The 55,990-nt window shown below is 34.1% G+C and overlaps 11 protein-coding genes and 1 long non-coding RNA gene across 13 annotated transcripts; 8 read left to right on the top strand and 4 right to left on the bottom strand.

Moving 5' to 3' along the window:
- Positions 1 to 589: 589 nt before the first annotated feature.
- LOC142528553 (pentatricopeptide repeat-containing protein At2g27610-like) lies at positions 590 to 1,760 on the top strand. Its single transcript, XM_075633593.1, has 2 exons — positions 590 to 694; positions 1,440 to 1,760. The coding sequence occupies exons 1-2, from the start codon at positions 590 to 592 to the stop codon at positions 1,758 to 1,760; spliced, it is 426 nt and encodes a 141-aa protein (XP_075489708.1).
- Positions 1,761 to 2,287: 527 nt separating this feature from the next.
- LOC142529464 (uncharacterized) lies at positions 2,288 to 5,884 on the top strand. The gene is given in 7 exon segments (XM_075634998.1): positions 2,288 to 2,915; positions 3,215 to 3,293; positions 3,799 to 3,877; positions 3,879 to 4,280; positions 4,282 to 4,601; positions 5,233 to 5,484; positions 5,633 to 5,884. Coding segments are annotated over 7 exon segments (1,719 nt in total). The 5' UTR covers positions 2,288 to 2,491; the 3' UTR covers positions 5,796 to 5,884.
- A 1,372-nt stretch (positions 5,885 to 7,256) lies between these two features.
- Positions 7,257 to 11,761, bottom strand: LOC142528738 (protein SUPPRESSOR OF K(+) TRANSPORT GROWTH DEFECT 1). The gene is made up of 8 exons (XM_075633873.1): positions 11,103 to 11,761; positions 10,830 to 10,935; positions 9,976 to 10,174; positions 9,027 to 9,095; positions 8,883 to 8,957; positions 8,689 to 8,787; positions 8,440 to 8,595; positions 7,257 to 7,650 (listed from the first exon to the last, which is right to left on the bottom strand). The coding sequence occupies exons 1-8, from the start codon at positions 11,563 to 11,565 to the stop codon at positions 7,525 to 7,527; spliced, it is 1,293 nt and encodes a 430-aa protein (XP_075489988.1). The 5' UTR covers positions 11,566 to 11,761; the 3' UTR covers positions 7,257 to 7,524.
- Positions 11,762 to 12,977: 1,216 nt separating this feature from the next.
- On the top strand, positions 12,978 to 16,198 carry LOC142529797 (uncharacterized). Its single transcript, XM_075635439.1, has 5 exons — positions 12,978 to 13,307; positions 13,406 to 13,512; positions 14,197 to 14,692; positions 15,516 to 15,631; positions 15,749 to 16,198. The coding sequence occupies exons 1-5, from the start codon at positions 13,059 to 13,061 to the stop codon at positions 15,945 to 15,947; spliced, it is 1,167 nt and encodes a 388-aa protein (XP_075491554.1). The 5' UTR covers positions 12,978 to 13,058; the 3' UTR covers positions 15,948 to 16,198.
- A 2,783-nt stretch (positions 16,199 to 18,981) lies between these two features.
- On the top strand, positions 18,982 to 20,445 carry LOC142529276 (beta-1,6-galactosyltransferase GALT29A-like). The gene has a single exon (XM_075634763.1). The coding sequence runs from the start codon at positions 19,162 to 19,164 to the stop codon at positions 20,338 to 20,340; it is 1,179 nt and encodes a 392-aa protein (XP_075490878.1). The 5' UTR covers positions 18,982 to 19,161; the 3' UTR covers positions 20,341 to 20,445.
- A 4,693-nt stretch (positions 20,446 to 25,138) lies between these two features.
- Positions 25,139 to 27,862, bottom strand: LOC142529272 (CEN-like protein 2). Its single transcript, XM_075634754.1, has 4 exons — positions 27,490 to 27,862; positions 27,323 to 27,384; positions 25,587 to 25,627; positions 25,139 to 25,492 (listed from the first exon to the last, which is right to left on the bottom strand). The coding sequence occupies exons 1-4, from the start codon at positions 27,691 to 27,693 to the stop codon at positions 25,272 to 25,274; spliced, it is 528 nt and encodes a 175-aa protein (XP_075490869.1). The 5' UTR covers positions 27,694 to 27,862; the 3' UTR covers positions 25,139 to 25,271.
- Positions 27,863 to 31,294: 3,432 nt separating this feature from the next.
- On the top strand, positions 31,295 to 33,595 carry LOC142530126 (putative lysophospholipase BODYGUARD 1). Of its 2 annotated transcripts, none has more exons than XM_075635910.1 (5): positions 31,295 to 31,541; positions 31,630 to 31,894; positions 32,200 to 32,411; positions 32,481 to 32,742; positions 33,048 to 33,595. In XM_075635910.1, the coding sequence occupies exons 2-5, from the start codon at positions 31,634 to 31,636 to the stop codon at positions 33,372 to 33,374; spliced, it is 1,062 nt and encodes a 353-aa protein (XP_075492025.1). In that variant the 5' UTR covers positions 31,295 to 31,541; positions 31,630 to 31,633; the 3' UTR covers positions 33,375 to 33,595. The 2 variants fall into 2 exon arrangements, with proteins under 2 accessions (XP_075492025.1, XP_075492024.1); XM_075635909.1 differs by having other exon boundaries at positions 31,297 to 31,546.
- Positions 33,596 to 35,949: 2,354 nt separating this feature from the next.
- On the bottom strand, positions 35,950 to 41,731 carry LOC142528230 (transcription factor TGA9-like). The gene is made up of 11 exons (XM_075633259.1): positions 41,188 to 41,731; positions 40,987 to 41,081; positions 40,650 to 40,708; positions 40,160 to 40,412; positions 39,169 to 39,228; positions 38,705 to 38,782; positions 38,301 to 38,346; positions 36,772 to 37,043; positions 36,450 to 36,671; positions 36,216 to 36,358; positions 35,950 to 36,125 (listed from the first exon to the last, which is right to left on the bottom strand). The coding sequence occupies exons 4-11, from the start codon at positions 40,232 to 40,234 to the stop codon at positions 36,044 to 36,046; spliced, it is 978 nt and encodes a 325-aa protein (XP_075489374.1). The 5' UTR covers positions 40,235 to 40,412; positions 40,650 to 40,708; positions 40,987 to 41,081; positions 41,188 to 41,731; the 3' UTR covers positions 35,950 to 36,043.
- A 4,903-nt stretch (positions 41,732 to 46,634) lies between these two features.
- LOC142530098 (cytochrome b-c1 complex subunit 9-like) lies at positions 46,635 to 48,516 on the top strand. Its single transcript, XM_075635874.1, has 3 exons — positions 46,635 to 46,874; positions 47,031 to 47,078; positions 48,236 to 48,516. The coding sequence occupies exons 1-3, from the start codon at positions 46,758 to 46,760 to the stop codon at positions 48,281 to 48,283; spliced, it is 213 nt and encodes a 70-aa protein (XP_075491989.1). The 5' UTR covers positions 46,635 to 46,757; the 3' UTR covers positions 48,284 to 48,516.
- LOC142530099 (uncharacterized) lies at positions 47,249 to 48,229 on the bottom strand. The gene is made up of 2 exons (XR_012816030.1): positions 47,643 to 48,229; positions 47,249 to 47,605 (listed from the first exon to the last, which is right to left on the bottom strand). It is a non-coding gene; the product is annotated as an uncharacterized LOC142530099 (long non-coding RNA).
- A 604-nt stretch (positions 48,517 to 49,120) lies between the features above and the next one.
- LOC142529655 (large ribosomal subunit protein uL1z-like) lies at positions 49,121 to 52,029 on the top strand. Its single transcript, XM_075635247.1, has 6 exons — positions 49,121 to 49,247; positions 49,349 to 49,383; positions 50,072 to 50,291; positions 50,882 to 51,047; positions 51,231 to 51,436; positions 51,611 to 52,029. Exons 2-6 carry the CDS (start codon positions 49,379 to 49,381, stop codon positions 51,662 to 51,664), a joined length of 651 nt encoding a protein of 216 aa, XP_075491362.1. The 5' UTR covers positions 49,121 to 49,247; positions 49,349 to 49,378; the 3' UTR covers positions 51,665 to 52,029.
- An 829-nt stretch (positions 52,030 to 52,858) lies between these two features.
- Positions 52,859 to 54,994, top strand: LOC142529484 (ferredoxin, root R-B2-like). Its single transcript, XM_075635029.1, has 2 exons — positions 52,859 to 53,029; positions 54,405 to 54,994. Exon 2 carries the CDS (start codon positions 54,410 to 54,412, stop codon positions 54,869 to 54,871), a length of 462 nt encoding a protein of 153 aa, XP_075491144.1. The 5' UTR covers positions 52,859 to 53,029; positions 54,405 to 54,409; the 3' UTR covers positions 54,872 to 54,994.
- The last annotated feature ends 996 nt before the right edge of the window (positions 54,995 to 55,990 follow it).

Raw genomic sequence — 55,990 nt, forward strand, 5'->3', positions numbered from 1 at the left:
AATTATTATTATTTAACTTGGTCTAAGTTTTTGGTTTTTTGAGTGCAGCTGGGAAATAAAATTACTAGACTAAATTTAACTTGATTTTAATTAACAAATCAATGTATACAAGTATAGAGAAACTTGCTAAATAATTGTTTTTTAAAAAATAGTGTCATTGCCCAAACCCAAGTAAATTATGATCACAAATTGTCCAGACAAATAAGTACAAATGATATGCAAATTCAGAAAAATAAAGCAGGAATGTTCTTTTTTTTGTTTGAATTGTTCAAGAGAGAAAATATTAAACTTGGTTATTATTATGCTTAAGAAACTTTGTTGGGTGAGTTTTTTCCGATTTCTTAAAAATATAATGTCAAGTATTTATAAAACAGTCGATATTCAACTTATAATAAAGAATGATTTATATGTAAAAAATTTCATCTGTAAATTATAATTTTTTTTCACTTTTTATATTTTAACTTTGTTTATTCAAATCACTTTTCGAACATTAGAATTATTACAAGATTCTGTTATTCAAATCACTTTTCGAACAATAAAATTATTACAAGATCGTGTTATGTCCGGGTTACCTTCTCTAGCATAATCAATGCATGTGCTATGCCCAGAGCAGCTCCACGACAAGGGGAACAGTTTCATTCAAGCTCAACGAAAATTTTGCTGTAATAATGCTGTGATTGTCAGTGGTGCCCTGGTAATCATCTATGCAAAAAGGGGAGATATTGAGAGTGCTAACGAAGTCTTCAAGAGGCAGCACGAAAAAGACTAGTCTCTTGTAACTCGATAATCTCAGGATACTTAATTACAACATGGTTATGGGGAAAACATTAAAGGTATTTGAGGAAATGCAAAGCAGAAACTTGGAAATGGATGAAATTACGTTTATTGGTGTTATTTCTGCCTGTAATCACACAGGACCTAGTGCATGAAGGTCAAATATTCTTTGACATGATGATAAAAAAAACTTCACATCCCTCCAACAACGGAGATCGATCTATTCGTGCATGGGACCGATGGATATGGCCGAGCTGGGTTGCTGGATAAAGCTATGCATCTTGTCAACAGAATGCTCTTTCCTTCAAGTGCAACTGTTTGGCATACACTGTTGCATGGCGGAGCCAGAAATATGGTTTCGTCCGGGTTGGAATTTTAAACTTTAAAATCTTTTAATATTTTAAATTGATCAACCCGGACTAATATCATATTATTCCAAAATTATACAAAATTTACATATTCATTTAAAAAAAAATTGGGCCCACCCGGACTAAAGCCCGGGCAAACAAGAATGTGGCTCCGCCTCTGGCTGCATGTAGAGTTCATCGAAACTAAGAGCTAGGTGAATTTGCCGCCATAAAGCTAATCTCACGTCAACCCCAGGAGTCAGCCGCTTATGTCTTGCTTGCTAATTTATCTGCTGCATCTGGTCACTGGAGAGACAGGGCGAAAGTGAAAAATTGTTGGATGATAGACAAGTTAAAAAGGAAACAGGTTTGAGCTGGATCGAAGTGAAGAACAAGACCTATGCATTCATGGCTGGTGATGTTTCACATCCTTTATCAGATGTCATTTATATGAAGCTGGAAGAATTAAGCATTCGTTTGAGGGATGCTGGATTTCAGCCAGACACAAATTATGTTCTCCATGATATTGAAAGGAACAAAAAAAAAGCCATCCTTTCTCAGCACAGTGAGAAACTGGCTGTTGCTTCACACTCGGCTTCTCTTCCAGTGGTTCAAACTTCAAAAGTTCTTTGTCAATAAGATTTTGCACTCGGTGCAGTGGCGGAGCCAGATTTTCATTTTTATCCGAGCTAAAATTTTTTAAACAATGGTTGAACTAATATTGACAAATAGAGTCCCGGGCTATCGAAAAATAAGACAAAATTTTATGTATAAAAAATATCGAAAAAAATGTCATCTGGGCTATCACCTGGGCGGAGCAACATATAGCTCCGCCCGTGACTCGGTGTCTCATATTATAACATCTATCAGTCCTGTATTTCATTTGAAGAAAACCATGAAATTTTTTTGAGATATTAAAATTTTAGTTGTTGAAAAACAAAATGATTGCATTTGAGGTGAGATATAAGGAAAATAATTATTAGGGATATAAGAGAATTAAATAAAGAAGTTGTAGTGTTATTAAGATTTTTTGGAATCAATTAAAATGTATATATAATATAAACCATAAATTTCCGTATAAAAAACAAAATCAGAAGTGATTGGTTCGTGCCCGTTTGATGCCCAAATAAATAAGACTATAGATAATAAAAGAACCTAAATGGGTCGGATATTGTAAAACATGTTATTCGACTCATACTTTCCGAATACAAAACCGATTACCCATTTAACCTTAACCAAAACCGACCCAAACTGGTTGGTTCGGATATGGTACCCGTTCTATCATACCCCGTTGTCATACCAGAGAATGAGATGCCCTTAAACTTGGCTACAACACCGCGCCGATCTTAGTCACCGTAGGGAACACGAAAATGCCACCATCCTCGTCGGCCGATGGACCTCCGACCGCTGTCTCTGATAACCCTAGTGGTTGGCGGTTCACGTGGGAATCCCAGTCGCACTCCCCGACGCTTCGTTTACTCCTGTTTAATTCGAACACCAAACCCTCCATTCATTGCAGAGATCTCAAATTCAACCTTTTTACCGAACAAAATCTACTAAAGATGTCGTTTTCCGAAAGTCAAGAAGCAGAAAAGGGAACCTCAGTACACGTTCCTGTTCCTCGGGTTTTGATTGACCAGGAATCACCTATCCATTTCAGGACATTCGAAGACCACATCGAAGTTAAGCTCGTTTTGTTGCTCCCCGTGAACCATCCACTCGTTTCTGATTTTGATACAATCGTTGATTCTGGGGAAAGCACGGATGAACCTCGTGAGCTTTTTGTGAATACTGGCAAGTAATTACCAAAATTGGTTCGTCAATATGTGTGTGTGTGTGTGTATATTGTGATTATTGATCTTGTTTCTGATAACTCGGTTAGTTCCAGTGGCTCGGCTCGTCTTCTTTTCTTTTACATTGTAGTCTGTAATGGTTTGCCTCAAATATTCCAAGTGCTGGAATGATTTGTTGAGAAAGAACAAGAAAATTTATCTCTTTCACCAGACTATTATATATATATATATATATATATATATATTTATATATATATTTAAAACTTTTATGAATATTTTTTTTTGATTATTTTGTTTCAGATTTGAAAAAGTTATCGGGTTTGGAGAAGGTTCATTTCTACTGCAGAAGTTGTTCGACCAAGCTTACAAAGGGCATCAGGTAGTCTTTCGTTGAAATATGATGTATTGATTAATTCGTTTTCAAGATGCTTCATTTTCAAGTTTGATATTCCATATCATCACAAATCAATAAAGTAATTGGCCTCTAAGGTTAATCGACCATATTTGTTGTCCTAAAAAATTGATGGTAGTGCGTCGATTTTAAGTGCTCCAGGAGCTCAATCTACTTAAACTAATTGAGGATTATCTTATAAAATAATATTTTATATTTTATAAAATTTGAAAACATTTTTTAAAAATCCAAAACATACCTTTCAAAAAAAAAAAAAGAAGCTCCAAAACATTCAAGATTTCTTCACTACCCTAGAGAACTATCTTCATCTTGATCCAAACAGGAACATGAAAGACCAAGATTGATGGCCTTAGGTCATGAAAAATGAATTCAACTTGATATATTGCTGAGCTTGTATTTTTGCATTCTCAAGTAATGCGATTTAACTGTGATGATTTTGGTCCAGATTGAATTGACACCTGTAATTTCACAGATGCTTTGATGAAATGCCATCTATTAACTGGCGAGATGTTGCTGACAATTGGTTTGGGTCTTGTTGTTGCTCATTTGGCAGGTGTAGGTGAGAAACTTGTGACAGAATACGCAAAATCGTATACTTGCGCAGCTGGTGTATGCCTATTGAATGAGACATCTGTTCTTTTATGCAAAAATGATGTTCTGGGATGCGGGTTCTCTGATGAGATGGCCAGACTGCATTGTGAGCCTGAGCTAAATTCGACAGGTTATAGTGGCTGTGATAGAGTTTTTATAAATGGGTTTAGCACGCAAGGACATGCAAAATGTGGGAATCAAAATGTGGAGGCCTCAAACAGTGATGATAGCACAAATTTTCTTCATTCCATGGAAATAGACGTGACCAACTCAAAACACAAGACTTCTAGAAATGTATCCAATAAGGATAGTTTATCATGCACCTCTGCCTGCACTGCAGATCAAAGAAAAGGAAGCACTGATGAATGGACATTTTGCTGATGTAAAATATCATACAAGTAGCTGTGATACAGGATGTTGTCCCTCTTTAGATGGAGTATATGATGAACTTCTTGAAAATCAGAAAGTGTTTCTTGACGGTTTTCTTGGGGATGGTTTCATTGTTAAATCTTCTTCCCTTTCGAAAAACATAAAGTGGACCGACTTCTGTTGCCCTCGATGCTCATCTCTTGTTGGATCATATCCTTGCTTTGAGGATCGTGTATCATTGGATGGTGGTATTCGATTGTTCAAATGCTGCATTTCAACTCGCTTGCTCTCAAGTGGATTCCATGATACATTCAGGTGAGCACCAAAGGTTAAAAATTTACTCCTTTTATGGATGCACATCATCATCTTATAATTTATATTCGGCTTTCACGTCAAAATTAACCTCATTTTTTTATTGTTTCACCTGGATCAGCATGGCTGATCAGTTATCATACATCATATGTGATGGTTCACTCCAAAAAGCTTATGTGCTTGTTTGATCTGTTGTTACAATGCGGTCTCTTTCCAAGTATGGTGTCTAAATTACTGTGTAATATCTTGATCAGCCATATTCAGACTTTGATACAATTGGATTCTGTGTAGACCTACCTGCCTATATAATGTTGCCCGATGAACATGCTCTATACCCTCTAAGGATGTTGATGGAGACCTGTCATTGGGACATATGGAAGGATAATTCAGCAACCAACATTGTAATCCTGAGCGAAAATGGAGGTTGAGGGTTGCACAAATTGGAGGGAAAAGTTTATATATGTATGGAAAACAGAAAAGTGACCAGTGACAGTATTAGAGTTTTATTGAACCTTGTAATTGTAGTTCCATCGACTTTCCTTTGCCTTTTCTTTTTAATCCTTTTTTTACCAAAACCCTTGTCTTGAGGTTAATTATCACTAAGTAATTAATGCAAAACTTAACCTGCTAACAGGAACTACACTCTGGAGAAGATGTTTGCTCGCCAGTTACTGGAAAATGCAGAAGATGAATTATCATTCCTGACTATTGTTAGAGACATACAAACTAAATCCCCAGTTTTGCGAATAACTCTCCTGAATCCAAATGCGTGGTGCTGTATTGGATGCTGTGTGCACCCCGGGGAACCAGTTGCTAACCTGTTGATGTACCCTACTATCAAAGTACTGTTCTCTACCTGTAGTAATGGCATGGAAATTGATTCCAGGTAAGTTAATCCACCTCTTACATGTTGCATTTTTTCAGGTAATTAATCCATCTCCGATTTGTAGGGTCCAAGCATGTATATGTTAGATGTAAGAGATAAAAACAAGTATATCATGAAGTAATCAAATTGATAATGTGTTCATGCACAGAGGTGTGGATGGATGGGGGGGCAAGAATGAAGCTGATGAAGAAGTATACATGTTTTCATCTCAACTACAAGAATTGGTTAGAGGTTTGGAGCTTTCAAACAGTTGGTATCCACAATCATACAAGTCACTGCAGGGTGTTTTATTGTCATCCATGAAGAGGTAATGTATTGTAATACTGTTATTGTGACAGTAACTCAATTTGAGAATGAGAGAGCAACACTTTTTTAGATGAAATCTATTCAAATATTGTAATGGTGATCTCAATATCTATATTATATATTGTTCATTTAGCATCCCCTCCACTAATAATATCTGGTTACTATAATGTACCAGATATTTTTTTCAAAAATATCTGTCACGACTCATGACTACGAGAAATGGATCTGGTTTTGAGCAGGGATGAAGCTAGAAAATGAAGGTTGAGGGAGCAAAATATATTATACTTGGCTCCATCACTGGTTATGAGTCGATTGTACGTCAACCCTCAATGTTTGCATTCTTGTGCTTTCGTTTTTTGCCTCCCTTTTTGCCCATTTTGAGTGAATGGGGGCTGAGACTCATGAGAATCTCACGATCTCTAAAACAGTAGTTGATAATAAATTGAAGCTTGTGTACTGAATCCTTCCAAAAACACTAAAACCCAAACGATAAGTCACATAAAAATCACATAAACTGGATAAATAACCCCTCGGATAATCCAACCTATTCAAACGAACACTAAAAACTGAATCAAAAGTCTAGCTGGAGCATTCGATCGAACAAATTTGAGCAGTTAAGATTAATATCTTATGGATGGTGTAACAAAATGAAGGTACAACACATTATGGGTTGAGTTGTTGTTCACTCTTACAACACGAGGTTGTATTTATTGCAATGACCATCGATTTGATCCTGTCATCATAAGTACAATTTTTAAAGTTTAAGGCTGCAAGAAAACAAACTACAAATGAATGATTAGAGGCTATTTGCTCATGAATTAATTAGGTTAACTGGATGTTTTATCTATTCAATTTGGTATGAATTGATTCATGTACCATGATTTTTTATGTACTCCTGCATATAATGATTTTTACAAGGATACTACGTTGAGACCAATCGAACTCCTTACCACATGGATTCCAGCTGTCCATCTCAATGACCCGAAGACGATACCTCCTCTACTGGTTTTATATGGAGTTAGATGAATCATAAATGACTATTTTTGGTATACAAAAAATGTTTTAATGTTATAAATCATAAAGAATAGAGAAAATAAGATGAGCTCATTTAGAAAGAACTCAATTTTTTTAACAGTTAAAATTAAAATTAGTTGTTGGTTAACTTTAGTTTAAAACTTAGGTATAAAAAAAATTATAATCATAGCAACGGAAGAGTCAGAAACAGGTTGTCGATCAAAATTATATCACTCAAGAAACGAGTACAACTCCATATTTCGTGCGTTAAAACTTATATTCACTGAAAAATTATCGGATAGTTTTTTTCCCCTGGAACGATTCCTTCATCATTACACTCCAAGATTTATCCCGGTGAAAACTGTGGGTAAAACTAGAATGTCATCATGGAACCTGGTTTTTTCTATGCGACACATGATGAATTTTACTGTATAATGTGAACAGATGAGGTATGAGAAGCCTTAATGAAGCAAGTGTTTCATAAAATTCCAATGCAATAAGAATTGCACGGGAATACACAAGTGCCGAATATCATTTTCATGTAGTGTGCACTAATAATTACATGCAATTTGTAAAGTGTCGGCTCATTTCCTGCCAAACATTGACGAAACAATAGCGTGTCAAATTCCATCCCACTTGAAGGGGTTTATGACAGAGCCCATTGAAAAACACAACATACGAATTACACCACCATCTTGAATAGTAAGCACGTCAAGTTCATCAACCTTCTTCACCAAACTCCTTTGTGAATCGTTCATGCACTTCAAGATCAGATTTACTAACTGTTGGTCTTTGTCTCGCTAGAACCTTGTCAAAGTCTGTTTTTGAAATGGGAGGAGGGATAATCTACAAAGGCATGGACCATAATCGCGAAGCAATTAGATGCTAATGACTACATAGGAATCAATCGGAATTAAGACACACTTGGTTGCTTATCTCTACACAGTTGAGACATGTGCTAATCAAGAATCTCAGTAGAGGCACTACAGCGACTACCTTGCATGCACAAGAAATAAGTTATTGTTCTATCCTGTAATAAAATTAAGTCAGGTTTTAATGTTGAGCATTGAATACAAAAGCTATGGATTTACTTGAGACCAAGGTATAAAAGTTTACCACCATGTTATACTATACGTTATAAGTTTATGGGATACCTCAGCCCCCGGTAAAATAAGAGCTTATCATGTAGCTATTTTTTTTTTATTCCCATTCACCAGTATCATGACGGTTAATTCAGTGCACAATCATTCTCCATGCCATCCTTAACTCTCCAAAGCCATGAACATGACAGTAGTTTCTCTTATATTCAATTGTGCATCATTTTATACTCAATAAACTCCAATAGAATCACACCCTTGTCTACTTTCACCTCATCCATTGATTTCTATGTCCTATTTCTGTTACATATATTTGACTCCACAAGATACATAATCTAGAGTAACTAACTCCTTGTGACCATACAAGAGCTAAATGCTTGTTTCATGCATGATAAACATTTACCCGGAGCAGAGTAATTAACAAAGCACATTCGCACGAAATGCACGGTAAAAAGAAAGAGAAACTCCACAGATAAAAAAACATCAACTTCGTATGCAGTCAAGAATATAAAGAATCTGCATAAGACCAAATTAATACCTTCGCAGCAAGTCCTTGTGCAGCAAGCTCCTGCATGGTTATCTGGACAGCACCTGGTTGCTTGGGTCCACATGGCATCCAGGTACCATTAGAAGCTTTGATGAAGAACATAGCATCTTGTGTTTTACGTACAGGCTCAAATAAAACATCTTTAACCTATTCATAGCCATGAAAAAGCCAACAGGTATGAAGGAGACAAAATGAGCCATTCAATCATTAAAATCAGTGGATAAAGCCATTTGCACTTACACAAACAGAAATATCTGAACCAGAAAAGCCTTCGGTTTTACGAGCTAGGACTTCAAAGTCACTTTCAGTTAAGTTATGTGGAGTATCTCCTAGATGCACCTTCATAACAGCAATAATACAAATGAGACGAAATTTACATAGCATTTTTTATTCAATTCCTTCTCCGCACAAATGAAAAGAGATACATTCCCTACTTTGAACATGTGTTGTCGTGCTTTCAGATCTGGGAGAGGTATATATATGCGCTTGTCAAATCGTCGCCTAACAGCCTACAAAATACATAGTTAGACTAAATTTATTAGATAAAGAAATTCTACTCACTTAGCACTAAATGTTACCTGGTCAAGAGCATAAGGAGTATTTGTGGCAGCAAGAACAAGAACTTTATCATCATTGTGGCCTACACCCTAATGATTGCCATTAGATAGGAATAAAATCGTAAGGAATCCAAGTTCTCTTCATCAAAAAGAATTATCAGTGACACCAACCCCAGGGTTAAAAAAACAAACAAGGACCAGGGATGGCAAAACAAATTGTTTCAGTACCTCAATATAAATGGCAATCCCAGGATTTCAAATCAACAGTTAATGAAGCAATATTAAACTACACTCCAAGTTGGGGATCATCTTTTTCTTTCTTTTTTTAAAACAGAAAACGTTTCTATATGATTATATTTGTAATGACACAGATATCATCACAAACACAACTTTGACCAAATAAGCGAGGACAAATATAACAAGCAAATTCCACTACAAAAGTGCCTTCTATCTTCTTTTGTGATTTTTAACACCATTCAATCAAGTTTTGGCAGGTATAACCAAATCATGTGCGTGAACATACAAACCAAATTGGTTTACTGTTGGAAAGCAGGTCAAAATCCCCAATTCACAAAAAGTGATATTGAACGCAGCAGACAACATATTGATAAAAGTCTTAAAATTCACGTTCCATTAAATGTTGGTGTGCATGAACATCGTCCAATGCAAAGGGCCAACTAAGAAAGAATATCCAATTGCACAGCAACTCTCAAACAACGGCATATAAAAACTTTCAAATGCATAGAACAGATAAAGAAATCTTTCAATTTATGAAACCCAAATTGGCTAATTCGGACATACTCACTTGAATCGGAAGAGGATAGAATAAAAAGGAATAACAAATTAGCAGTTCAAGCCTAACTTCCAATAAGTGTAGATAGAATAGACAGAAGAAATTGCTGCGTATATCTTTTTTTCAGGTTGCCAGAGAAATTAAGATGTGACTCTCATTGTTTGCCACAAATATTACCTGCATCTGCACCAACAACTCTGTTTTAATACGTCTTGAAGCTTCACTCTCATTTCCTTCTCCACGCTGGCCACACAAGGAATCTATTTCATCAACGAATATGATAGAGGGAGAACTTTCGCGAGCCATTTGGAAAAGGTTCGAGACAAGCTTCTCACTTTCACCCATCCATTTCGAAACCAAGTCTGAAGAAGAAACACTGGGAAAGAACAGAAGTTGGCATGCACCAATTTTAAGGCCCAAGTACTCAATAGTTAATAATGTGGTATAAATGTACTCAGCAGTTGGCATATTCTTCAAAGTTAGAACAGCAACAAACACAACAATACAAGAAACATATCAAACAAAACAAACACGAAGCAGTAGATCCTTTCAGGAAATGATATCCAACAGGCAGAAAGTAAATTAACATTTTTACATCAGACGAGTGGAAGAACTCACAATCAATAAATGGTGGGTTTATCTATAGAGTTTACCATATGCAATAGAAGAGTTGAAGGAATTAAATACATTTTGAGATTTCAAACAGATAAAGATAAAAAAAATAAGATAATAGTTTTGTCAAATGAATTTGTGTCATATTTTTCAAAGTTAGAACATCAATAAACACAACAAGACAAGAATCAGATCAAGCAACTGCAAAATGAAGTAGTAGATCCCTTTACAGGGAAAACATATCCAACAGGCAGAAAATATATTGACACTTTTGACATTATAATACCGGAAGAGCGATTAATCGATCAATGGTAGGTTTATCTAAAAGAGTTTACCATATGCAAGAGTAGAGCTGACGGAATTAAATTATTAAATACATATCTACAAAACTCTTGAGCCATTGAAGATAGACAAGTTACCTGAAAAAGGTTGAATCAGCTTCAGTTGCAACAGCCTTGGCCAAGTATGACTTTCCTGTTCCAGGTGGACCATATAAAAGAAAAGCCCTCCACGGACGCCTCTTGCCTAAAAGCACAGGACAGTAATTTCAGTAAAAACTCAAGTATGAAATAATATGCTAACCAGATAAACTTCTTTAGTTCTTCGAATTAGCTCAAAAATCAACTCTATGACCAGTAAAGAAAGAAAAACAAAAAACAAAATAGAAAGGTGCACAAAGGATAAAATTATACCAGTAAAGAATTGTGGGAACTTCACAGGAAGAATCACTGCCTCCTGTAAAGCCTGCTTCGCGCTCTCCAATCCCGCGACATCATTCCACTTAACATTCGGCTTCTCCCTAATTATAGCAGAAGTCAACCCAGCTCGCAGCTTCTCCTTGTCCCCATCCTCCCCCTCATTCCCATCTTTCTTGGTTTTCGGCCGGGTAGCCACCGCAGCATCACCGTTCGACGCCGGGCCCGACCCGCCCTCGTCGAGCACGGCCCGTATCTCCTCAGCCCGCCGCAAGTACTCGGTAAACTTCTGCGTGATGGCTTCCTTGATTTTAGGATTCTTTTCGTACTTGAGATGGGTTTTGAAATACTCTAAAGCGTTCATATACAGAGGGAAGGCTTTGGCATAGTTTCCGGCATTATCTTCCGCCACTGCCTGCCGCACATACTCGATTGCTTGTTCTTTGAAATTGCTATACATCGTCTCCGATCAGGAATATCGATACATGTACGTATGATTTTACGCTCTCCTGCGCGATTTCGTGGATCGGAAGGAGCGGGAATAGGCGGATCGGAAGAAAATCGATACTTTGAGGGCTGATATTTTTGATCAATTGGTTGATTTCAATTTTTGCTTGGGGGTTGAATCCTAGAGAAAGTGATGATAAATCGACACGATTCTGCTTTTGAACCGGGAATGGGACACGCTTTTGTGGGCCGCGTGAGACTCAATTGTTGTTGACCATAAAATAATGCATGTTTAGATCCCTTGGTTTTATTTGTATGTAAATTCAACTCTCACCGTGCACTTGTACTATTGTGTTCATGTTATTCGTATAAATAATATATTAACAAAAATTTGTGTGAAACGGTATCCCGACTCGTATTTTATGAGACAGATATCTTATTTGGGTTATCCATGAAAAAATATTACTTTTTGGCAAAAACTTGTGTGAGACGGTCTCACGGATCATATTTTGTGGACGGAATCTCTTATTTGGGCCATCAATGAAAAAATATTACTTTTTATGCTAAAAGTATTACTTTTTGTTGTGAATATCAGTATTATTTTTTGTTGTGAATATCAGTAGGGTTGACCCGTCTCACAGATAGAGATTCGTGAGATCGTCTCATAAGAGACCTACTCTTACTTTTTATGCTAAGAGTACTTTTTATTGTGAATATCGGTAGGATTGACTCATCTCACAGATAAAGATTCGTGAAACCGTCTCACATGAGACCTACTTTGATATATTTATACACTTAACACATTATATATGTATTGAATGAATAAATTATGATCACACATTCAACCATGATATATGGATGAGTGAACATGACTCACCACTCTCAACACACGTGTCATGTGTTGAGTAGATGAGAACATTATCCATGTGAATAACATCTACCAAACTCAATTATATGTTATATTTAAAATCATAAAACCATCCTACACATCTTTTTATTAAATAATTTTATAATTTCGAAAATAACATGTGTGCTTCTAATTTTTTTTTCTTCACGTGCTTTAATTTTCTCAAAACAATATCAATATTATCTTGTAACTAAGTAAAGAAAAGATTGTTCTATGATACACATATAATCATTACCTCCGTTTTGCTGTTACTAATTGTCTTTTTTCGAATCGTGGAATAAAAAATCTAAATTTATCTAATAACTTTAAACAAAAGAATTAGCCATTAACTAATTTAAAACTTTTGAAAAATATCTTGAGACGAAGTCAACATCCATGTTTTATTTGTTGATGAAGAAATCTTAAAAAATAGCCTTTATTTTAGAAGTTAATTCATTCATTTACAAGCATAATTAAGATTTATTTAAATATTAATAATAACAAAATTTTTTTATTAAAGAAATTGGTTAAAATCTTTGATTGCGTGTCATTTCCACTGGTTGGGTCCAAAATTTCCTAAATTACTCATCTCAGCTGCGTTCTCCCGCGGCTGCCGGGAAATGGGGAAACACGGCAAGAAGCAAAGCCACGACCACCGCAGGGGAAGAAGAACCTCGTACACTGTTAATGAAGACGACGATGAAGAAACCCAAGGCTGCCCACTAAGCCCGCAGACTTCAACTCTTCAGAAAACTACTCTCTCCGATTCTGATCAAGAATCCCAAGAAGAACAAACGGAGACCGAAGAAATCCCATCGAATAATGATGACGCGCCTTCAAAATTCTTGCTTTATCAACAAGCTGTGCAGGTCTGCAACTTAGTTTAGTGTTTATCTATGTTTCTATTTAGTGAAATATTGCATATGAATGTGACTAATTGTTTTATATGTATTTCTTGCAAATGCAGTCACCCAAAGGGGACATAAGCTATTTGCAGAAGTTCTTTCTGATGTATGTGGGTGGAAGGGTTCCCCTCCATCTCCAGGAAGACTTCTGTGGAACTGCCCTTTTGAGGTATTTCTCATACTGGCCCCCTTTTTTTCTTTCTTTCTTTCTTTTAGTCTTTTTATTCCTTCTTGTTATAATTCCGAATTGCTCTATGCGTGTAGTTGGTTATTATTTTATCATTCTGTTATTGTGTGGGAAATTGCATTCTTTATTTAATCCCAAGAAAACAACGAGTCTGTCGTTTGGTTTCGTCATCCGGATTGATACAATGACTTGCTTCTTTCTTCAATGTCCGTCTAGCATGTTATGTTTCCTGATCGGTCAGTTTGATGCAATTCTATAAATGGAGAGGGCTTTGATTTCATTTTTCGTTTATTGTCCCGCATTTCCTTTAAGGTTATAGTTTTTATGGAAACTTTTGTGGAAGACAAAACGAACTCCTTGGCTTCCCTTTTATTTTGGTTAAGATAGGATACAATTTTTTTATTGAAGCTAAAATGTAATTGGAAAATAGGAAATTACTCCAATCAATCTTGTGAAAAATAATTTGACAAACTAATTTCCGTGTCTGATCTCCATGCAAGCAGACAACACAATCATCAATTTAGGTTAGTACAGGTTACCGTCTTCTTAAAAACTTGTATTAATTCCTTCAAAGCTTTGTCAGCCCATATTTGAGTATTGTTTATGGCTTATGAATGCAATGTTATACTTAATTAAGGACGTACCCTTTTTACTTTTATTGAACAGTGTAGAATGGATTCACGGTGACGCTAGGCGAACTGCTGTAGGATTAGATTTGGATCTCGAAGCGCTGAATTGGTGCATGGAGAACAATGTTAATAGAATCGGGGCTGATATCTGCTCTAGGATAACACTGTTTCATGGAAACGTTTTGCATCCTCTTGATTCAAAATTGATCAACTTTGATCACGACGAGATTATCAAGAATACTAGATCGAAAAGTGATGAAAGTGATTCATTGATCTGCACCGAAAATTTTCTGTCGGAGGGAAGGCCTGAGGCTACTCAATTCATGAAAGAAACTCTGTTGCCAGCAAGAGATATAGTGTGTGCTTTCAACTATAGTTGCTGCTGTCTGCATAGCCGCAAAGAGCTGATTTTGTACTTCAAGTATTCACTTCATGCTCTGAGTAACAAAGGTGGAATATTTGTGATGGATTTATATGGAGGTACCTCATCAGAAAATGAACTGAGGCTGCAGAGAAGATTTCCGAATTTTACGGTATCTTATGCTACAAAGTTCTACATTTTAGTGGCACGTCGTTGCATATGGGCTGAATATTCCTTTTATTTGATATTTATTGCAACATTATATTTAATGTTATCAGAATTATTATCGTAAATTCAAAAATATTCTTTCCCTCTGTAGAATTATCAGAACATGAAAACTTCATTGCTTTTGGCATCTTTTTAAGCTCTGAAGACAAAATAATAATCGATGAGCTACCGATATGTGGTTGGGGTACTGAATTAATTGGAATTTGTTTTGATTGTTGTCATAGATATCTTCTCATTCGATCATCCATCGTGTAAATAGAAGATATGAGTACTCCCTAATGACTTGCATGCCCAAGAAGATATTTTAGGAAGAGCAAAAGGCATCCAAAATTCAAATGATGGAATTTTGAAAAGAAATCCATCTACTCGAAAGGATTAAAATTTTTGGATTGTAGCTCTTTTCCCTTAAATTTGAGTTCTCAAGTGTCCATGTAATGCATTTTAATTCATTTTAAACCTTGAAAAAACACTTACCACGGTAAAACCTATTATCGTGTGGTTTTGTAGTGGAGTAGTTGGATTTTGAAGCATCAACTTTTTTGTGTTTTAGCCCAGTGGGAAACCAGGATTTGTTGTTTAAAGACTCACCAATTACTCGTGTATGTGCTGTTTTTTTTAATTATAGCATTCTTGAATCTTGCTGCACTTTACCACTTCACATAAATATTATCGACAAACAGACGATTTCAAGTTCTGAATCCTATAATATTTTACAGCATTTCATCACCATTCCGTAATGATTGTTGATGCTATCAATATTTTTGCAGTATGTTTGGGAGCAAGCTGAATTTGACATCATTCAGAGAAAAACAAGAATCAGTCTCCATTTCCATCTCCAAAAGCAGAAAAAGCTGCGGCATGCTTTTAGCTATAGCTGGAGACTGTAAGCTCGACCGTCCTTGTCCACCTGTTGTATAAATTTTCTTATAAATCTTCAATGCCTTTTTTTATCGTCACTTTCTTGACAAAACATGCATAATTTAATCACGATGTTTTCTAGATGGTCCTTGCCTGAAGTGAAGGATTGTTTGGAAGAGGCTGGGTTTCGTGCCGTTCACGTATGGATTCGCAGTATGCCCGACAGTGAACAAATTAGATGCACAGATGGCTTCTCCGTTGGAAGAGATGTAAAGTATGATGAGGCTACAAGTTTCAAACAACAAGATGCATGGAATGCGTATATTGTGGGTGTTGCATAGTTACTTCTGAAATCCTGCACAAAAATCAGGCAATTCCCGTCGTCTTGGTCATCAAAGAAAATTTAATTGAAGATTGTTAGACACCGAATTTTATTTCCTTTTGGATTAATAGACCGGGGTGTTTACCTTATGTACTGGTTAGTTATGGCATAGTTTCATCACGTGACACCTTATATTGATGTTCTTTCAGTGTTGAACTAAAGAAAGCTGGTAACACGATTTCCTTGTTTTTTCAAGACTTGATTTGCTCAGATGAATGTACGTGTACAGGATATTTAGGGGTAGAGTCGGGTAGAAACTAGGTAATCAAGAAAACTTAGTTCCTCTGACTAACCATACTAATCAGTTACGGTGTATTGGTTGCTAAAAGGCTAAAAGATTTATTATGTTACTTACACTAATTGATGGCTGTTGTGCAGATTTGATTCTGTAACTTGGACATAAATTGTGCTGTGTTATACTTCGTGTGATCACCACCAAACAACACTCTTGAAATCATGTTCCCTTACTGAACACTCAGACGCGACATCCTTTCTTACACTTTTAACGTGTGTGCTAGCTGTGTTAAGACTCAAGCTTGAAGATGTATTTTTTATGGCTTGTTTTGTAGTGATGACCGATTTAGCATTATTATCTCGAGTTGTTTCTCAAGGGAAATAATTGTGATTTGCTGTAGCCTGACTTTGCAAGAAATGAATGCGCATGATATTTGGAAAACGTTGGCTTATGTATTTGAGTTTGGCTCCATTGAGCACATGGTGGGATTAATGCTGAACACTTGAAAGAGTAGTGGAGTGGTCCTCTCATGTATCATTTTGGTTCCAGTCTCAACCCATGCACTTGGATGACATTAAGATACCAAAATTCTTGCAATTGGTGAGACTGGAACACATGGTAGATCGAGCCTCGGGGTGAAGGATGCCAAACGTTCCTTCTCAAACAATATGGATTAAATTTTCACGTGCAACCCTTTTCTGTATTTTAAATTTTGCCCGACTCTTCTCGACATTGGAGTTGCTGTGGGAAATGTTGACGCTTCCGAAATAATGTAGCAGACGTAAATGATGTTGTGTGATACATTATCGGACCTACTTCAGCGATTAGTTTCAATTGGGACAAATTTCCACTCAGCCAAAACTTCCAATCCAATGTACACCTTTGTTTGCTATGATACTATTCAAATGCCTCGCTCAAACTCAAAGATCGTCATCGTTGGTACTTTCAAAAGTTCATTTTGATTTCTCTTTTGCATCCATCGGTCGAGTTTTCAAATACGGCTATGAAAAGTTGCCTATCGTTAGGCAAATCTTTCTTTACTGAATTTGATTGGCCAGTCGTAATCTGACAGGTATCATGTAAAGCAGGGAGATACTATATGTTACATCGGGTGAGTTTCGTCCAATGAAACATCTGTTGTGTGGGTCTCATTCTCAATAAATAATAGACGATACACCGGTTGAAGGTGTAAATCACATCTGGTGGAGCATAATATCTCCCATATCAAGCATTAAAAAAAATGGGAATGTGAATATAAGTTTTTAGATGTCAACGTTCATAAAGATAATCAAATGTAAGCTGGGAAAATGTACTAGGAATTTATTTATTTTTGTAAGGGTCAAATGAGAATATTATTGTTCCAAAGCCTTCACCAAATATTTCCACCTCGGTTCGGTTTGAGTTTATCAAATGTGAAGTGTGAAGCATTTAGAAAGATTCCTCCTTTCAAGGTAGGAATTTCAGAAGATAACAAAATAAAAAACAAAACAAAACAAATTAGGTTAACTTTCTAGGTTGGTGCATGTCTGAAAAACATCAGCCTTCCATCGCCCCACACAGAAAGCTTATTTAATTTATTTATTTTTTTTCAAATTCCACACACGTTCGATCTCAAATATAATAAATTTTAATCGACAGCCGCCTACCAGGCTATATTTTCCCTTCAAAACATCACAATATTTAACATATACGTCAAATAATTGTAAATATGCACAATGAGTCTTATCAAATATCAATACACCATGAGAATACAATTAACGGTGGTGATGTACACATTAATTAGATTAGTAAGTCTTATGCGAGATATTTCATGAATTTATATTTCGAGATGTATCGACTCAGTCTATACTTATGAAAAGTAATAATTTTGATATAAAAATAATAATTTTTCATGGATCGGGTCGGATTAGAGACCAGTTTCACAAAATTAACTTGTGAGACATAAGCATATTAATTTTTTGTAATTTTAATACACAAGCAACCACACTTATAGGCTTAGCCGGCAACCACCCTATGAAGATAAGGGGAGTATCTCCAGAGACGATTTCACAATATTCGTGAAATAAGTCGACATGATTCATACTTAGAGTGAAAAGTAATATTTGACATAAAAATAAACACAAAAATACTATGAGACAGTCTCGCAGCTCAATTTTGTGAGACGGATCTACTATCGCATCCTATTCATGTAAAAGTATTTTTTTATGTAAAGAGAATAAATTTTCACTCCAGACACAAATCAGGTCGACTTGTCTAACGAAATAGATTTGTAAGATAGTTTTACATTAGATCTACTAAAATACTATATCACTTTCGATGCCGTTGGTGTTAATTTTTATGTTACCTGATAATCCTTTTTCTTAGGGACCTAATTATAATCATTTTCTTTGTTAAGGTGCACTTTGAGAAAACGGATGATGTTGTTTCTGTTTCTTTATCTGACCTGGTCAGAAAGATGAATGAATAATATTGTATGTAGATTCCAAATGCTGTCCTAAATACACCTATAAATTGCAATTATTAAGTATTTTAAAATTCAAATTTCCCCTAATTCTTCAGTATGGTACCAAAAGAAATCAGTTGGAAACTCAAAATCACACACCAAAACACAGTAATTAATGACTAAAAACATTAATTAGTAGCTTAATTAATTTCTAATCTTTCTCATGTTCGTTGTAGTTTCTGAATGCCACTATTGACCTCGGATCCAACTCCACCAATATACATTTGCACCAGATCCCTTTGTTGTTTCACTTTCAATAATCCAAATTTTACAGTTCGTATCCAAATCCAATGCTCATTTGTTTCTATTCTTCTTTAAATCCTTGTTCAACATGAATCAGAACAAGACCCTTCTTATTTCCTCCAAATTCTTGCACATTATCTGTAAAGAGATTTGAGATTGATTTTTCGTTGGTAGTTTCTCAACGACCCATTAATGTACAGCTCAGTCAAGACCGGAGTGCGGTCTCATTACATCACTTTGCTGCTGATAGTGGTGGCCGCCACTCTCACCATCAGGGCAGTGCTCCACTTTAATGGCCGTGCCTTTCAGCTGAAATATGAAATCTCACCAGCTGGAATCCCTAAAAAACCAGTCTTTAACGAAACCCTTTTGAAATATGCTGCTATTGAAAGTGGGGAGGCTCGTGTGAAACAAGAGGTTGAGGATTTGTTGGATGGGAGTTTCGGAAACCGTGGCCAAAAGAGGTCTTTTCTGTCTTTTGGTAGGTACCATATTGATTTGAGGCATAAATCGTTTAGAGGGACTCCATCGGAACTCCATTCTCCGGAGTTTAATCGTCTGTGGTTAACTTTTAGGAAGTATTTGAGTGGTTGGTGGAGTAATAGAAGGCTTCATTTGGATACAATGTTGGATTTTGCTAATTATGCTAAGGTTGCTGTCGAGGAGTATAGTGGAACAAAGGGTTCGAGAAAGAGATACAAGAGTTGTGCTGTGGTGGGAAATAGTGGGATTTTGTTGAGAAGTGATCATGGTAAGCTGATCGATAGTCACGAGATTGTTATTCGGCTAAACAACGCGAGAACTGTGGGTTATGAGCGTAACGTTGGGGTGAAAACGAGTGTATCTTTCATCAATAGTAACATATTACATTCATGTGCTAGAAGGGCAGATTGTTTTTGCCATCCTTACGGCGAGAGAGTGCCTATAGTTATGTATATATGTCAACCGGTTCACTTTTTCGATTTCTCGGTGTGCAATGCTTCGCATAAGGCGCCTTTGGTTGTTACTGATCCAAGATTTGATATGTTGTGTGCTAGGATTGTGAAGTATTACTCGTTGAAACGGTTCGTGGAGACAACCGGGAAGGATTGTGGTGAATGGGGGGCCGCTCACGATGCACTCGAATTCCACTACTCTTCGGGTATGCAAGCGATCATGCTTGCTGTGGGAACTTGTGAGAAGGTTAGTATTTTTGGGTTTGGGAAATCTAATTCAGCTAGACATCATTACCATACGAATCAGAAGGCCGAGCTTTCCCTACACGATTACGATGCAGAATATGATTTTTACGAGGATTTAATGAAAAGACCAGAGGCTATTCCTTTCATGTCCGATGAATTCAAGTTTCCTTCTGTTGAAATGTATCACTAAAATTTTGTAGGATTAGTTTCTTTACTTTTTTTTATTACGCCAGTTCCCTTATTCGTGCAACAACATGGGGAAAGAACTAAAATTGTAACGATAATATATATTGTTTCATTGTAACTGAAGAAGTTGAAAATGAAAGAAATATATTTTACAAGCCTGAAGCCGCCCTTTTCGCTTGTTTCGATGTTCTTGAATTGTTAATATTAATCTTTACGAAGATCAAATCAATGAAATCATGTATTTGGTGTTTTAATATTGTATCCTCAAACTAACAAACTTTGATAGTGAGGATGTTACGTTATTTAACGGTTCCGTGCACACATTGCGTACTTAAACGATAGTTTTTGGCATGTAATAATTATGGACTCAAGTAGAGGAGTGTATGGACAAAATTTTGTTTATTTTAATCTGGGTTGATTTTTCCGTAAGATCTTTTGCAAATAGTTAGTGAAATGGCGATAATCAGGTAGAATAATTATCGAAGTTGGATGATTTATTTTAGTTAAGTGTACTAATTTATCTTGTTTCAAAGTACAATAATATTTCATAACTTTGCTGTGAAATTGGTCTTATGGTTGTTGTACCAAAAGATCAAAGGTGTCTCTCTGCTTCTTTATTACACGACAAGATATGTTTTTAACTCAAAAGCTTGAAACTATACATAATTTTTAGAATATTTCGTTCTCCCCTGAGAGAATTTGGACGCTCTATTCTTGAAAATCGATTTTGATACGAAGTTGATAAATAACGAGGTGGCACTAAATAAATATTATACGACGAAGTCAAATAATAAAATGATTTGGTTAAAAAGAAATGTTTTTCAAAAAACTAAATGTGCCAAAATATAAAATATTTTGCAGAAAAAGGGAAGGTAGAAAGTTGTTCCTTGAAACAAATATTTAGGATGCAAGGAAGTGCAAATGAACAATGAAAGCCTAATTATGATCAGGCCAGCTCTTTCATACGAAAGGATCCAATCTTATTTAAGCCCAATTGGGTTTAGGTTACAATCATAAAATTGTTGGGTAATAGAACTATAACTTATTATGCAAATTAAGGCATGTTTAGATTATTAATCAGAAGTCTGAAATGCAGTTACCAACTCGAAAGAATTCGCGGGTATGTTTCTATTTGGGTGGGGGTTGGGTTTCTTGGGGAGGAGACTAGTTGTATTGCAAGGAGTCGAGCCGAGCCAATCCGAGCTGCTTGTGAGCTTGGATATTTACTTGAGAAGCTTCCTTGATGCCTCTTTCTCCATGGGTCGGGAGATTGGATATTTACGTGAGGAGCTCGGCTCGGTCAATTATTCTAATTAGTCCTCGTTGCACCTAGTGCTGATATGATCTGTCCCAAGATGGCGGGGATAAGTGATATATGCGACGAATAATATCCAGAATTCGAGTCACTCATTGTATTATTGTATTTGTTAGCTTTAATATAACAGTCGGATCATAAAATAATCACCATTTATACAAACTCATTAAAATTCTCGGCCTTAAAATCGCATCCTCCAAGAGCATGAAGGAGCTGAAAACAGAAAGGTGGCATTATTCTATACATATTAGCCACTTTCACTTGTAAAAAAGGAAATACGTTTAGGCTAGCTAGCTATATATCTGCTCCATCCCAGTTTTATGAATAAAGCATGCATGCAAAAGTTGAATGTCCCTGTTTTAAAAAAAAAGATTCACACCAGTAGATATTTGAGAACATTTGATTGAAGCTATACATTTAGGTCTTGTTGTTTAATCCCTAAATACTTGTCGATAAATGGAGGAGGGTGTCTTGTACTTGGTCACTTCTCTGTCAAACACGACAGCTACGGTTGGAACTGTTGTGATTCTATCTTCCCAAGTGTTAGGTGTGTACGTACGTAGAAAGGACACTGTGCATGCATGTTTTGTTTCGTATTCGGCAGTTGTAGTTTGAGTCATTTTATGTTCGCTTTGAACAAGGTTGGATAAGATTCCAATCATTGAATGTAGCAGTACTAGTGTGATTTCAGAAGCAATCATTCTGAATATTAGTCACTCGAGAAGAGATCAAAAAATTTATATCTTTTTTTAAAATATAATATGCATGTTTTATGTTTTTTTTATTATTTTATTTTGTTACTAATTAATTTACAGACCGAGTCCACTAAGATTGAACTAATGATACAAACTTGTTGTGTAACTCAACGATATTGGACTTGGGCTCTCTATTTAATTTCATGATAAAGTAAATGATTGAAAAATAAATAACCTGCTCATCACTCATATCATATTGAATTATCACTGTTTGAATTTTAAATAGTCGATAACTTTAATTTGGTCCCTAACATGGGAATATGTTTCTTGTGAGACGGTCTCACGAATCTTTATATGTGTGACGGGTCAATCCTACTGATATTCACAATAAAAAGTAATACTCTTCGCATAAAAAGTAATAATTTTCATGGATGACTCAAATAAAAGATCTTTCTCATAAAATACGACTCGTGAGATCGTCTCACACAAATTTTTGTCATAACATAGTTGGTCAACAGGGAAGTTAAATCAATTATTTATCCTAGTCTAGATATTCTTGAAACTTTAAAATTAGTTCCACCATTGGTTTGTCCTAGAGCCCCATACAAGCTAGTTTGAAAAAATAACACACACTAGTCTTTGCCTCCGGATAGGCTCAAAAAGTACGGCAGCCTCTATAATTGGTTTTTATAGAGAGAATATGTATTGGAAAAAAAAAAGGAAGATAAATATAGGATAATTGAGTAAATTGGTTTTTATAGAGAGAATATGTATTGGAAAAAAAAAAGGAAGATAAATATAGGATAATTGAGTAAATTGGTTTTTATAGAGAGAATATGTATTGGAAAAAAAAAGGAAGATAAATATAGGATAATTGAGTAAATTTGTTTAAGATTTATATTTTATTTTTAATTTTTATTTTATTTATTTATTTATCTTATTTGTAAAATTATATAAAAATGAAAGAATTTTTATTGAGGGATAATATAATTATTTAAACAAAATGTTTCAAAAAAAATTATTTAAATAAAAAATATATGTTAAATATTTCGGTGGATGAACCCAAAAATTTGGCCAATTATATAAATATTTTAGATAAAATAACATTTACAAAATAAGTTGGGGGTGAGTGTTTTGCCATAAAGTAATCAAAATATGATATTTGATTTATTATCTAGTTTAATATAACAAGAGGGTCCATTTTTTAATTTTCGTTTCAGGCCTCATTCAGCACAGGTACGGACGGCTCTGCTCGAGACTACACCGTATACTTAATAAGATTCGGTTTCAGTCGTTTCAAAGCAACGAACCCTTACAAAAATGTATACATCAGTCTTGTCCAAATCCTTTAGCTAAACAACCACACTAATTGGCGAATCAATTGTCCTCTTCTCACAGCAAATTTAACGTTAAAAAAGCCTTCGAATCCGCTGTCATAATTGAAAAATGCATGCAATTCAAACAGAAACCTTAGGGTACTGATCATAGCAACATTTTCTGTGTACTTTTTATCCTTTGGTTATACAAGTAATCTTGTAGATAAGTACACAAACAGACAATTAAAATTACCTAAAATACTATAGTACCTGCTGTCACATTCAACGGCACTCTAAGATAATCCTAACAAATAAAAGGTAATTAATAAGTGGGATTTTTTTGTACGAAAAATATTCGATTAAAATGGCAGGCATGGCTTAAAGTAGTTAAAGATGTCATACTATACATAGAAGCATAGATCTATATGTGTGTATACTTGATTACTTACTTTTTTTAAAGAAAATCGTGATTTCAAAGTAGTTAGATGCCTTATACCAGTCATAGAAAATTTTTAGTTGATTCTTAATAGTTTTATATATATATATATATATATATATATATATATAATTGTTGATAATAACGGGACTCGAATTTTTTAAACCGTATAGAGCAGTCCAAACATCACGTTTCGATTGATTTTCTTTTTGAGATAATTATTGTATCAAAAACATCAATCAAATTAAACTAGTGCTATTTTCTAAGGATAATCTTCATTGTGCCAATTATTTCCAGGTCAACTTTCTTCTGTGAAGTATATCATGTGTAGTTTAAAATGTTTTTTTTCTTCACCTATATCCTAAATTTAATCTTAGTTTTAAATGAACATGATTTCTTGGATCACATAAATTTAGGTTCCACGTTTTTGAAATTTTTGACTTAAATGTGGTTGTGTCGAGTCATTCATATTTAAAATCAATAGCTCCAAATGCATGGTGACTAAAGTATTTTAAAACCAAGGGATCATGTTATATATAGCATATATATAATAGGATATAAAATTAATACTAATGAAACATTCATTTAAAAAGTTTTAGTCTGATTGAAAAATCATGCAGAAACATGTGGTTTCAGATTTCTTTCATGTTTTTAGATCGCCTGATAGAGTAGGTACACCTATGTTGCATGTTTTACTTTTTCTTCCCCGTCATCTTTTGTTTGGATGAATGGTGAATTTCCGTCTTGCCTCATCTCCTGCCATAAGCGCTAAGAGGTAATTGAATCTTTATTCAAATGAGCTGATTGGTTGATTAAGCTTATAGTGAACGATTATCATCAATACAGTTACAAGTTTTTAGTTAAAAAAAAGGTTTAGTCTAATTTATAATTTTGATACAATATGTTTTTTTTAATCTATCATCTTTCTTTTTCTTGTAAATTAAATTTTAAACATAAAACAAGTACAAGTCAATTAGATTATATATTATAAAAACTTTACAAACATAGATCACCATAATATTAATAATTATTGGCTCATGGAGATCGAAGAATTATTTTATTTTCCCCATTAAACTTCTGCAAATCAAAATCACTTAGTACAAGACGATCAGCCATTGATTTTTGAAACCCATTTTGCAAATAATGATATTCCAGTGAAAACCTAGGAAGCCGCTAACGTTTTCTTGCAGCAGTTTCCCGCTGGCAATTGAAGAAGACAGCGGCAACAGGAAGACCCAATTCATTCTCCTCTGCAAACCTCCTCGTATTGAATCCGTCCCTACAGATCGGCGGTTTCATCACCGATTGTCTCTTCTTCTGCTTGAACAGCAGGAATATGAACCTGTGGATTCCGATGTTCGGCCTCGGCATTTCGTAGCTTACTGCTTCTTTCCCTGTTTTTTAGTATTTTATTATTTTCTTGATCATTATTGATTTTATATTGCTAATTAATAAATATTAAGATTAATCAAATGGATTTTCGCATACCAAACGAGGAATCCGTGGTTCCTGGGATGTCTGTAACTATCCTGTGAATTTTGTCAAATCAAGTTATATTTGTCAGTGTGGTGCGGTCAAGATAAACATGTGCCAACATATAATGCATGTGGTATGAATAATTGGCGTTGCATGATTGTAAGCTGTGTTCGTTGATCTGGATGTGTGTGAAAATATGCCTTTATACTCCAAATTATTTAGATAGGATCACAAATTGATCTATATCTAATTTTAGTCTTCCTTTGTCGGCAGGAATGCTGATGTGATTCTACACATGTTAATATTATATTGGTGTCATATCGAAAAAAAAGAGTTAAAATTATTAACAAACAAATATAACATATTAAAATTGAAATTTGATAATACAAGTGACAAAAATCGTAAATACTCAATTACACATGACCAAAAGTGCAATTTTCCCATATTATATTTTGTTCAAGTAATCCCTTGACTAAAGACAATTAGGCGTTATTGGAATATATATGTTGTAATTACATTTAACCCTTCAAACATTATATTTTTTAAGGCAAAAATTTATGTGAGACGGTCTCACAGGTCGTATTTTGTGCGACATATATCTTATTTGGGTAGTCATCCATGAAAAATTATTACTTTTTATGCTAAGAATATTACTTTTTATTATGAATATCGGTAGGGTTGACCCATCTCGCAGATAAAGATTTGTAAGACCGTCTCACAAGAGACCTACTCATTTTTTAGAGTTAGAATTGCATATTACATCTTTCATATTGATTTTTTTGGTTCGATGAGATTAATAATATTCGTATGAAGATAAAAAGAGCATCCTTGATTTGGATAAATAGGCTTCTTTTGAACCGAAGAAGTGATAAATAATTATTATTTTTCATAGTATATTAGCTTATCATGGAAGATAAACGCAACCTAGTATTTTATTTTGTGTGTTAAAATTAAGTTGACATGTCATTCTTTTTTTAAAATAAAATAAAATAAAACCAAATGTGTTATCGTGATGAAATATATGAATTCACTGTGTTTGACACTTATTTAAATAGAGCGTTTAATATGGTAAGAAAATTTGACTTTCTCTCAATAAATGATATGCACAGACAAGTGCTCTTTTATAATCTGTTTGTTGAATATGAAACAAAAAAAATTAAGGTAGTGTCTGCAATAACTTATTTTATGTGTTTTCAAACTTATAACCAATGAAATGTTTAGAAATTGTAAGTAGAAATTGAGAAGAATTTAAAATAATATATTGCAAACACTAATGAATTAAGATGAAATGCAATGAATATATAACTGAACTTCAGAGTCAATACCCAATTTCTAACAATAATTGAACTACTAAATATAAAAATACTTGATGAATTCATGACAGACTAGATCTTATATTCGGAATCCGAAAAGTCAAAAATTAAATCTTTGATGTTCCATATATATTTGCATACTGATAACTCTAACAAAATCAGGTTATGCTCATCGATAACCTGGATAAAAATAGATTCTTTGATTCATAATATCAGCTGGGATGAACAGTACATAGTTAACTTCATGGCCGTATAGTCATATATACCACAATTTACGGCGGATAGAAAAAAGAATTACTACAAATCCGTATTGAATATTTAATTTTTTACGTGTCCCCAACCTAATAAGCACTAAAGATTTTATTTCATTTTTTTTAAGGTGGGGAACATTATATTTTCAGACATATTATCCATTTATGATATAATTAAGCATACCAGTGTAAATGTTCTCTGAGATATGGATCACTTGGTCCTGGAACATCAGGATCCGTCATGATCTGAAACAAAAATAAACCATTAAGAATTTAACAAGTAAGCTTGACAAGATTCACTGAAATTATAATTATAAATAGCAAAAAGGAAAAAAAAAACCCAATATTTACCAGGGTGAAGAATGATCTCATGTCGCCTTCATGAACTTCAACCCTAGGTTTAGAAGTAACTGTGGAAGGGAAGTGCTCATACCCGTTGTACACATGCTTGTTCGAGTTGTACGTCACCGACATCTTCACACTGGGGTAGAAATCATCGACGACATCTCCGATCACTCTACCGATTACCAGAGGATCTGATGACATTTTTGCCATAAAATATGTATTTCAAGAGAAAATTTTTCTTTCTTGAGATGATTTTTGCTTTGCGGAGAATGGAATAGCAAATCCCATGTATTTATAGTGGCAATAAGAAAGAACCCTACTAATTGAGCAACTTTTAGATAATTTCAAAGCCAGTGGAACACATTAAAGTATATTAGTTTCCATGTATATACAATGGGCTTACTGATTGTCCGGCATGTAACCACAGAACAATGATGTTTATTTCATTATACCCATGTGGGCATTGCCCCATGATAAGATGGATGGCCAAGATTTGTCCATGCATATATAGCACCCACTTTTTTTTGAAATTGTACGTGTGACAGGATCTTACCCGTTGAAATGAAGTGAGGATAGTGCCCACAAGTAGGATCTAATTAACCTGAACCAGGGTTATGTTCTTTAAGACAGTGAACTCTTGAAAGTAAAAGTCAAATTATATGTAAATAAAGGATGATTTGACATTGGAGGAGCTAGATTCTTGCTTTTTATCTGCCTTTCTTACTTAAAATTTTAAAAGGGAAATCAAAGGCAAATGGGAATTTGCAGAAAAGGTTTATGATCTTTAGTATTTAAGGTAAAAAAGGATTATTCTCCAATTAATGGGTTTTCTTTCCTTTTCTTTTCCTTTTTTTTAAAGGCAATTAATGGGTTTTCTGAACCTTTAGTTCCAAGACTACATTTGCGTTGCTACATTATTTAATTATAATATATATAATGGTGGGAGGTGATCGTTTCAAGAATTAATAAAAGTAATAAATTGTAAGTTGAGCTTGAATTAATGAATTTGAGATTATGGATTTCAAATTTCGTAACTTGTTGGAATAGACAAAATTCAATATTGTATTTGAATTGATCGATTTGATTTTGCAAATATTTGATAGATGTACTTCAAGTTGCATAAGGTGCTAAGAAGTGAATTTGAATTTTTGTTTTTATAATTTTTTTTTATATAAGGAATACTGCAATCTCAGAATAACGAGTAAGGAATCTTGAAAGATGAATTGCCAAGACCAATTTTCTTTTATATAATTTTATTTAATTACAAGTAGAGATTTGTGTCATATTTATATGTGTAATACTATATAATTGATTAACACATTGTATCCTTCCTTCTATGATAAAATCATGATATCATTTTTCAATGTAGAAATGACTAATTTATTTAGTGTTATCCGTTAGGTTAACCTTTCAAAAATGCACTAGGCGGTGAAACTATGGTTGGTTCATTATTATGATCTAAACAATATTGGAGATTTCAATTTGAAAAAACATATCGAGAAGTGTATACTTTTTTAATATTAATATTATCTAAATATGAGAAAATATGATTTACATTTTCTAAATTTTGTAAGGTTCACACATACATGGAATAATAAAAACGTCCCATCATTAACCGAGTGAATTTACAGGATCAAAACTCAAAATTGAATACTTAACTAAAAACAAAATAAACAAACTTACGAGACCATTTCTCTTCATATTTATTTTTTTGCTACTACGATTGAAATCAGCTTTGGTTCAACGTCTTACGTCTAGCACTTTTCTGCCCAGATGGCCCGACAATATATTGTGCCCTTTTAAAATGAAATACGTGGGGACCAAATTTAAAATTATGTGTCGACGTCACTAATTATTAAATTTTTTTTACAACCAAATTAAAAATCTATGACGATAAGTTAGTACAAAATTACAGTCCATTAATGTTCATAAAAAATAAAAATATTATTAAAATTAGTGAACCGATGTATATAGTAAATCCGGGTTCATGGAAAAGTAGCATGCAATATAATAGGTTTATGTACAACTACTCTACATGTATGTTCGTTTTACGAAAATAGTTAAATAAAATTCTGATCACATTTATTTTCCCAATTTCTTCCTTGTAATGCTTTGGTTTTCATATTTTATTTTTTCACATCAAAGCATGTATAGAGAACAAAACGAGAGCTCGAGGTCTAGTAGTACTACTCCCCATATCCTCGATGTTCTTAAAAATGCTGCATTTTCCATAAAAAGTACATAGATTTTCTTTTTCAAAAACCTCCTTGAGACATATTTTAAAATATTTGATGAGCATGGTACCTATCATTTGTCATTTCCAGGTGAAAATACTGTTATGTTCTGAAACCGAGACGCGCCATCGTCGCAAAACAACAAGTCATGTAATGTATAAAATAGGTACAAACCAGTCTATTATATAATCAGAATTGTTTTTACAGTGCATAGCACAATTGAGGAAGCGATAACGTAAAGAAAAATAAAACTAAAATCGATGCTTGAAACTTCATGTCTCGAACTTGATCATCAATCCCAAAACATGTGTTGTTCACCTTTTTCCACTTGATCTTCTCCCTTATCTGGGGAAGGAAGTAAGGGGGTGAATGTTTGGATAAACACTCATTATGTGGGTACCAATTGTATACAAGAATACAAAATATACATAAATGAGACAAATAGAATTCAGAACAATGTATTAAAACATATCATAATTGGAGTATCAACTTATACAGAGAACTGTTATTTATCTCCTTGATATGTTGATCAGTCCATAACTGTTAGTTCTCTAAGGGGGCGAGGCCGTATATAGGTTATTAAAACTCACCGCATCATAGCCTTATCTTATTTTGTCATGTTTCAAAAATATTCTTACCCCTTTTAATTCGAATCATAACAATACATTTTCAAGATTTCATAGCATAAAAAATGGATCATGTGAGACGAAACATATACAGAATCAAAGGCCATGAAACGTGTTGTGTACGATCGAATTTTCAAAAATAACATGAACATCATTATTTTAAAACATACTTATAATTAAGCCCACTTACCTGTTTTTTTCTCGAAATAAAGTGTGAATGACTTGGTGCTCGAAATGATATTCTCTTGATGCTCGAACTTGGACTCAAACAAGGTTAAAGTGTTGTTCAGAATTCGGTGCTGCTTAGCTTGCTTCTTCGACCAAACTTTTGCTTGAAAAATAATAGAGTGTTGGTCGAATGTTTTGTTGTTGAATTGCTTCCCGAATATGAGAGATTTCGAACTTGTGAAATGTGACTTCGGGCAAATAATTAACTAGCATAATATAATATTTTTTATTTAAATAATACAAAAACTTCATTTATTACCAAAATATAATATAATAACTTTTTTTAAACAAAAATTTGCTCTAAAGTGATGTGGCAGGGATTTGAAAATTTTATCTCAAAATTTTATTCTTTTTCCGTTTTGATAAATATAGTTATCTTTTATTATTGTTATCTAGAAAACCTATTAATATTGACAAAAAAATAAATCATATAAAATAAATTAACAATAGCAATACTTTAACTGTTATTCGATTTATCATGTTTTTTAATATAAAATTATATAAAATAATTATATTTATTAAAATATAAACTTTTTTTTTTCAAATTTTGTAATTGAAATACAGCACGGCTCATGTTATTAATTTTTTTTTAAAAAAAAGAATAAAGAAAAATACTTTAAAAAAAAAAGAATAAAGAAAAATACTTTAAAAATAAAAAAATATATACGAAATTTTAATTAACAGAATATTTCTACCTTAATTTATTTGTGTCAAAAGAGGAATATTTCTACCGGGAAATTCGATGCTCCTTCGGGTAGCTACCCGATGGGTGTGCCATTGATTTTGGGCCATTGATGCTCGCACAGGGGCACTGCCCGTCTGCCAGCTCTCGAAGCTTGAAGCAAGCAAGACTGTAATTCCAAAGGGGCACCAGTTGAGCAGAAGAAGAGCAAGTGAGCCTCATTCTACTTCCAAAGATCTGTAGACTTCAAACTTGAAAATCAATCAGCAGATATCCTGATATTCTTTTGTAAGGTGATCCCATTTCGAATCTGATTGTTGGTTTTTTTTTGGCCCAGATGAATATTTCAAGATTTCTATCTTTTTGTGTTTTGCAGAAGAATGGTGTTTAGGGAATTGTTTAATATGATGATGGGATGTTTGGGGTTATCAAAGCGGCCGACACGGCCTGATTTTCCTGTGGTCGCCGACGATTCCTCAGGAGCTGATTTGCATATCATGAATTCACTAAGAATTAGGTTAAGTGATGGGAGATTCTTGGCTTATAAAGAAAGAGGAGTGCCCAAGAACAAGTCCACTTTCATAATCGTTGTAATTCATGGTTTTGGGAGCTCCAAAGACATGAACTTCATGGCTTCCCAAGTAAATAATTTTCATTCCTTTCTTGATTAATTGTTTCCACTTCTTTTTTTGTGATTTGAATTAATATTTTAAACCCTGTGTGCAATCCTAGTGTGGTTCATCAAGATGGTATTTCTTGTTTATTTCGAAGTCTTGTCCGATCCTCAATTCTAATCCTGCTGGCTTGTAGTAGAGGTTTTCATAGTCCAGACTTTCGAAGTCTCAAGTTTGATTTTGTTGGTTACAGAAGACAGTTGCTAACAATATGTTGATAAGGAACTTGGTTTTGTGAGAATACGAATGCCTGATGTTGCTTCTGTATTCAGGAATTTCTAGATGAGTTGGGCATATGCCTTTTGCTATTTGACCGAGCCGGATATGGTGAAAGTGATCCAAACCCGAAAAGATCATTAAAGAGTGAAGCATCTGACATCGAGGAATTAGCTGATAAGCTACAATTGGGATCCAAATTCTATGTTCTTGGAGTCTCCCTTGGATGTTACCCTATCTGGAGTTGCCTCAAACGAATACCCGACCGGTAATATTTCGAGAAGTCGCTTCTATGTTCCAATATGGGTTCTCATTCTTTTTCTTTCTATTTTACCAGATTAGCAGGTGCCGCGCTTGTTGTTCCGTACATAAATTATAAGTGGCCATCTCTTCCTAGTGATCTTACAAATGACGATTACCGCAAGGGCCTTTCGAAATGGGCTGTTTTTGTTGCGAGCCACTCTCCTGGATTATTGCATTGGTGGCTAACTCAGAAACTTTTTCCATCCTCGACTGTCCTTGACCGAAACACAAAATTTTTTAGCAATAAAGATTTAGAGGTGTTGAAGCACTCACCAGGGTACCAATTGCTTAGTAGGGTAATTTTCTCTTGGATTTGATTTCGTTAAGGGTGAAAGCTGCGTTTCTAATGGATCACTTGTTGAATTTATGCTCAGTTTTTTCAAATATTGATCGTAATTTTTTAGTAAACCGTCATTTTTGCCCTCAAAATATATTTAGTGACCCTCACCTTCCTCTGCTATGCCCCTTCTCCCTTCTGAATTCCTGGATCCACCCCTGTTATCTTTTGAATTCAACTCTTCTATCAGACTTAAAGTACTTAAATTATGCATTCTTAACAGGACTATTCATCGATTATGACATATCTTCTTGCATTATGCAGAACAAGTTGAGGAATCGAGTTGTATTTGACTCCCTACGTCGTGACTTTATCGTTGCTTTTGGCAAGTGGGAGTTTGATCCAATGGACATACATGATCCATGCCCTCAAAAGGAAAGCATGGTGCACATCTGGCAGGGCCGTGAGGACAAGATCGTACCATACCAGTTGCAAAGATACGTCTCCAAAAAGTTGCCATGGATTCGGTATCATGAAGTGCCGGATGGAGGGCATTTGCTGGTGTATGATGGTGTAGTCTGTGAAGTCATTTTAAGGTCTCTGGTGTTTGGCGAAGATCCTCCGTTGTATAGACCTCAAGCAGAGGACTAAGTTCTTCCATTCGCGCTCGGTGATGCACTCAGTAGGCGGATAAGGCAGTTGCTCGTAAATAGATTTTTTTAAAATTTATTGGTCGTTCTTGTTGTAGTTCATTGAGATTCATGAACTTGTAATCGAGTTTGAGCCACTAAGTGTGAATAAGAGAGTGACATTTTGGCGTTTGTTTCAAGAAACTATGAATTTGAGAATGAAATCACACCCTTGTTTATTCATTTGGTAGGTCCTTTGAGAAGATGAACCAAATTGAATGTATCAATCAAGTACGTTGTCGATGGTAGTTGACCTCAAATTTTATTTATTTATATACTTTATTTCAAGGCGAAACTGAAGTTTCTAATGTCAATGAGGATATTGAGACTGTTGTTTAAATGAAGTCTGTTTGTTTAGATTAGGCCTGAAATCTAATCCTTTTTTTGGGACAAAGATGCAACTAGACCAGAGACTCAGTGACCTAAAAAATGAAATCTTTTGATTGTAAATGAACCAAACACAAGATATGTCGAAAGCTCGAACCTCGTATCAGACACAAACTTAGCTCGAGCTTGATTGACTTACGAAGGAAGTCTTGACTTTAGAAGAAAGCAAGACAGTTGGAGTCAAACGTATTATTATTTCTTTGCTGCAAATGTATTTTATTATATACACATTGTATCATAATCTATAGAATTTTTTTCTCGTAAATTATGTCATTAAAACTTTATTAATAAAACATATACAAGAACCGCAGTTTTTTTTTTTCATTTTGATTAACCTTTTATATTGCATCTTTCAACATATCTTCCTTGTGGCGCTTGGGGCCGATGAGGGCGGGAAGTGATCGCCGGTGCTATGAGGTTGCATGGACAATGAGTGACACCTTGCAGGCTTCTAGACGAAGGAAACATGAATGAACCGATCTCATACCGAAATGAGATGTATTTCAAAAATTGTTCAGATATGGAACTGTGCAGTTGAGGAATGTTTAAAAGATTTGAAAGATACTACTCATACAAAAAAGACACATCTTCTTGTCGGGAGCTCGTCACATAAGAACTCCAAAATAAGCATGCTAGACTTGGATCAATTCTAGGATGTGTAATTTCCCCTGAAGTTTCCTATGGTGTATGTGAGTGAGGACATAAACACGCTGGAAAGACTCGCCTTATTACAGTAGGGACAGTCGTATAATATGGGACGTTACATTCATCATAAGACCAATGCTTATGAGGTGCTAGCTAGCCTTTGCATGCAGTGATATTATGCAGCTGCATGTTGGAGGAATTGATATATACTTGAAATATTGGTTTTGGATGAACTGATATTCCAGTTGTAAATTCCAACACGGTGAATAATACAATAACATAAATTTCATAAGATATTGGAACTAATGCACATGGATCCTGCAGATGTAAAATTAAAGAAAAACTAAAATCAAACTGATGTTTGTAATATTTTACATTTTCCTTAAAACATATTTGTCTTCTTCCACGGTGTTTCGAAGTTCAATGTGTACGATTGTTTTACAAGATACAACGTTGATACCAGCAATAATTTAGCACAAAGTTTGACGCGGACGAACTGAACAATATTTGAACTTTATTATGATTTAGAAAGAAATATTATTGACTGAATCCGAGTGAACAAACTAGTTAAGAGAATGAGAAGAAAGTTGTGGATTTAAAAATGTGAAGACGTGTATCAATTATTCTCATAAGCATTTTTAAAAACTTAAAATTAATTGTAACATTGATGAAAGCAAAATATATTATTAATTATATCCCTAATTTTGTTGATATCACAAGTGTATATGTTAATAAAAGTAGAGTTTTGAGTGTTTCGGCTCGCGTTATTTGTCATCCGAGATCGGTGAAAGGTGCGGAATTTTGTGCCATCAGGTTCGGTATAGCGTTTTATTTGAATCTCACGATGTTAATGTTTTCTCATATTCGATACATGTTTTACAAGCTATTAGCAGCTCCCTAGTTGACCTAGGTCCTAGTGGAGTGCTCACAATCGACATACTCAACCTACTGAAGTCGAATGCTTTCTTATCTATCAACTATATGTCGAGATCGGCCAACTGGTTGCTCATCAGATGGCTCGTGAAGTTTCTGATGTTTCTTCTTATGTTGAATTATGTTATGGTGATATACCAGCTTAGTTACTTAATATTATAAATCAATATATTCTGAAGCAATGCATATGATTTACTTCAAAAAAAATAGTTTGAACTTTTAACTATTGTTATTTGAGCTATTAGTTTCATACTAGTAATCATGTAATGTACAAATTGTGTGAGTTTAAATTAATTCTATGATGTATGGTATTTTTTTGTTACTAATTAAAAAATCTAGAAATATGTATTGATAAAATTTAGAATCTTAAAAATCATTTTTTTATATCTTTGATGATTGATTAAAATAATTATTTTAGTAGGATAATTTTTGGTATTTTAAAAACTTAATAAGGTACTGTTCAATAATATTTTTTTATTTTCTAGATTAAGAGTGTATATATATAAATTAATGCCCATTAAATAAATTAAATTAAATTAATTTACAATATCATAAATTAATATATATTGTATTACAAAAGCTAAGATAATAAATAAACCAAGAAACCCTCTCTCCTCTAAAAGACAGGAAACCCTAGCTAGATATTCTGTGGAAGACATATATATATCAGAAGTTTGAGAATTGGTTATGTAAAGATTGTAACTCCATGATCATTTGGCAAGAATTATCTGCATCCGTGACCAAACTCCTGACCATATATTATTAATTTTGTATAATATACTATATTAGTATTTGAATCATACATGAAAAATGATACTTGTGTATGAGTAAATCTTACTCTTTAGGACGAGATGCCCACAAAGAACTAAGAGCTCGCAATCGACCGTAGTACTCCCCGATCACAAGGAAGCATCGCGCTGCTTGTCGAACGGTTAACATCCGACCTAGCTGATGGAGAGTCTGTTGTCTTAAATTATCAGCCTATAACAAAATTAATGAAGGATGTGTAACTTTTTATTATATCATAAGATACAGGAATCAAGCATATAATAGAATATGCATGTTTACGTACCTGGCGAACGAATCCTTCGAGATTGGAGAGTTTGCCCAACGCGATAACCATGTGATGCATGCTGTCAATAAGAGAAGAGTTGGCAATGGTTTGGAGTAAAGATTTGTGTAGTTGGTCGAGCCCTTGAGTGAGAGCTTCCTCTGCCTGCTGTGAGGACTGTTGGAGACCACATATCCCCACTAATTGTTGCTCGGTTAAGGGGTCTAACTGCGGTATTAACATCTAATCATCAACAAAAAACAAGGAACATTAGAAATATTTCGATTCAAACACATCCTATAGAGTATATTAGAAATACTAAACTTCAAAGATCTAAACGAACCTTGATGAGATCGGAAGGCCGGAAACCGCCCATCCAAAGATAACACCTCTCGACCGGAGTAGCCCACATCCCGGTGATCAGGTGAAAGACATCGGATTTGACAACCACTCCTTTGAGTCTAAAGATTTCATCGTAATGTGCAATATATCCATCGACTATTACCCTTAGGTCCCCATCGGATAAATTTGATTGTACTGCAGCTCTAAGTTCAGACATATAGCCTAGATCATCGTCTAACCATCTTGAATATTCCATGTCGAATATCGCACCAGCTATACAATTAAATTGAAGATTTTATCAAATTTAATTATGAAATCACTCACAATATAATAAGAATCATGCATATTAACAAAGCACGATGAGACATTTCCTGTTTAATCCATTGGTCTATTATTAGGGCCGGCAAAAAACCCGAAAATCATGACCCATGCCGAATCCCGCCCCACTCTCGTCCCGAAAAAATCACGACCCGAGCTTTTGGGAGGACTAGGAAACTAATATCCTCCCGATAGGATTCCCGACCCGACCCGTTTATTTAATTTTTTACAATATTATAATATTATCAACACTTTTGGTTGGAAGATTGTCATTTTAAATAAAATAATATTGGGTTGAAGTCTATATTGAAATTGACTAACGTATTTAAAAGGGTTAGTTCATAGATGACAATTTTAAGTCTTAAATTAAATGGTTAATTAGTTCATCCAAATAAAAAAATTACATATTTAAATATTATAATTCAAATAAATTAGCCTAAATTAGAAGAGTAAGAAGATCATATTGTTGTTCTCAGCCCTATATATCGTTATATCCTCTCTACCAGAGGGTATCCCAAACGAACTTTTGAGTCCCGATATTATCAAGTACGAGATCGAGAGAAAAAAAGAATTCTTGATTCAGAATTTAATAGGGAGGGTTACGGGAAGGTCCCGACCCAATTCCACCCCTATCTATTATTAAACATCACAAGGACTGAGACAAAATAAATTCGTAACTCAAAAAAAATGTATACATAGTTAATTTCTTTTTCGTCTCTATCTTTTGGCTGAAAATAGATTTAGTTTCTATCGTCTACAATGTGACAGAAAAAAAATTGTTAATTCATGGTTAAAAATATAGTTTAAAAAAAATGTAAAATCTATTTAAAAACAAATTTATCTATAAAAATCAAGACTTTTGAATAATTGAAAAAACAGTAGGTCTCCTGTGAGACCGTCTCACACAAATTTTTGTCTTGAAATAAAAAACGAAGTGAGAGCACACTCAAGTAGTATTTGAAAATACTTTAAAAAAGTTATTATTGACTTTTTCTTTACAAATAGGAAAATTTCAAGTGAAAAGATAAGGCATCGTTTTCAAAACCTAAATAACAAATAAAGTCATAATCAATTAGAAAGTCAATCACGCAATCTAAAAATTTTTATTTTTTGGAAAAAAAAAAAAGCAAAACTATTCATAAAAAGTTCCTGTTGACTTCTGCCAACAGGATGGCATTTTCGTAAATTAGTACGGTGGACATGAAGACATACCAGAGCTGATATTCCCAATTGTAACCCCACCTCCTAAGAAAAGTCCCTGTCGACCACAATAATTGAGAAGAGACACAATTACTCGAAAAATTTTTTATTTTAGATCATTATTTTTTTTATAAAAAAAAATTGGGTATTTAATTATGACAAAAACTTGTGTGGGACGATCTCACGGTCGTATTTTGTGAGACAGATCTCTTATTTGGGTCATCCATAAAAAAAGTATTACTTTTTAAACTAAGAGTATTACTTTTTATTGTGAATATTTGTAGAGTTGACCCGTTTCACAGATAAAAATTCGTGAGACCGTCTCACAAGAGACATAATCTTTAATTAATGTGAAAAATTTTCAAACTTATTTAATGTACTTGTATTATTAAATGTATGTGTTGGTATTTATTTACCTGAGACGTTGCACTCTGAAGGTCTTGCTCAAGTTGAGTGAGCCTCGTCCTGCTTGATTCTAGCTGTTGAACATAGGCCTGCAAGAAGTACATCACAAATTTAGTGAAGTGCACCAAACAAATCAATGCAATAAAAATAATATTTTGAAATTTAATTATACTTGATATAAAATAAATATTAAATTATGTCAAAATACTTCCCTATCATACGAGTCTCTCACATTTTCGCGACAGTCCTGTCTCATTTAATGGAATCCAAAAACCAGCTTTTGAGTTTTTGTCCCAAAAAAATATCACTGACAATCTTGTATGAATGCAATGATATGATGATAACTTTAACAATATTTCATTATTTATGAGTAATGAAAATTAACGACAATGAAAACTAACCAATTCTAAGATAAAATTGAACACAAGATAATATTTAATCGAGTTAAAAAGTGTTTAAACAAATGGAAATGAACCTTTTTCCTAAGCCTGCTCTTCCTTGCTGCTTCCCTATTTTGAGCCAAACGTCTCAGTGTCTACAACATATGACCAGGAAACAAATCAAATCAGATACAAATCCATATTAATTTTTTTTGTCGGGAAATAATAATAATCATCCAAAAATAAATATAAATCGAGTAAAAAAAAAACTCTGTTATAATTAAAAGACTCTTTTCTGGTTTAATAAATTGTAGCTTGCATGTGCATATATAATTAATGTGAGTTTTTCATCAGCTTAGCGATACCAAGTAGGCAAGTACTTGCTCTGAATTAGATCCAGGCCCCTTCTTCCATTTATAAACATGTTATTATCGCTTCCAATATATTATTTAAATTAAGCTACAACATATAATTCTTTAATCAAATGTATGAAACTAATATATCTTAATTAGCTGTGTCTAAATTCAACTGCAACATTATTTCTGAAAGAGTAAGTAGTATACATGCAAATCTGTATAAAGTAAACAAAGATGATGATGACTGATGAATGTCATTCATTCACCTGCCACTGCATTTTTTTTCCCGATTTGCTCTAATCCCAATAAAGTATCGGTGCAAAACGGCTAAATGTTATTTTTTTCAAGAAAAAAAGTGACCGAAAAGTTAGACAAAAAAGAATTGAACTTTAGTTCTTGGGATGCGAAAAGTGGTAATTTTTTTCATATAAAAGAAGCTAATTATTGGCGAGAAATTAGAATTTCAGTATTTTATTCAGGGCGAAAAAACCATTTAGATCAATAATTATTTAAAGGAAAAAAAAAATAGAAAGAGTTCAACTTCTGTGAAGATTCTGTCATTTGCATATGGAAAAAAAATCAGAAAATCTATCGGTCATGAGAGATGGAACTGTGTTTCTACATATCTGGGATTTTTGAAGAGATTTCATGATTTGGTGGAGGAAATATATCATATTATGCTGAAGATGAAGTAATTAAGATGATTAATGTATCATAAAAATATAAAAACCTTTTCTGTAGTTGGTTTGGCAGCTGATTTGGACTGTGATACTCCTGTTCTTGGACTACCACTTCCACTTTCCATCTCTATACGTGATTGTTGTAGCGGTGGCTAAAGGTGGTTGTGCTTGCGGTCAGAATCCTCCGCCGCCGTCACCGTCTGCTGGTGGTCCGACTTTGTGCTGATTGTTGATTCAGACTCTGGCTTTATTAGTGCGTGCTGATACTGAATCAATACTCCCTTCTCCTGAATTTGAACTTTCCTGTATTAATGACACCAAACACCGCAAAAAAATAAGTCAAATGGCTTTCATCACTGTAATAAAAGAAAAATCATTATTTTAGATCCTTTTATCAATGTCGAGAAAGCTCCAAAACCAAATAAATAAAGATAAGCCCACAGACTCGCAATTTTTAAGAATAGAGCTTAGTTTATGCATCCAAAATGGTCAAAAATGGAGGGGATTTAAATAAGGGGAAGGCAGTAAAATAGTACGTACTCTTTGGCGGAATTTCATAGGCCAAGAAGGGAACATTTCCAGAGTTGCCGCAGGGTTGACTGAAGAATATAAAGTTGCAGAAAATCACAAAAATGAACAAAATCTTTGAGAATCATTGAGAATTTTTTTGTGGAGTCGAGTTCGTCGATTGTTTAAAACTCCACGCCAATTCAAGTCCCTCCCCCAAGAATGATTCCTATGTTAAAAATGGTTATCCCCCAGGCCCCACCCCTTTAAGGACTAGTTCAAAAGTGCACACACACACCCGTCTGTGTGTCTGTGTGTTTTGGAGTGGTTAGACTTAAATAAACGGAGAGAGAGATCGAGAGAAGCGTACTTTGTTTTGTTTCATTATTGTTGATCTTGACTCCTTGAAGTATTATGGCTTCCTCAAGTTCTCCGAAATCAAACCGGATTCTTTCTTGATTTCTTCTGGCAAATAAAACGAAAACCCATGTCAAAAATCAAACAAGGATAATCATGAACATTGAAACATGAAGGTTAATATTGAATTTTTTCTTGGGTCTGTGATTTTTACATGAAACTTGAATCGGGGTGATGAAGCATGTGAGGAAGCGAATATGGAAGATGGTGATAAAGGTGGGAAGTTTCTGATAAAACGGCGGGCACTCCAAGTGCTCTACGAGTACTCGCCATGCAAACTTTCTCTTAATTAGAAATAAATAACCGCAAGATTAATTGGACGAAAGAAGAGCGTAGAATTCATGAAGCGGTGAATTATAGTACTGCAAGGAAAAAAGAAGAGCTTTTCTTGAAAATTTTCCACAGCCTGCTCTTTCTGGAACAAAACTGGACTGTGAAATGGAAACTGATGGAGTTTCTTGGAAATTTTCAATAACTTCTACGATTTATGATGCGAATACTCAACTGGGGGAACTGGAAAATTTATGGCCTTTGCTTGAAACTTTTCAACAACATGCTATCCCCGACTTTCTGAGCCAAAAACTCGGCTGGGAGATGGAGAAAGAATAGAGTTCCTTAAAATAATTTGCCATTTCTGAACCAAAACTCAGCTGGTCATGTTTTGAGACGCTTTTAATAGAAAGAAAGAGATGGGTGTGAATGTGTGATGTTTGTTTTCATTTACCAGATATATCTTTCTTTTTATCTCCCAAAATTAGAACCAATATTATATTTAATTCTCTAAAGTAATTTTTCTCCTTTTCAAATATTATAAAATACAACTATTATTTCTTGCTAAATTTCCCATTATTTCCCAAAAATATTAATTTACACGACCTTATTAATTTTTTTAATATTAACTGCATCGCCTACCTCAGTGTGCTAAAAATATGGGTCTTTTTTCTTTGGTCAGACGAAGAAAAAATTGTGATTGAAATTTGGGCTAGGAAGTAATTATTAGAATCGAAAACTCTGACACGAAATCTTGTCCTTGTAAACCTGTCTGAGGTCCCCATCAGTGGTTTGTGGGGTTTTCAAACAAAAGAAATAGAGAATGAAAACAAACATTTGTTAGAACATAAAGAAGCAAAAAGCTGGGATTCTTGGCAAGAATCATTTGACTCCTACTCCATTCTCATCTAACCCCGCCTGTGCTTTCTTATTGGCCAGGCTAGCGCTTCAGGATTGCTGGTAGTAAAAAATTTCGTTGGAATCTGTAATCATGGTTCTTGGATTCGATAAAATCCCTGATAATTACGCGTGTAAATTTAGACAATCTTATTCCTTGAGCTTATTTTTGAGTTGAGTTAAGTGCAAGTCCTAATCATAACATGGTATCATATATATGTTCCACCATTATATATTGGACTGCATGTATTGAACAGAAGTTCCAACGTGATGTATAATTTGTCTCACATTGGTTGGATAAAATTTATGAAAGTTAAATTTATGGATTTGGACGACCTCTCCTCTTGAACTATATATCTTTTGAGGTTGAGGTAAGTCTAATTCATAATCTTAACAATTATTCGAAATTACCCTAAAGAAAAAGCTGAAGTCTTGGGAGGAAATGCTGAAAATATCCCACAAGTTGAAGGAAAAGTGGAGAATCACTTTTAAAGGTTGCAAACAGTACTCCCTCAGTACATCTACCACTCAAATTCTCAAGAAAATGTATAGAAAGATTCAATAAGGTTTAAGTTGCTTATGAAATTCTCCTCCTCCTTTCCATTCGCTAGGCATCGAACTGCTGTTGTGCAAACAGTCTGCTGCCTCTCTTGTGCATCAGGATCACCGATGCACAAGACAAAGAGTGCGCATATTCATAAATTAAGACGATTTCTATCCATTATTATACCACAATGTGAGAATCAAGACAAAGGAGTTTACTTTCATAGTAAAATAAAGGAATCCGAATTTCGATCACTTGACAAGATTCATTATTGTATTTTGTGATGTAACTTATAGCCTATCAAACCAAGATATTGAATAAACATGATCAACTTGTGCGTGTAAATTATAATTAATCCAAGATTTTGAAATGGGTTTATTTGGTATTATCCGTTTTGTTGATGGGTCAACGTCTAATCCCTGTCATCTCTTAAGGCCATGCCATATGAAGATTCTTTTCCCTTAATATGAATAAAATAATTCTCATTAATTTCATAAAATTGGATTTTCTAATTTCAAATGATAAGTATAATAGTGGGTCTAAATTTTATGATAATATCTAAATTTTTTGGATGACTTATAAATTTAAAATTACATGGAGAAGTATCATGTTTTATGAAATAGGTATTAAATTGTAACATTTTTTAGCTCAATTTGTGTCATTTTAAAAGGAACTCAAGAGATTTTCATGCAAGTATTTATAGAAAATGATATTTCAAGAATCTAGCATTGTTTTTCTTGAAATTTAACTCCAAAGGTATAGGTTCATTAGTTGCTTCTACATGCAAAAACTACTTGTTTCAGTTGAATTCAAATCAAGAATTCTCCCGTCTCGAGAGAAACTGGAGTTAGAATTTCTTTTCCGAATGGGTTGAATCAGATCTGATGATTAATGGTTTTATTGAGAATCATTAAATCAAAATACATCTTTTAAGTCGGATTGAAGTTATACATCATGTTGGAACTTCTGTTCAATCCTATCACATGGTTTTTTGTTGACGTGTATGGCGCCAAATTATGTGATTTATGTATCAATAGAAAAAACTTTAAAAAGTTAAAATTCGATTAAACCGAAAAAGCCGAAACAGTTAAATTTGATTCGATTTTCAGTTTTGTTCGGTTTGATCCAAAAGAACAACTCTAGATTCGGATAAACCATATTGTCCAGATTTACTTATTTTTTGTTCAAAAACTCTAGTAACTAGAATAATGATAATGTTCGAAGAAACCAGAACGATTTGTTTAATGCGTTGGAAGTCTTTGAAAGTGGGCTAGTTTAACATATCGTAACACAAGTCAAAATAAAAAAAATAAGGGAGGTGTTACAATTTGTTCAAATATACAAGTTACCTCCATTTTTTTTTTATTACATCAAACGCGAAGAGGGGAGCCAGCTAATTTTGCAGGTGAGACCACTGTACTACAAGCCCGATCTCTCCTCCGTTATTTTTTAGGAGGCGATCGCCCTTATTTGCCTCCTATAAAAATGATAAAAGATAGTAACATTAATTTAAAATATTAACTATTTTATCATCAAACTAAACCAGTGACTTTTTGATAAATATGTCAAAACAGGTTACGGGAAAAGACAAGTAAAAGTATGTTTTCAGTTCGTCGTAGTAGTGTCTCGTGCTAAGTCATTGCTGGTTGTTCCGTTGTATCCTGGGAAACAGACGTCCAATACGATCCTCGAAACACATACAAGAAGATACGAATATGTTTTAAGGACACTGTACTTCGTACAAGTCTCAATTTGGGCTTTACTGTATTTTTTTCACCATTTAGTTCATTGATTTTTACGAAAGTTAATGTACTTTATTGTTCGATATATCATGCAACAATTACAAATATATCCAAAAGCTGTATGAGAGACAAAATATGTCGCTAATTCATGCAATATTATAATATGCCAGTTTCATTGGAATTTGAAGGGAGATTTCGTAAATTCACCTAAAACCCTACTCTAAAATCGCTTTCAGACAAAAAAAACATTATTTTTTGGTGGCTTTAATTTTATTTATGAGCCAACCACTAGGTTCAAAATTTTATTAAAATGATATTCTTAAAAAAAATATTAAAATGGTATATTTTGATTAATAAAAATTAAAATTTATTTTTCTGATATGAAACATATGAACGATAAATATTTGAGTATGTTAAATAAAATAATACTTGACCGTATTTAATCGTCTTGGGATTTTTTTTTCGATTTTTTTATGTAAGTAGTTCATGTCATTTATTTCAATTTTTGTTACCATATATAATATTTGAACATGAGAGTTTTATTTACTTTAAAACGTAATACTCCATTTTATGCTTATATCCATAAATAAATCTCATGTGATACAATCTCACAGATTTATATGAGTGATATGGATTGATCCGATCCATATTTTAAAAAAGTAATATATTTTTTTACATAAAAATTAATATTTTTTCATGAACCAGGTCGTTTACAGATCTGTCTCGTAAAATTAACATATGAGACGATTTCATAAATTTTTTTTATTTCCATTATTCCTAAAACATCGGTATATAACTCACTCACATTACAATATTTATCAAGATTTTCTAAACTTATGATATAAATTTAAATTTTGAAACAAAATTAAGATGAGTAGGTCTCTTGTGAGACGGTCTCACGAATCTTTATGTGTGAGACGGGTCAACTCTTACCGATATTCACAATAAAAAGTAATTATTTTAGTATAAAAATTAATATTTTTCCATGGATGACCCAAATAAGAGATCTGTTTCACAAAATACGATCCGTGAGACCGTCACACATAAATTTTTGTCAATTAAAATACAATTAAAGTATTGTATTGGGCCACACACTCGGAGGAGAGCAAACATTTGTTATACATGCACAAAGCTATATCGACACTTGTATTCAAGCAAATGGTCTTGTCCTCCTATAAAAGAGTGGCCTTTGCCCTTAATATATTTCACCATCAAGATTTTTACAAACAATAGTGAGACATGTCTAACACAAGATATTTCGTAGTGGTCATCGGATTGTTATTTGCCATGGTCATATCCCATACAAAAGCCGATTTTAGTCATTCTTATGATGACCTTAAACAACAAATAGTTAAACCGTCTCGCAAACTCTTAGAGAGATGTATGACAGAGAATTCAGATTCGGATTCGGATTTGAAACCAACGTTGTGTCTTAGACCTCCTCCTCCGCACTCACTAGCTCCTACTCCCGCACCTGCACCAAAGCACATCAAGCACTGGGGATGACTTCTCGAATCTATATTTATCTGAGGAGAAAGCCTATCTATGAGATTATGCATTAGAATAGTTGTTGAGATTGTAGTCTTGAGATCAATAATGTAATGCTACGAAACTGAATGATTTATGGCTTTTTTCTTCTCAAATGAATAACTGTCATTTCCTTCATTCTTGATATTCTCATTATATATATATATTTAAAAATAATTATATATATCAATTTTATGTATATTTATAGGTTGAATTCATATATGAGCGTCTCAAATCCGGTCCAAATATTATATTAAATATAGAATACTTTTTAACATTTAAAGGGTAAAAACGAAACACTTGTGAAGTTGAATGAGTCTCTTCTTTTGATAGAGAAATATGTGTTTGAATCCACGTTAAAAAAAATACAAATTTATGTATAGCAAATTTTGATGAAGCATAATTTTATTGGAGTAATTATTTTATTATCTAACTGCTTTGTTCAACTATTTTTCTAAAAAAACTAACTACTTGAATATATTTGAAAAGCGAGATCATTTTTAAACATAATATGTCACACAAAATACGACTCGACCATCTCATGTAAATTTTTTTTAATATTTTTTAAAAAAAGAAATATAAGGTGAATAAATTTTATTTTCAATGATGATTAATAATTAAACAATAACTAAAATAGTTGGATTGAAATCAATCATCTCTACCTTCTCTATTTCTCCTCCCACGCACGACGATTCGAGTATTTGGATTTATTGTTGTTGGCTGTTGCTTTTGCAGGTTACTGCAATGGAACCGGCAGCTAGGCGAAGAGGCGGCGTTTGGGAAGGGATGTATAGATTGATTATGCGCCGCACTCCCATCTACGTTACCTTCGTAGTCGTCGGCGCGTTCCTCGGCGAACGTGTCAGTATCTTCACGCTTATTTTCGTTAAATTGTTCTATAGAATAAAATTCCATTTCTGGTAGTGTGAAGCTGTAGTTTTGACTAATTCCAAGTTTCATAGGATGTGTTGTTATGCTAGGTTGTTCTTTTACTCATATCGCATACTCTGATTTCAGGCGGTGGATTATGGAATTCGTAGGATTTGGGAGCACAACAATGTCGGGGTATTTGATTTTAATTTTTAACCCTGATTTGAGCTGATATTGCTGAGCGTGATTTATTTTTCGGTGAATGATTTGGAATTTTACATTTGTGTTGCATTAGAGTTTTTTCAGGAAACACAAGTAATTGCTACTGATGCATACTTCCCCCTTTAACAGGCATTCGGTCTTTATCATAGCTTTTTAGTTCGACGACACTAAACTGATTTATTTTGTTTGTGATGATTCCATCGAGTTCAACAAATGTATGATAGGAAATGGGAAGAGATTAAGTTTGATATGGTGTCTTAGGATTGCTTCAAAAATCAGTAGCATCATGTAGTTGTTAATTTAATCTCCAGTCTCAATCATGGTTCACTTTTTTGTTTTTCAATTTGTTCAGTGATTGGATCAGTGCGCTCCTTTGTTGTTGATAACTTTTATTTAGAAAGGAATTCATGGAATCTTTAGGAAAAATTTCATGGTTTCTGGTGTTTTGGACTGAATTCGATGCTATAGGAGGATTTATGCAATACCTTCTTTCTCGTTGTCTGCTTAAAGACTTAGAAGTGATTTTTAATTCAGGACTCTGATACATAATAGGTTCAATATTGATTTCATCAAGTGTTTTCTTCACACTTCATGAAGTACTGGTAATTACCAATTTTCACTTCGGGTGCAGGATAAGTTGGTTCCTAAATATGTCATTTAGCTGCTGTATGTATTAATTTATGGCTTAAAGTTGTCAGACCTCACGGTGTGCACAGTGCTATGTTGGCTGGAGATTCAAGTTCTTTCTTTAAACGCCTATAACAAGAGCTGAATTCAGTATTATTTCTACCAGTCAAGATTTTTTAAATGTTGATAATCTTGAATCATACAAGAAATCTATGAGCATTGCTGTTTCTTTTAAAAATTAAAGTCATTAACAAACTCGTATGATAATGTGCCACCTGATCTGAAAACGAAATTAGAATATCAGGCTTGCTATTTAAGGTTAGCACAATGAGCATTGTTGGTTTTGAACCTGTTTTTATGTTTAACCAGCTTGTGGGTGGGTACTTGATGTTATCTCTATTATTTTCTTGAACTTTTATAGCCGAATCCCTTTTTTTGTGGATCGCACTAACTGCTTATTTCGTTCTGTATTTTGTTTTAATATGGCATTTGATGGATCCCAGAAGCGGTATGAGGATATTCCTGTTTTGGGACAAAGACCATCCGAATGAAGTAACGTTTATTGCAAAATGGGCTTATTTGTCTTCACTTTAGATTGTAAGAAACCATTTTGATGTTCGAGGACAGGATCAGTAACAATGATCTTCTTTGCTTTTGTTTGAAGAGTTGTAGACAAATATTTCGGGAAAAAAATATTTGGTAAAATAAATTGTACGTTTGGTTCTGTTTCGGGGAAGTAGAGTTGTCATGACAGATGATGAATAATATCAGATTCATTCGAATACACACGTGACACGTTACTTCCAAGTTTTACGGTCTACCTCTGTATGATACCTATTGATAAAAGATACTCCTGCATGGTAGACGATTGAAATTGTAAGTTTTGAATCGAAGGAAGTCCAATGAAAGTGAGCAACATACATGGGCCGAAGAAGCTTGTAAGTTTTTCGAATAGTCAAGAAAAAAATTCAATTCGCATATGAAATTATTGAATTTGAATCGAACTCAAACATGTTTTAATTGAATTTGTGTTTAGATTATTTTGTTCGATGATTTGCAGACTGCTCACAAGCTTTGATGGTTTAAGTTTATTCGATTTAAAAAAAAAAAAATAGCCGAAATTGGACCAAATAAATAGAAAGAACGAATTCATTAGAAATAAAGACCTAAATTCGATATAAACAAGCTAAGACTTGATTAGATACCCAAAATAATTTTATTGGATTCATATAACAAGAGCAATTCAAGCACTATCGACATAGTCTTAAATTGTTTGTTTGTTTTTAAATAATAATAATAAGATAAAAATGATTAAAACTTGAAAAAGGCTAGAGAATTTGGACCCATACTAACGGGTTTTAAGGCTTCGAAGCCCAAAAAAGCAAAAAATAAAGTGTCGAAGCCCAAGCAGAATAATAACTCCAACAGGTCTTTAGGGTTTTCGCGAGCCATTTATTGTTGTCGTCCGCGCCACTAACTCTGCAAATCGCCGTTGCCTGTATTTCCGACTCAGAGGTAGGATCACCTCGTATGTGTATGCGCGATCTTTTTCCAAATAGCTAAATTGACATTTTTTTCTTTCTTTTTTGCTTTCCGGTGGATTTGTTGGCGAGCAGGCGTGATTTGAGAAGATAAGGTGTTGAAACATGAGGTAGCATCAGATGTATCTTTATCTGATGATTTGTTGTTTTCTAGATTTGGTCGTCTCATTTGTTATCTCTGAAGGAAATTTTAGTTGTTATTTGAAATATGTTTCTGATGAAGCTGATGTTTGTGGCTTGTTTCTTTCCATTCGTTCTCATGTTGGGTTTCATTTTTTTTTTTTGGAGATCGCTTTAATGATTGTGAATTGATCTGTTATCTTAAGTAACTGAATCTTTGAGGGAAAAAAATTGGGACAGCTAGAAACCATTCTCCGAAGAATAGTACTGTTTTTTTCTTCTCATATTCATGGTTGTTTGCATTTGGATTGGGGAAATGCCAATTGGGCGTTGTTACTTTGAACTCCTTGTTAATTGATCTTCTGTTAATTTTGCTGCCGCTGTTTTGTTTTACTCCATTTGTCTTGATCTGAGGCTCCATGAATGCTGCTATACCAGTGTGATAATTTAGGACCAAATTGCATTAATGAAGCAGTTCGGCTTATAAAAATGTTCAGCGGCTTTATTTGTGAAAGCATTATTTGTAGTGAATGAAAGTGAAATATTTATTTTTTTAAAAAATTTCTGGGGGAAGCTGAAGGGGAGAGTTCAAAAGCCATGTTTTCTGACTTCTTTCTATTTAATTGTTTTTTAAGAAAACGCCTATCCGAACACCTCTTTTTTGTAATGTTTTTGCAGTAAGCTTCAGAGCGAGGCCCTGAGGGAAGCTATCACTCAGATTACTTCTGATGCTAAGGAGAAGAAGAGAAATTTCACCGAGACAATTGAGCTCCAGATTGGACTCAAGAACTATGATCCTCAGAAGGACAAACGTTTTAGTGGGTCAGTGAAGTTGCCCCATATTCCCAGGCCAAAAATGAAAGTATGCATGCTTGGTGATGCTCAACATGTTGAAGAGGTATATCACGTTTCTCCATTGCTTTTTTACATAATATAAACCGTGAGATAGTTATGCGGTATATTATCTGGATTCACTAGTTGCATGGACCTGAAGGACTATGAATCTTATATATTTTAATTAAATACTCATAGTTTATACTCCTTTTCGAGGCTATGAAAAACTCCTCTTATTTGAGAGCTGGTATATTTCCCACGTGATAAATTTCTTCTTTATTTCGATTGGATGTTTATGTCTGTTTTGTGGTAAACAGTAAACTACATGAATTTATCCGTTTTGAGCAAGGGGCCCAGGTTAGTTATTGATTTTGCATGAAAACTGTACAAAATCTCATTTGTTAGAAACTATAATGTGATATATCATTTATGTCTAAGCAGACATGTTACTGAGTTGTTTTTACCATAAAACTGTTTTTAATCAAAACAATACTAATATTTTATGTGAACAAATTGCGTATTGAAGAGTTGTTTTGCTTGGTTTAGAATTTTTCAATACAAGTAATTTTCATTTACATTATTGTGTCTCCTGTTATATTGTAAAAATTGTGTATTTGTAATGATTTTTCACATCACGTGCAATATTTTATCCAGGCTGAAAAAATTGGCTTGGAATCCATGGATGTAGAGGCTCTAAAGAAGTTGAATAAAAATAAGAAATTAGTGAAGAAACTTGCAAAGAAGTATCATGCTTTCTTAGCCTCGGAAGCTGTCATCAAGCAGATTCCTCGCCTGTTGGGGCCTGGTCTGAACAAGGCAGGCAAGTGCTTTTTCACATGTTGGTTCATCTTACGGATTTACGAGACTTGTTAATCACCATATGCATGGGCTTAAATGGCCCTGAATATTTGCTTTTATTAGAAGATTATGTTATGCATTTCTACAAATTGTGATGATCATGGCATTCGATTCTTGTTATTGATTTGTTTTTAATGTAATGCAGGTAAATTCCCTACTCTCGTGTCTCATCAAGAATCGCTTGAGTCCAAGGTTGCTGAAACCAAGGCCACGGTGAAGTTCCAATTGAAGAAGGTTCTTTGCATGGGAGTTGCTGTTGGAAACTGTGATATGGAGGAGAAGCAAATATTTCAAAACGTTCAAATGAGTGTTAACTTTTTAGTTTCTCTTTTGAAGAAAAATTGGCAGAACGTAAGTTCATTCTAACTTTTTCTTTAATAACAACTAATAGTACTCTCCTTTCCTGCCAATATATTAGTCAAATTGTATTTCATACGTATATGTTCTCGCGTGTTGATGGCTTGATATACTGAGTATTCAGACTTTCGTGGTTAGTAAACGCTGTTTATTTTTCATTATAATCAGGTAAGGTGCCTATACTTGAAGACAACTATGGGGAAGACACAACGCATCTTCTAATGATTCACCTTGTTTTTCTGTCTGGAATGCCTACGCAGAAAACTCGTGAGGACTAAGACAATCAAATCTTTGTTGGGCTGTGAATTTTATGGTTTTTCCACCGTTTTGATACTCTACCTTCATGCATTATCGAGATCCATTAATTTTGTACCTGTTGAGATGCTTGGATTGCCATTACATGCTGATTTCTTCAGGATTTTATTTGGTAATATTGTCTGTCCTTATTTAAAATTTGAAGTTTCTCTAACTTTGTCTTGTAGCAAAGTTTTTTGGTAAGGATCCTGCATTATGAGATTCCGACTTGTGATGCATTTGTGGGAATCTCATTGTACATAATTTGTTATCGTGTTTGTTTTCGGCCTTTACCCAAGTATTTTTTTATAGTTTCATTTGCTTGTAATTTATGCATGGGGACACAATTAATCACACTGAAAATGGGATAAATAGTCATAAACGAATAGTAATTAACACCGGGTTTAGAGTCTATACACACACAACTGGGATGAAAATTAAATGCAACATATTTTTTTTGAAACACAAATTAAAAGCAACATAGGATGAGTTTAAATTGAGTCATACCTAAAACACAACCTCAAGTAAATATACCCTAGTTTTCTATAGCCAAGTTCAAATTAATTGGGGAGTGATGACAAAGAATCGAGAGATGAGTAATGGTTAAGGATGTAATGTCACTCGAACTCGGGCTAATCGGTTCTCTCCAAAACACATTGAGGCGTTGTTATCGGGTATCTTGGGTAACTTTGTTTTGGTACGTTTTGTGAGAGTGATATAAAAATGAGGCAAACTTTGAATATATATATATATATATATATATCATCCACGATTATTTGAAAGAATACCCGAGCTTAGAGAAAACAAATCTTTCCAAGAATTTGCGTTGGAAAAAATACGAAAATTGGGGAAAATACAAAAAAATTGGTGAGCCCCCATAAAGATTTCCGTCATGGTATGCTTCCTTTTATGTATAAAAATAAAAAAATGTAAGTACTTCTACCATTGATACGTAATATAATACTAGTCAGTTGTGGGAGCCAACAAGACAAATCATATAAAGCTTTTTTGCATTTACAATTTCTTGTTTCGTTTATTATTTTATGTAAAATCCTACTACCTTTTTACGTGTGCAGTCCAAATTTTTTAAAAAAATAGAATTTTCCTTTTTACTGTTTAATTTAATTAAGCAAACAATTACGGCTGCCAGCGCCACCTTCATGGCCTGCGTCAGTATTTAGGGCAACATCTACTCACTCGCCACCCACATTCTCTATCTTCTCCTCCTTCTTCGTCATACCCAGCCGTTAATTTTTTTTTATACCGCTGCAGTGGGGCGAGATCTTGATTTCTGTGAGACTTCTTTTCTTTAATTTCTAGCTTTCTGTGCTTTAAAAAGTAAGATCGTTTTTGTTTCTGTTTTATTTTTTTATGTTACTTCGCCTCATTTGGTTGATCGGTGAGACAAGTTTAAAACAGTTTCTTTACCTTCTATTGCCTTTGTTTCTATTATGGGTTTTGTGTAAAACTTTTAAGATTTTAAACTGAAAGCGTGATACTCTACGGAGGAAGTAGGAACCTTTGCTGAGATTCAGTTCTGGTTTTCTGTTATGGGTTTTAGGGACTTACTGTGAGAAGATGGTTTTTGTCTGCTGGTTCGTTGAGATGTTTATTTGTGGGTGTTTCTTTGAAAGCGTACGGCTCTTTTGTAAATTTGATAAATTTAGTTCAGAATGATTTGAAGTAAAAACAAGTTACTGATGGATTTTGATTTTTCAAGATATTTGAAGAAGTTGTTTTCTTCCTAAAAAAAGGTGCTTTCAATTTGTTATTTCTGAATGTGCTACGTTTATGTTGTGGACAAAGGTGATGTTTCACCATAAATGTTAATTCTCTTCTCTGAGTTCGAATTTCGAGCTGGAGCCTGGAATTTGGGCTAATTAATCAGTGGCGGAGCCAGAAATGTCGAAAATTAATTGGAAAGAAATTGTATTTTTTGTGTATGCATGATATATAAAAAGGTATTTATATATACAGTCTATATGGAAAATTTAAGAGGGAGGGGGGGATCGGTCCTCCCCCTTGGTAAGATTCTCGGTGCTTGACCGGTTATTCTTCAACAATTGTTTAAGAAGGTTCAACTTTATTTACCATTTGTTTATACAAGGAACTTGATTGTTGTTTAGATTGTTTGTTTTATAATCTTTGACACTCGGTCAAAATTGGTTTGCTGCTTTGAATAAGTTTATAATAAGATTATTTTAACGTGGTTGGTGTACTACATGAGAATAGCACAATTTTTTTGTTTTGATTTTTGTCTACCCCTGTCATGACCTTTCGTTTCTTGGTTTCCTTTCTAAAAGTTCATACATGTGTCCACTTTTTTCAAGATCTCTCTTCAATATTGTTTTTGTGTATGATCTTGAATGTTGAGTAATCCACATAATGAGACAAAAGAGAATTTTGAGTTCGATTTAAGTTCTTATAAATGGGATTTATCGTATGTAAACCATGGAGCTTCGAGTGAAGGGCAGGACCAACTCTCTTGCACTTCTCATATTGCTCCAACATCAATTGCTCTTTTGCTAGAAATCAATGACAATATTGTCTATTGTCATCCTGCAACAAATAGATGGCACACATTACGGAATGTTTCTTGGAGAGAAGCATGTGATCGGCTTGAAAGTTTGAGTGGTACAAAATTTAAGTTCTGAAACTGCCTTTTCAGGAAGCATGGCAACTGCAATACTTCCCCTCAACTGCATATTCCATAGAGCTCCAGCTCCACAAAACCGAAACACAAGCACCTTTGTCAAGATCCCTTCTTCTTTGGGTTCTGTGAAGAGGATTGGCAAAAGCTTTGGCTTAGAAGCCAAACCAGATTTCAGAGTATCTGCCATGGCAGTATACAAGGTGAAATTAATTGGACCAGAGGGCGATGAGTGCGAGTTTGAAGCCCCTGACGATGCATATATCCTTGACACTGCAGAGGCTGCGGGAATTGATCTACCATACTCATGCAGGGCTGGTGCATGCTCCACCTGCGCAGGTAAAATGGTGTCGGGTTGTGTTGACCAGTCAGATGGCTCGTTTCTTGATGATGACCAAATGGAGCAGGGCTATGTGCTTACGTGTGTCTCGTACCCTACTTCTGATTGTGTGATTCACACTCACAAGGAGAGTGATCTTTATTAAGAATACTGTTTTTGGTTTGTGGTCTCCGGTTATTTCATCCATTTGCTTCATTGTCCTATTGTGTGATCTGAAGATGATGTTATTGTTAGCAATAAATTTGAGCCAACTTGGTTCTTCTCTCTACTCTGGGTTGCTTTTCTTGTACTGTGTCACAGTCTCATAGATAAAACTATATTTCTTAGTATTCGTGTTTCTCTCCCGTATACTCATGGTTAATGATGTTTGCACTTCATTTTACCAAGAAAATAAGAACAGCAAATACCCGAACATGGATTACCATATAAACACAAATATCCATTTTCAGTCATGAACTCGCAAAGTGTAGTAAAGATAATGACCTCGAGCTTCGCTTTAAATGCACCAATCCTAAAAAAAATGGTATTTTTTCCCAATTCACCATCTCTCATCCCCGCGAACATAATTTCATCATTGTAAACATTTTAGTCCTCGTTGGCTCTATAAATATATATATAAGCTTTTGAATAATTTTTCGTATCTTGAGAGCATTTTCTATGGTCTAAAAAGGGTGGCCTTTTTTTATATATAATATCAATTATATATATTGCGCTTCGAAGAGAACATTCAACGTGGTAGCGAGAATAAGAATAAAGTTATTTCAAAATGGCCCACACAAAAAGTTATTATCTTGATTTGGCCTACACTAAAAAAATCAATTTTGTATGTGTAATAATTTTGTATGTGATTTTTTTAGTGTAGGCATATATATATATATATATATATTGGGACGATTTTGTTGCATACAAAATAATTGCCATGAGCATCTATGTGGAGTGGGACTCCAAGTTGTTCTTTCTTTAATTTATTATTATTTTTTTGCAAATTGTTCATCAAAATTGTCAAAAAACAACCATTTTAATTAATCAAAACAAATTTTTTACCTGTTTGACCTTTCCCAGTAGCCATCATTTGGTTCCTCTCAAGTCACGATTCAATTCCACCATACTAAAGCAATATTTGGGTTTCTCATGAAATCAAAAAATTTGTATTCTGTCAAAAATTACACAGACAATTTGATTGTTTTTACATGTTGCAAATCGAATCCAACCCTTCTACTGATTTAGCGTATTAATTTCTTTACGTAAAACAGGCTCGAAAAAA

The sequence above is a fragment of the Primulina tabacum genome, chromosome 16 (assembly GCF_025594145.1).
Source record: "Primulina tabacum isolate GXHZ01 chromosome 16, ASM2559414v2, whole genome shotgun sequence".
NCBI lineage: Eukaryota > Viridiplantae > Streptophyta > Magnoliopsida > Lamiales > Gesneriaceae > Primulina > Primulina tabacum.

Coding starts and splice junctions, on each gene's coding strand:
- LOC142529797 (XM_075635439.1), top strand. CDS start 13,059: ATGGGGAAACACGGCAAGAAGCAAAGCCACGACCACCGCAGGGGAAGA. Junction 13,308..13,405: donor TTTATCAACAAGCTGTGCAG/GTCTGCAACTTA, acceptor TTGCAAATGCAG/TCACCCAAAGGGGACATAAG. Junction 15,632..15,748: donor TTTAGCTATAGCTGGAGACT/GTAAGCTCGACC, acceptor GATGTTTTCTAG/ATGGTCCTTGCCTGAAGTGA.
- LOC142529655 (XM_075635247.1), top strand. Junction 50,292..50,881: donor ATGCTCAACATGTTGAAGAG/GTATATCACGTT, acceptor TATTTTATCCAG/GCTGAAAAAATTGGCTTGGA. Junction 51,437..51,610: donor TGAAGAAAAATTGGCAGAAC/GTAAGTTCATTC, acceptor CATTATAATCAG/GTAAGGTGCCTATACTTGAA.
- LOC142528738 (XM_075633873.1), bottom strand. CDS start 11,565: ATGTATAGCAATTTCAAAGAACAAGCAATCGAGTATGTGCGGCAGGCA. Junction 10,175..10,829: donor GCTGATTCAACCTTTTTCAG/GTAACTTGTCTA, acceptor GTTCTTTCCCAG/TGTTTCTTCTTCAGACTTGG. Junction 8,596..8,688: donor GTTCAGATATTTCTGTTTGT/GTAAGTGCAAAT, acceptor GGCTATGAATAG/GTTAAAGATGTTTTATTTGA.
- LOC142528553 (XM_075633593.1), top strand. CDS start 590: ATGCATGTGCTATGCCCAGAGCAGCTCCACGACAAGGGGAACAGTTTC. Junction 695..1,439: donor TGATTGTCAGTGGTGCCCTG/GTAATCATCTAT, acceptor CTGGAGAGACAG/GGCGAAAGTGAAAAATTGTT.
- LOC142529272 (XM_075634754.1), bottom strand. CDS start 27,693: ATGGCAAAAATGTCATCAGATCCTCTGGTAATCGGTAGAGTGATCGGA. Junction 27,385..27,489: donor TGAGATCATTCTTCACCCTG/GTAAATATTGGG, acceptor TTTTTGTTTCAG/ATCATGACGGATCCTGATGT. Junction 25,628..27,322: donor CTCAGAGAACATTTACACTG/GTATGCTTAATT, acceptor CAAAATTCACAG/GATAGTTACAGACATCCCAG.
- LOC142530126 (XM_075635910.1), top strand. CDS start 31,634: ATGGTGTTTAGGGAATTGTTTAATATGATGATGGGATGTTTGGGGTTA. Junction 31,895..32,199: donor TGAACTTCATGGCTTCCCAA/GTAAATAATTTT, acceptor TTCTGTATTCAG/GAATTTCTAGATGAGTTGGG. Junction 32,743..33,047: donor GGTACCAATTGCTTAGTAGG/GTAATTTTCTCT, acceptor TGCATTATGCAG/AACAAGTTGAGGAATCGAGT.
- LOC142529276 (XM_075634763.1), top strand. CDS start 19,162: ATGTACAGCTCAGTCAAGACCGGAGTGCGGTCTCATTACATCACTTTG.
- LOC142529484 (XM_075635029.1), top strand. CDS start 54,410: ATGGCAACTGCAATACTTCCCCTCAACTGCATATTCCATAGAGCTCCA.
- LOC142528230 (XM_075633259.1), bottom strand. CDS start 40,234: ATGGAAAGTGGAAGTGGTAGTCCAAGAACAGGAGTATCACAGTCCAAA. Junction 38,783..39,168: donor AGAGCAGGCTTAGGAAAAAG/GTTCATTTCCAT, acceptor TACTTCTTGCAG/GCCTATGTTCAACAGCTAGA. Junction 37,044..38,300: donor AATTGGGAATATCAGCTCTG/GTATGTCTTCAT, acceptor TTAATTGTATAG/CTGGTGCGATATTCGACATG.
- LOC142530098 (XM_075635874.1), top strand. CDS start 46,758: ATGGAACCGGCAGCTAGGCGAAGAGGCGGCGTTTGGGAAGGGATGTAT. Junction 46,875..47,030: donor GCGCGTTCCTCGGCGAACGT/GTCAGTATCTTC, acceptor CTCTGATTTCAG/GCGGTGGATTATGGAATTCG. Junction 47,079..48,235: donor GGGAGCACAACAATGTCGGG/GTATTTGATTTT, acceptor GATGGATCCCAG/AAGCGGTATGAGGATATTCC.